Here is a 64073-nt window from a genome sequence, read left to right on the forward strand (position 1 = left end):
TTTTAACATGAAGAAAAAACAGAAACTAAACCAGAAACCTCCTTCCTATGCATATCACCTGACCACTGACAATAGAGCATTTGTTTTTTGAATGAAGCCTTTTACTGGGAGGCAAGCACACATTCCAAATCAATAAGTTTTCTTTAGGTGTTAATACCAAGTCTCACAGAAATTAGCCTGTTGAATGCTCTGTAATTCTTCACATTTCTGAAAGCAAAGGGGAACATTTATCCTTCATCTTCAGTTTCTTTCTATTTCTACATTTTCACAGTAATTCTGCATATGTTGCTTCATCTGTTCCCACAAGCCCTGAGTAAAAAGTGCCTTGCACAGTCTATTCTGCAAACTTTAGAAGAAAGAGAATCACGAAAGCAAAATAGTTTCTTTTAAATGAGAGGGGGCTGGTGACTCCCACGCATTGTACTACTTCATCTGCTATTAATCAGTGTAAACACTATTCCTCTATCTGTATATTCAATTTAATCCAGGGACAGTGAATAAAAAATAATAATAATTAATTAAAAAAAAACCCTAAGTCAGCTTAAGTCAAATATCTCATGCCTTTGTGACTGCATTATTGTAAGCACTTACTCTATAGTTTTCCCAGTTTTCTTTACTTTCCTCAGCTCATGTTCTAGAACTCTTGGCTTCTGTTTGGGTAAGCAAGCTGCCAAGTGAAGAGCAGTTTCACAGCAAACTTTCACCTTTTCTGCCATGCATTCCAACAAGGGTAATAACCTACCAAGGGCAATTCTACAAATACCTCACAATGAAAGAGTGCATTAAAATAAATAAATAAATAAATAAATACCTTCAATCCTTGAGAGACTGTCAAGGGGAGAATTCCACCACGACATTTGCAAACACTGGGCAATGAAAATTGCAAACCTAAATGGATATTTAAAACATACTTCTGCAACATAAGTAAATGGACCAAACATTACAGTGGTTCCGTGACAAATTGACAGGCATCCAGCTCAAGGTTGAAGTCACTGGTAAGCATATTCCAAGCCTTTCCTAGGCTTATGAGACAAATGTAACATGAAATAGAGCTGTAGCAGCTGCATGATCAACAAAAGAGTGATGTTCTTCAGACCCATGCAGTGATGTGGAGGGAAGTTATTCCAGGTACTTCCCAGTGGATGTATTCCCTCCCCATACAGATGCACAGGCTGAAGAAAGGCTGACAGAAAGGAGAAACTGGTCCTGTGTCTCACAGCAGGAGCAGATTGCCATTCAAAGCCTGGGGTTTTCCTTATCTTCCAAATTAAAGGAGTATGAATAGCTTGCATAATGGATTGTCTTACTAAGTGTTATGGCTCATCTGCTGCTGATTTAGTATCTTGCCACAGTGCTGCATGGGCAGGGTGTTTTTACTGGTCTTTCCCTAGTCGTTGCAAGATACCATAAGTAAGGAGACCATAGGTAATGAGTGATCTTACTGAGAATGCTAGTCACAAGATTCCCGATTACCTTTCATTCTATCTGGGCCTAATATTGTAAAAGCACACTTCATAACTTTCTCTAGGCATTTCTTTCCCAAATGTCATCATAAAAATAAATATATATCAATAATTTTCTATCCTTCATGAATTTATTTAATTAACATACTAAAAAACAAATGGAGCAATGGTGGAAATCTGTTTTAATGAAGCCTTAGTCAGAAGAAATAATTAAATAACAACAACAAAAAAGAGATCTTCGGATTGTGTTCTCATAGCCATACAACTTTTGAAATAGAGTTGTCTGAAAATGTTCAGGTCATTAATTTATTCAGCACCAAATGTAATTTCGGACATAAGCTGAACAGACCATCATACTAAAAACATTCCTTAGTTTTAGTGAAATATATCATTTTTTCCCAGTAAACAAATAAAAAATAAATAATGAAGGAATTTAAAAATCAAAATATTCTATCATTTTGTACATGATACAAAATCATCCTAACATCATCAGCAGCCCCCTCTCAACATTGGTACTAGCCCCATGGAGCCCCTGGCCTTGCAGTGTCCCAGCAATAAGCTCTGTTCCTGAATTCCCTGGTTTCCTTATTTGTCCTTTTTCAGATGCACATCATAAAGATACCCAGATTTGAGTTTAAGCTTTAACATTCAAAATTCTTTCTGAATAAGAAGGAAGAGAGATGGGAAGCAAATGCAGAATAGCATACTAATATGTTATTACCATTTGCTGACTTATTGTGTGATAAAATTTACAAATTTATGAGACTTCTGCTGTAGTTTCGCTTCACACCTATGCCTCTCACTTGTATTTCGCATTACAACAGAGGCACAAGCTGAGTTTCACAACTAGAGTTTCACAACTTTTCTTCATGCCTGACATGCTTTAACTCTCAAGTACTTAAGGTAAACTAAGGTGGTCCTTGTGTTCCCTGTTCTTTTCTTTCACATGAGGTTGGCAGATACTGGAAGAACAGCTCCTACATTCACGAAGAGTTAAAATCATAGTATGAGCAGCTTTAGACAGATGACATTAGTGCAGTTTCAGTAGATACACTGCTAAGATAAGTTCCAAACTACTAATATTTTTACAGGATCTCAATACCAGAAACCATTAGATCATCTATCCATCCCACTCCTGACTTGCTGCAAAGCCCTATTACTGACTATGAAGGAAAAATACTGCTCTTTACTCAATATATACTTTTTTTTTTGACGAAGAACAAGCAGCATTAAATGCATGAGCAAACATGACCATTTCACAAAGATTTTACAAATTTTCCATATTAAAAAAGCTACACCTATAGCTGTAATTAAGAGTTAATATAATTTGCCATTTCGCATAAGAAGCTACCCATATGCCGTGTGATTGAGTATTAGAATTGTCAATACTTTAGAAATACCAATTTGAATAATTGGTAATATTGAATTGATTGAATAATTGATTGTATCATTATGATACAATCTTCAATTACATAATTACATCCTTTCCACGAAGACCAGTTTGATCCTAGAAACATCACTGATGCATGATGCATCATGCAATGGTCAATTGTTTAGTTTTCTGCCTCTCACAGCATTCACAGAATCTCTAGATGGCTAGATTGCCATCTAGCTGGGTATATATTATTGAAAATTAGGTTTCGGGTTCACTGTCCCAAAACTATAACCCAGTCTGGTTTTATGGAAGTGTCTGTGATAGAAAGTGAGAAAGAGAACAGAAGGTCTCGCTTCTGCAGCTCCTGAAATTGTGTATCTCAAAAAGGAGCTAATACTGTCATCTATACAATAAATAAAATTGAGGAACTGAGACCTGAAGAGGAGGAAACATCTTTTTGAGGCACCTTCAATTCCTCATCTTCCCAGAAAAGCAACAAAAAAGAAGGCTGATTAGAATCAAGCTATATAAGATACAGGCAAACAGAAGGACAGGTCTGAACTGATGTGCCACTCTTCTACTGAGATATAACAGGTCCATAGTAAGGTCAGTGGACATCATAGCTCATCGGATTTAAAGGCGGTGATTTCCATTAATGACTTGAGTTTCCATTTCATATGTTTTAAAGATGAGTAAAGATATATAATAAGACTGTGAGTATGTGGGTGTTCTAAAAAGTATCTGCTATGAACTGTATAAGCTCATGCAACTGCATGAGCATGCAGTTGAGCAAAAGACCCAGCAATAAAGCAAAATATTGATATACAAAGTGTAGAAAGCAATTGGGTTGGTGCATAAGTCTTAGGCTACGCGCTTCAGAGCATGCTAACTGGAGCAGGAGTGGACCTCCGTGTCTGGGACAGGACATCCTGCTGTGTTAGTTCGGGATTGAGATCACATTAATGATCACTTTTGGACAGAGAATGTTCAGAGTCTGCAGCCACAGGAAAAGGGGGACTGCACACATTTCTGGGACAGTGGAGGGTCTTGAAACAATGATGACTGACATATATCTGGGCCATAAATTAGGGTCGTATCTCCTCAGAGCTTCCTTGGAGGTTTTGCCCTGTATAGTAGCCTTTCTAAAGCAGATGTGATGTGAAGGAGCAAAAGTGATGTGGATGAAGTGGTAGAGAAAATGACAGTCCTTACTTTGAAAAATCATTCATGTCTGTAGCTGTGCTTTTCCGCATTATGTTACAGAAGTACAAAATAAGGAAATGAGTAAGACATAGGCGGGATTTTATATCCTGTTGCATGAGTGATTTAAAAGAACTTGATGAAAGCACATTGTCAAAGCACACAGAAATACGCCAAGGCGAATTCAAGGCTTCTTTCCCTTCTGTGCCCCATAACTGTGACCACACAGAGAAATGGGCTTCCAAGGAGGAGGTATGTTTATTTTTGGATTTGTTTATTGCTGTTTTATGCCAAAGAAGCTATGGAAAAAAAATGAAATTTATTATTTGTGCTAGTTCTTCTTATTAAAATAACTCTGAGGTGGGCAGATACTATCAACAAGTGCATGCTTTTGTTTCTGATGAATCCCAGGCAAAATTTAGATGACTTATTAACATATTTTGTCTACAATCTGAAAATAAGTATATAATTATCTTGAAATACGAAGAGTGGCTATATTTCCAGTATTACTGGCCTCATCCAAACAGTAGTATCTTTCCTCTGTGCACTCATCTAGTTAAGTCAAAACCTGCACTATAATATTGCAGCAAGGATTCTTTTCCATTGGTTAAAAAGTCTTAACAGAATGTGCTCAGAAGCTGCATGGTCAGATGTTATTTATATTCATCAGGTTATCAACCAGATTTTATTCTTATTTAATTAAAATTGCTATCAGTCTGGATGAGAATAGTCATTGAAGCATGTTATTTCTAAATATCCAGTCACATGTGGATGTGTTTCAGGATTTATCATGTTTTAAGTGATAAATGAAGGTGGCCTGTGCTGTGTTTTCTTGAAATGATTATAAACTATGATACAAATAGGAAACAGCTTCATGTGGAGATACCTGTGCAACCTTAGATCAAACCCTTAAGGAAACATAGGGTTTGATCTAAGGTTGCATAGGAATTATTTGAAATGTGAAAGATTTTTCCATACAGAGGGGCAAAAATACTGTTCTTCAATTGCAATTATTTTTCTAAAGAGGAGAAGCATATGATAGTAAAACAGATTGAGAAGGAAGGAAGGAAGGAAGGAAGGAAGGAAGGAAGGAAGGAAGGAAGGAAGGAAGGAAGGAAGGAAGGAAGGAAGGAAGGAAGGAAGGAAGGAAGGAAGGAAGGAAGGAAGGAATTTTCAAAAATAAATTTTCAATGAATACTGGCAGCATTTCTGTTTAATACTTCATAAATTACTTATTTCTCGAATACTTCGAGAGATTGAATTGAGATGTCAATGACCTACATGTGAATTACAGATGATGCGACAAAAGAAGGAATGAATCACGCCAGATTCATCTGGGCAAAGTAGATAGCTTTGCTATAGATGCCTCTGGGCTCGTCACTTTGAGCTATCTTTTCAGTGGCACAGGAAATAAGCTTTCTTAAGACTTCACTCATCTCATTCTAGACTAGGCAAACTAAACTGTGTCTTAAGTACCTGTTTCTTTCCAGTTGCTATAAAAGTAGTGTTGAATTAGTGGCTTAATTGTACACACATCTACACAGCACCTGCGTAAGTATAGGTCACAACTATCTTGGACTCTTCAGAGTTAGGTTAAAGTAGTTTGAATTTCTTTTTATTATCCTCCAGTAGCCTAGATGCTGTTTATATTCCTTTTCAAATTTTCTGGTTCATCATGTGTGAGAGTTGTTTATTTTATTTCAGAGTTACTGAACAAAGAATAAAAAAATTCTTGTGCTCAAAGTCCAGAAGTGAGATCCAGTTTTTCCTCATAAATAACATAAATAATCCTAACTAACATTTTTTTTTCCCTGTAGCTGTGTAGTTTCTAGCAGCCATACAAGAGATGGAGGTAATCTAAGTTAACTTAGGAAAAAAAAAATGAACCCAATTTTCCCTGTACCTGCAAAATTGCTTAGAATACTGGATTTTTATGTGATGAGATACAATTATAATCATAGCATCAATCTCACTCCGTTAAATTCTTCTCTTATGAAAAGACATAAAGAATGTCAATAAATTTTCAAATATAACTGAAGATATTAAAATGTGGAAAAAAAAGTTATGTATAAAGGCAAAAGATGCTTGTGAGTATATTAATATATTTATATATACATTTCTTTATGAGCAAATGTATGTGGCACTTCAGTAGGAAAATGTCACTGGTGTGAAAATGTTCTTTGCACCATGGCTGACAAAAAAGAATCATGCCAGTATGGTCCTACCTCTTTTTAAATGAAAAAATAATGACAGAAAAGTGATGAAGATTGGGTTATTATAGAGGAGTTGCTAAAACAAACCTAAAAATTAGGCATAAGAAATCATTAGAAAAACAGAGGTAGTCCTTCAGCATAAACCAGAAGGAAAAAAAAAAAAAAAAAAAGAAACAGATTTTCATTGAATTAATGGGAGATTATAGGAGAAGCTTCTGATGAAAACTTTGCTCAATTCCAAGTGATATTAAAAATTAAATTCAAACTATACAATAATGTAGCCAAATACAATAGGATTGATAATAGATAACTCCTTAAAAGCACAGAAGCCCTATTCACCTACTTTGCTGGATTTTCTTTCACTGAGGAATGTCTTCAAAAATCTTTATTCACCTTTTTTACTCCCCCCCCAAAAACAGGAAAGAAAATCGTATCTACAAAGGGGATACTGTGGCTTACACAGCACCCATTTAATGTTGATATGAATGTGACACTCTGAAGCCAATAATTGGCTATTTTGCAAGCAGAGGAAAGCTTTGGTTGCAATATTCATGCCAGTATTTTTCAAGATCAGTTTGGTATATCTCTGTATGGTTCCTTCAGACACTGATGTAAGAAACTGAGGCCATCATTAAAGAAGCCAAGGAGATTATTTCATTTGCATTTTCCTTGACTCCAGTGCCATGCTGGAAATTTCTTTCATCCTGTTTTCTATGTCCCCAGCCAACTTGACTTACTCAGTCAAACGTAAATTAGGCTGTGACCTGATTTGAAATCAGAATAATCTTTTTTTTTTTCTTTTGATTTGCAGGATCTGCAAAGGCTTTAGAAAACCCATCCCTGTAAAACCCATGAACAGCTTATGTGATCCTACTTCAGACTTTTTGACGCATTCACCTAACAATTTCCTCATTCTGGTTGTATTTCTCTTTTGTAAATGTGGAAATGTAGAGTTTTGGTGGATTCTGCATCATAAACTGCGTTTGTGGCACAACAGAGAACTATAGATCTCCAGCTCCTTAGCAGTCTCCTCAGAGTCATTGAACCCTTGGCAGTGGCTACCTGCCTACTTAGATGCTTCTAACATCCTAACAGAGGTGATTTCTTGCATTTTTTGAAGTAGCAGCATTAGCCTACACAGATCTTTGTAGACTCTTTGTTGCTAATCCCCATTCATCATCTCAGATGAGCTTGCATGTTTCGTTGTGGTAAGAGGTGATAAGCCCTTGTGATAGAAAATCACACAAAATAAAAACTGCTCAACAGATAGATAGGAATGATCTCTTCGTCAGTGTAGTTCTCTATGAGGTTTCACAAGAAATGGTACCAGCACAGCCAGGGAAGCAGGATGTAGTCAGGAAGGAGACATGAAGGGCTAGGACTGCTGTCCAAAGAATTGCTAAATTGCTACTGAACCAACTCTTGAAATAGTTTTGATCTTGATCTTGGAAGAGAATAAGATTTCCAGAAGTTCAAGAGTACCCTGACATCTTTATTGTCTCTTATATAATTATCTTTGTTATTAATCTCCACTATATCATTGTGCCTGAGCCTTAATCTGGCTGATTAAATCCTAGACCTATCTTCAGTATCTGAAACAATAGCAGATATTTCTCACAGTTGAACACAGAAGAAATTATTACGACCTTAAAGTACATACCTAATTGCTAGACCAGGGCAATATGCAGTTGGATTTACTAATCACATGCCTAATATAGCTAAATGTATGTCTGGTGATCTCGTGGCTTTAAGCAGTTGCACAGTTTTTCAGAATGGCCCTGTGACATTCTCTCGTTACAGCCATGAATGGGACAGCTATTGAAAATTTTGTCTGTGTGATTTATAATATTTCCTTCATGAACTGCACGTGGCATGTAGGCAAGACTGCTCAGGGAGATACCCAATATTTTCTGTACTGGAAGAGCTCAAGGTAAGCAGATCTGCTTGACTGCAGAGAATTCTGAATTCTGATCTGACATATCACATTGTCCGTATTTAACTGAAACACTTTGTTATATAAAGGATAGAAGATTTCATGGAATGCCAGAATTACATCAAAGATAACTGTGGAAGGCATACAGGATGTAGATTCCAAAATGTGACAATTGAAAATAAGATGGCTTATTTCCTGGTGAATGCATCTAGAAGTGGGCAAACCATTCAGTCTTATAAGAAGAACATTGTTTTGTACACAATTGGTAAGGTTTTTAAGTTTGTTTGTTTTCAAGCTCAATTTCCATCCTAGACTAAGGGAATAAATATTCAGACCTAGAAAAAGAGCACACATTTGCAACATAATGATCCTTAGAACAGATTTTTTTTCTTCCCCAGCCTTGATGTCTAAAAAGTAAAAATTACAAGAGGGAGTGGAACAATGAATTTAGAGACAATGTCAAATCATAGATTGTGAATATTTCAGTGAATATGTTCTCTGAAAGAAACATGTCAACTTTGGGGATTAATAACTAAGGATGCCTTAGAGGTACTACCTTATCTCATAATTCCCACACAGACCAAGTACCAAATGACTTAAAGGTGTAAGGAAAATATGCCAAAACTTGCAATTAAGGCATGTTGCTACTAATATACCAAGAAGCATAGAAATAAATTGATTCTGTTTAATATAAACATGGTATCAATAAGCTCTGCACATACTGCATTGCCAAATTCAATAAATATTAAAAAAGATGCCATTTTTTTACCACTGTTGCTTCAGATTCTCCAACTCCTCATTAGAATGTTAAATCAGGAAGGTTTGTACGTATCAAAATATGGGCAAATCTGATAGTTCACACATTTCTAGACCAGTTGCTTGAAGATCCATCTGTATTTACTAAGCCAAAGTGAAGAAAATTGATTTTATCTGTTTGCATACCTGATTATGTTTTTGCAGAAAAGCTCACCCCTCCTTTAAATGTCACAGTGAACTGTACTGGAGTTTCATATGGTTGCGAAATTCAGTGGCGACCACCTCGCACAAGTCATGTTAAAAGGGATAATTGCTTCAAATATGAAATTGATATAGTAAATACGGTAAGAAGACTTTCTTCTATGATTTCTGATGAATGGAATGATGTGGAAATGATTGCATTTCCACACACATACTTGCCATACAACCAATATACTGTTCTCTCTTACTCTCTTCTTAAGCAACTTCTTCTTTTTCGTATACAGTAGCCTTTTTCACATGAGCTGAAGATTGCTGCTACCCACAAATAGGGTCAATCAGTTGAGGGAATGCTTTCAGAGGGAATGTTGGTCTTTAAAGAAGCAGGGCAAAGTATTCCCAATGGAGAAAGTGAATAGTTAGCACAAATAAGTAGATCAAATGTATCACCTGGTGACATTATTATGGACAATTACAAGATACTTCAACAAACTCTAAGACTACTACAAAAAAAAATCAAAAATATGGTTAAGCGATATGTGACCAGATTTTGTGTCTGTACAAGGTAGTATGGATTTTAGTTGTAACTAACCAATAACCTTTACAATGGGAGAAGGCTTGGAGGTAGAAGTGTCCTGCGAAGTTCAGGAGTAATGTAAGACGCACCTCATACTACTTCTTGCTTTATCTCAAAACAAAAGGGCCCAAGGGTGCCTTAGATAGGCAGCGAGTGTCTCCCTGAGTTAGCCAGACCAGTGTGAGAAGGAAGTTTATATATGACTGAGCCAAAAAAAAAAAAAAAAAAACAGTATAAAGCCTGAACAACTAACAGAGGAATTTCAAAGAGAACAAAGAGCTTGAGATGCCTTCAACATACTTATCCCTTCTCGGTGATTGTGGATTATAGAAAGAATCATTATGATTGGAAAAGACTTTCAAGATCATCAAGAACAACCGTAAACCCATCACCATGATGCTTGCTAAACCATGTCCCTAAGCACCTCATCTACACATTTCCTGAACACTGCCAGGAACGGTGACTCCACCAGGGTGCCTCTCTGGGCAGCCTGTTCCAGTGCTTCATCACTCTCTCCAGGTTGAAATTCTTCCTAATGTCTAACCTGAACCTCCCCTGGCACAACTTGAGGCCATTTCCTCTTATCCTATTGGTAGTTATTTTGGAGAAGAGACCAACATTTGCCTCACTACAACCTCCTTTCAGGCAGTTGCAGAGAACAGTTATCTGCTATTTCAGATATTCTGCATAAACCATGGCCTGTAGATCAGAATGGTAAACCCCCAAATGTTAACCTTTGGCAATCCCATGCCACTCAGGAGGATATGTGTCCTGTAGTCAAAGGAACCACTCTACTCACCCATTTACGCTACCTGTAGGCATAAGCGATATTTGTCATAATCAATGGGGATTATGACAACAAGATGTGCAAGGTAAAAAAGAGTAAACAATAGGACAAAGATAGCATAAAATTGGGTAAAAATAGAGTAAAAGAATGAAAATAAAAGGTAAAAATAATAAAAATAGGGTAAAGGTGCTATTACTTTTAGCTCTAAATTGTGACTTCAAGGGAACTATATACTTTTTGGAAAAAGTGCTACTAGCTGCATCTGGCAGTCTTCCTCATACCATTCTGGGGGTGGAGGGGACCAGAGCAGTGGAAATAGCCCTGGAGCAAAGAGCCCCTTGTGTCTATGTGGACTAGTATGCTGTACGGGTGAAAAACAATTGACAATTAAATGGTAAAGGTATGAGAAAAAACACAAAGGTATGAGAAAAAACACACTCAGAAAAGGTTTATGATATAGCTCCATAGGACATGTATCTGCCACAAAAAACCTTTGGGCAATGTGGAATCATCTGGCTGATCATTTGGCTAGAAAACAAAATATATTACAAAAGTTCTGAGGCTGAACAGCTATGTATATGGTTCCATGAATGGCTAGGATACACTAGGGCCTATGATTTATTTCAACAAGCTGAGGAGAGGTTGGCCTATGACAAAAGCTCTGCTAAATCAAAATTCCTGTACAACATCAAATGTCTTCAAAGTAAACTTTTGTATTAAACATTACACTTTGTTGTGTGGACTATCTAAAAGAACCTAGCCCAGAGTATTAGACTCTGACACTAGTCTTATTCATGGTACTGTTTTTGATGAGTTAGGTCAGGATATTCTTTCCTGTAGTTTTCCTCTCTGAACTCTCATAGCCCATCTATTGCATTTTATGAGCTCTTAGGTATTATGCAGAACTAACTCTATCCAGTCAGGAGGTTCATCATGTCTTTTGTAATTTTCCTTTTGTCCGTATTTCCTGTAATTGTCAGTATTGCTCAGTCATGTTTATGGTATTGCAGAATGAGTTCCAAAGCTTTTTTTTTTTTTTTTAACTCATTCCTTGCTGGCTGATTTATTTATACAAATGTTTTGTGAGGCCTTCAATAGCATGCAAACAACAGTGTTTCCACTGATTCTATAAAAAGCATCTGTAAGAGAGAATTCGCTTCAAAAGCTTTTAGATATCTGGCATTTGTTTATCCTACTTTGCCTTTGCCCCTCAGTTTATAATCCTTCTGATACCAGAAGGTATTGCAAAAGTGGTACTTAATAATTACAACTGCCAAAGACTAAGGGAAGAGTGGATAAATCAAGATTTGGACATGATATATCTAGGCACTACCTTGGTAGGATTCCCGTCCTCACCCCAATCTTTCCCCTCTAGTAATAAAATTAGATACTGGGAATTGTTTTGTGAGGAGGTTGACTGAAAGACTGACAGTGGATGTAATTCTATTGAAGGGCAAAACTACACAGTAAAGTGAAATAGATAGTGAATTCAGGGTGTAACTAGGATGCTTGCATCAGTGCAAATGTTCAAAGTTCCCAAATAGTTAACTTAAAATGTAGATAGCTTATCTGCTATTTACAGCCTATCTGCTGACTTAAAGATCTGTAAAGAGCTGCATGACATTAAACTCATTTGCAGAGCACTAAAGGAAGGAAAATTGATCAATCGAAAGTAGGAAAGTAAATGCATTAAACAGACAATGCCAGAGGCATCATTTAAGTGGCTATACGGCAGGGAGTTTCAAATACTGCTTTATTTTTGTGCTTTCTGATTTACTGTTAGCTGAAAGCATGATCTTTTTGTGTGCTGCTTCTTCATAAGCAAGTATCCTCTCAGGTTCACCTAACTGCTTCATTGTCTCAACATTTGTAGTTGATTGAATTCTTAGATTTATCTGAAGTACGTCTGCACTTTGTATACAGATAGGAGTGTCTTGAATTTGTGTAGCATCTATTTTAGCAAGTCTTAGTAATTATATCAACATTGAGGCACTGGAGTGTGTTCAAAGAAGGGCAATGAAGCTGGAGAAGGGGCTGGAGCACAGATCCTATGAGGAGCAGCTGAGGGAGCTGGGGTTATTTAGTCTGGAGAAGAGGAGCCTCGGAGGGTTTAACAGTTCTCTGCAAGTACCTGAAAGGAGGCTGTAGTGAGATGAGGGTCGTTCTCTTCTCCAAAATACCTACCAAAAATAGGAGAATAGGAGAAGAGCAAATGGTCTCTATTTGTGTCAGGAGAGGTTCAGGTTAGATGTTAGGGAAAAAATTCTGCGTGGAAAGAGTGGTTAAGTATTGTAACAGGCTGCTCAAGGAAGTGGTAGAGTCACCGTCCCTGGTGGTGCTCAGGAAACGTGTAGATGAGGCGCTTAGGGACATGGGCCCTAGGGGACCATGGAAAGGACAAGGGACATGGAAGGTCTTTCCCAACCATAATGATTCTATGATTCTATGATTGCATGGAAAAGTTCAGTGCTCCTTGATGAGCAGATGTCTAGCCCAGTAGCCTAAAGCTGTGTCCCTTTATTTTATAAAGTGGATCCATATTTTTGAATAAAAATAATTATTCTGTCAGGTTATTGAAGTAGAATAATCAGGTTTTCTAGGCCTTAACACATGGTTGCTACGATACAACTCAGTAATTGTAGGTATTTTAAAGAGATGGATGAATATGGGCAGTAGTACTATACACATCAGAATAAAAAAGCTACACAAACAGAAGTTTTCATGGAACATATTTGTCTCCATTTACTAGAATTTTTTAAAAATTCTTTGTTTTGCATGAGGAAAAACATACAATTTCCACTTCTAGGCAATCTGAGCCTTTTTGGTTTGTTTAGTTTTTCATTCTCAGCTTTACCAAATTTAAAGAATACATTATTTCAGAATACCAGTGGTGAGGGAAAACCCCTCAGTGAAAGAATAGCTTACTTCATAATCTAAAAAAGAAGGTGTTTCAGCAAAGTGCACCTTTTTTTTTCTGAAAATCAAACATTCAGAAAGTAGTAACCCTTATTATATAGTAACAAAAAGAATAATCATAAAAATTTAAATTTTCTTTTATTGATAGGCTGATCCTGAGAAAAACACCAAAGACTCATCTAAATCCGTAAGTCTTCACTAGCGTGTTAATCTAATGCTTATGCTGGGTTGAAAGATCACATACATGTGAAACTTTTCAAACAAACTGTTTAAGTTTTAATCCACCAGTTCCATGTATACATTTAATCTAAAAATTTCCTAAGCACAAAAATATTTTCGCTTGTTATTTTTAAAGCATATTTTATAAAACATGGTACAAAGAATACCTACACAGGTAGAACTTTATGTTTCTCCTATGTATGCCACAAAATTTGCAGACTACCACCACAGAAAGATCCTACAGATTCCCAAACTACAATCCAGAAAAAAAGTATCGTGTCAAAATCAGAGCAACTGACGGTGGTTGTTTAGTGAGCACAAACTGGGGGGAATGGAGTACACCCATTGAGTTTGGTAAGAATGAGAATTATTTTCTTGGCCTACTTTTCTCTCAATTTTTACTTGTCTGACTCATTTATTGTTTCATACTTACAGATAGAAACATATTTAAGTGATCTTTGTATGTTATTCCCGTGTGCCAGGATGAAAATTAGGAAAGAATTGGCTATTCCCCTGCTAGGGGAGCCTCCAAGTCCTCTTGTATGACTGCAGGTAGTAATTGCAAGGAAATAGCCAGTGGATAAAACAGACCTTCTTTAGATCTATATTGCCAGCTCTTTTTCTTCTCCCATTTTTACATCTGTCTTTATAAATTCCTGTTTTCCACTATGATCTGCACTCTTGCATTTTGAAGTGTTCTAAAGGCCTCTGTTCCTTACAGTCCTTGCCATCCATCTTGTTCCTTTCACACTTTACAAGGCAATGGGGAGCAAATCTAAGGAAGATGCCACTTATTGTTGGTGTTTGATGCTATCATATATCAAAGCAGATGTTTCACACAGCTGTGTGGTCATTTGTGTCCTGTAATACTAATGAGCACTTTGTTGGCTACTTGTCTTTCAGGAAGAGAACAACTTATATCTACTTCAGGAAATACTATATTTCTGCTATCAGTGATAACAGCAAGTCTCATACTTTTTCTCTGCCTAGCGTAAGTCTTATTTCTTCCGGAAAAATTTTATTCTGTGCCTGACTTTAAATAAATAAATAAATAAATAAATAAATAAATAAATAAATAAATAAATAAATAAATGTCTTCCCCACTGGCAAGAATATTAAAAGGAAAAGAGAGAGGAAAACTTGATACCGAACATGGAGCTATGATTTACTGGATGTTCCTCACCTGGACTCTGTAGTTCTAATTCTCAGCATAATATAACTCCTTCCAATAGTGGGAAAAGGCACTATGCTAATGCCCCTCTCCAACCTTAACACAGTGTAATGTAAATGAAATTTACATGCACATAAAATTTTCACGCACATGAAATTGGTTCTTTGTTTTCAGGATGTTTCCCATTTGGAGAAAGAAATAAAGTGTTTTATTATCATATTTAACAGTTCATAAAAGAAGCTACGGACCAAATTCTGAACAATAAATTGATGCCATTGTGCTCACCCATATAATTCTCAGTTATTCTTCCATTACTTCAGACTTGGGGAAGAAAATAACACCTCAAGAATCAGTGTTGATATGTCTGCATACTTAGTCTTTTCTTTACCACTCCTTTTTGTTGCTGCAGCACCTATTTTCTGAAAAAAATGTCTGCTCTGGTACCACAGCCAAAAGACCCATTCCATGATATTTCTTCTATGCATTTCCAGGTATGTTTTCTTTCCACTTGCAGGAAAAGTGTTTATAAATGAGGATCTGTTGCAGGTTGAAAGATACGACCTGAGTGCCAGAGAGACGCTCAGAAGCAAGGAGTAATTTTCTCTTTTTCTTGTAAATGGGGCATCGAAAGAGGAAGTCCACATGCAAATAATTATTTTGTTTACCTTTTTACATTATGAAGCATTTGAGGTGCATTCTTGTGTACTGAGGAAATACATCATTTTCCCTTGTTCTCCCCATAAGTCATCACTAGAACTGTGCTGTGTTCTCAGCACGATAAAGCAAATTAAGTCTGCTGGTCAGCCTTTGCAGAGAGAAGGGACAGAAAAATCTACTGCTAACCAAAATACTTGTGTTATAGCAGATGTTGAAAACGTTATAGTTTCTAGGGTGCAGTAAGCAAGAGAGGCACAGTACAGAACCCGGAGATTCTAGTTTAGGTATCTTCAAGTAGATATTCTTCATGAGAAGAACAAGGAAGAGAAAGACAATCACAGGTAACAGTGGAGACCTGCAGGTCTGGAGGGCAGTTAGACCATGATTCCTGCAATCCATTAAGTCTTTGAGTTGCTTACATCCATGTCTGATAACTAGAACATGCTCACAGGATATGGTGAAGAGAACACTGCAGAAATTAATCCTTTTCTATTTCTTAACAACTTTGACTTCTTGGTGTTTAGAAATATGAATTTTCTGTCTTTGCAGTAGAAAAGTATTTTACTCCTCCTTGGGGAGCTCACCATGAAGGAAAGCCCTAGACATCTACTTCAGTGTTCTCACTGACAGGGTCTCTCAACAACTTCCATAAAATAAATAGCCACTGTCTGAATAATAGGTAGGTCATAATTTGTAACTAGTAGCTAATCTCATGCATTAAACTAATGAAATGTTTTATTCTTCCTTTACTAGGCAGACTATGAGAATCAATTAATAAAGCAAGAAACCGAAGAAATAATAACAGTTGAAGAAATGGCATAATGGCAATGGCAAGTGAAATGAGCAGTTTGAATTTTTCTGCACACTATATATCTGCTTTTTCTGTCCTGTGGGCAGAGATAAGAATGCTACTGATACAGCTACAGTTTCCCAAGAATTTATATTTAAAACTTATCGGCATTTTCTTGAAATTCCCATGAATAATGTGATCTATTTTGACTCTTTTTGTCTCTTATTCTGAGTATTCTTGCAATGTTTCAGAAAAATATTTCAGTAGTGCTTGGAAGTTATTGTCAGACAGATGTGCACTGCATTTTTTACCTCATGTAAAAGAATAAAATAAAAACAACCAAATTTAAGTTTTTCAATCAAAATCTCCAGTGCCTTGGAAAAGGTACACAGCTATATAATCACCTGATTGTGATCAGGAGTACAAATAAATCATCCATGTGAAAACCCAGTGAAGATTGTCCATGATTAAGCTTCTTTAGAATGATCATTTGCGCATACCAAAGGAATATTGTCAAAGGAGTCAGGACATAAATTCCTTATAAGTTTATTTGCTACCTCCCAACTATGTTGCCAAATCCTTCTGCACAGTATCTCTAAGATCTTGCTCCCAGATATTTACAAAACCGAAAATTTTCTCAAAATTTTTCTCATTTCATATTTATAGTAGATGAAAAAATATGTTAAATTATGAATGCTAACAGGCAGAATATAATTGTGAGTTTGGGGGTACAAGGGTTGCTGAATGCCAGTGAATGAACTTCTTTGCTCTCAAGCAGAAGTCTGCCACTTGCTATCTGCAAAAAGTACAGGGTGTTTGTATATTTTAATAATACCTGGAGAAGAGACTCGTCCTGAATCCTCCAATTAGTAAGGAGATATGAGGCCCACCAGTCAGTAGGCCAATCACACGTGCTTCTGCATATGGCCTATTTGGATTTAGAAAATTGGAGGCAATGTCTATGCCATGCCTACTACCTTATTTTATCCTGAACAGTTTTTTTTCAAAACTTTATCCGAGACTGTTAAACTGCTTCTTTTGAAATTGGTCCTATCTCTGTATCTGCATTTCTGTCAGAGACTCCATAGGACATACTCTTGCATAGTAGAATGTTTTGAGTGATTTGCACATTTAGGTAAATTGAGTTCCTGCAAACCAAAAGAAGTACTGCTGATACTAAGAAAAGACTGTACTTGGTTAAAAAAAAAAAAAAAAAAAAAACTCAGTTGTTCCCCTTTAACCAGGAAGGTGGGGTTGGTTGTCTCCAGCAAAGCAGAACTTCCTACGGGAGTTTCATTTCTGTCCAAACCAGAGAGTTGGCTGGAGGTAGGCCTGCCTTGAGTCATGTCTTAGCTGAGCTCCAGATGACAATGCACCATCCTCTGACACCAAGGGAGCTCTTGCAGCAGAAAGTATCCATGAGGTCAGAAGGAAGCAAGCAGTGGCAGTGGGAGATTTGCTTATGGGTGCAGGAAACCTGGGTCTACGAAGCGTGTGGGAACATGCCTCCCATGGTAGGTTTTGTACCAGGGAGAAAAGTAGAAGATGCCATGAGCTGTTCAGAGAGATTTCTTGGGATAGTAGAGAAGGAACAAGTCACTATGGTTTGTGTCATAGCACCAAAGACACAATGAATGATATTGCATGCCACCTGCAGGAAACTTGAGCCCTGCTTGTCCCTAATTCGGATTATCCGAATCACTACCTATCACTACCTATCTCCTGACTAAGGACTGAGGAATGTGCAGAGCTCTGAATCTCAGATTCTTTCCTGCTGGAGCAAGCTGAAGTCTGCTCTCATTACATATAAAGTCTATGTTACAGTACAGTACAGTATCTTAAAGTTGACCATGCCACAGTTTCTGCAGCCAAGGCTGACATTGACTGTTATATCTCTGACCATTTATTCATTCATGAATCTCCTATAGTCAGTTTATATAAAATTTGTATCAAAACATTGTTCCTGGTGCCCTCTATAGTTCATCTGCATTGTTTTGACACCATTATGTTACTTTCCAACAGATTTCAGAAGGGTTAATGTTGCCTGAGGTTGTTAAAGTCCCCTTATGATGAGTAAGGTCCCCTTGAGGCAATACAAGCCCACTAGGTGACCTAAAGAGGTCCCTTTCAAAAAATTTTCTGTGATTCTATGATTCAAAATAAGCTTTCATTAGTAGTTTATTTTTGATTTTTTTTTTAAAAAAGAATTAGAGTAGGAGCCTACTGAAGTGACTAGTTAAAGTCAAAATTTAATCTGTTGGTATTGAAAGAGATAAGTCCTACTGGGTCCTCCCTATATTGCTTCCTCCACTGATGCCTGTGATCATTAGTACACCCGTTGCACCCCTGTTGCTCTCACTTGGAAAACTTCTGAGTCTGCATAGCCACCAGCATTCAAAAATGGAATTTACTTCTAAAGCACTGATGAGAACACCAGAAAACCTATCTGTGAGGTAGTGGATGTAGGAGTAGGTGTGGGGATATGACATCCCTTTCCCATCCCTGGGCAAGGGACAAATTAAAGATTTGGTGTGAAAGGGAAGTTAGGGTGTGTGATTTTTTACAAGTGGTTCAGATATTCATACAGATGGAAGAAATCCTTAATTCTGGTCTCCAGTGGTTGTTTCCCTGTTCTGTGGAAGAAAGCCATTCACTAATGATGGCTCTGTGAGCACTCTGTTGATGTTGGAGCAGTGAATTATTCTTCAAGCTTTGCCTCCCCCCAAAATTAAGAAAGGTCCTATTTCTTATTTCTGTTCCTGCTGTGGTAGTACTCCTTCTAGAGCAAAAAAAATCTGAAAAAAAACTCTTAGTGTCTGTGTCAGGCTTTCCTTCTGGGAAAAAAAAAAGAAAAAAAAAAACTGTTTCTCTAAGTTGTGGGTAATAATGAGCCCATTCAACACTAGTTTCCTGGCCTAAAAAGCCGCTCCTTCGAAAACAGTCTTTAGTAACACAATGGAGAACATCAGCTTTCCTTGAGAATTTTTTTTTAATTCTTTATATTTTGCAAAATCTTGAGGGGACTATTTGAACTAAAATTAGAAAGACAAAGAAATACCAGGGGTGGTAGAGCTCTTTTGCCTGCAGTAACATCCTGTGCCATCCACCATCCTTGTGGGCTGTTTGATTGTCCTGCTGCAGGGCATTCCAGTTCAGAAAACACGAAATACTCAAGTCCCCCAACCTTAACCCCCAGCCTTCCTCCTTGTGTTATGTTACAAGAACCTCATTTCAGAGGATGTAGAAGAGCATGCTGCTCCTCTTCAGTGGCTCTACAGCCTCACGAGCTCTTCAGCATGGGGGCATGTGACTCTATGAAGGATGCACTGGTAGCCATACAGTTGAGAAATAAGCTGGAGAAAGAATCCAGCACGGAACAGACGTACTTGTACCTATGGGCATTGTCAGGCCATCCAGCCACTGCATCTATGGACAACACTATGTGCTCCTACTGATTCAACCACCAAGAAACCTCTGTAGGAATAGGAGCTATAGCCTGCTGACAGCAACAGCTGTCCTCAAACACTGCCCCTGTCTCACTTAGTCACTCTCCCAGTGGCTGCAGGTTCCACAAACCCAGTTTTGGTGCTATTGATCCTGCCAGCTGTTTGGGTTTCATGTCCAAGTCCCGACTCTCCCTTTTCCAATTACAGATGCCAGTGGGTGAGGAGAGGCCCTGGTTTGTAGGCATCTGCTGAAAGAATGGCTGTGAGATTGCACAAGGCTCTAGGAATTAAGCTTCTGCAAGCTTAGAAAAACTCTGTTGTAGTGTTCATAAACCTTGACTAACATCATATCGATGTGAATCATGTATGATCTCTATGCAGAGACAACACTCCCTCCTGTACATCTAATGAATATACCTGATGCTGATATGTTATCAGTAAACAGCTGATATATGAACTACTGCTGATACAGTAATGTCACTGCGCATGACAATAGGGAAGAAGTACAGTAGGAATGAGTGAGGGATTTTGATAGAGATTGTGATACTAGAGCAATCTGGCTCTAGTGGAGGGTGGTGGACAGCAGAGGCTTTCTTTTCCAAATATAATAAGCAAGAAAAAGAGTGACAGAAAAGTACACTGACTCTCTTTCTTTTAAATTTTAAACTACATAAGATTGGATCTAACTGTTTTTAAGAAGAAATTATTTAAAAATGCATGATTTGCAGCATAGGGTATTTGAAAATACCCTATTTTCCAGCTATGTTTAAGTTTCAACATGTAATGAAATGAAATTTCTTTTCATGACCCATAAATGAGCTGTGTCTTATGTTGTCCCGTGTGAAGTAAAGCATTTCAGGGTATAAGAGAGCCTTTAATGTTTTTAATGCTTATAATATTCCTCCCGCCTTGAAAACTAATAGATGGGGCTTAAAAATGGAACAAATGTTCAATAGCAGCCTCTGGAATTTTCTTTTTTCCTTTCTTTTTCTCACCAGGTTGCTTAACTTTCAGCTGCTTTTTCACAAGGTTAGTGTGATTTTTTGGTGGTATTTGTGGGTCGGGTGGAGAGGTGAGCTTGTCACTGGAATAACTGAGCTGAGAGAAAACTCAAGACTTTTGGCTTTGATGTAACTTATTTGAAAGCCCTCTCTCCAAGATTTGAAAGCCTCTCCTTCCCACAGGCTTGGGGATTATTTCAAACTGGTGATGTCTGGGACATGGGTACTCGCTGTGGGGACATGGTCACCAACCCTGCCTGGCCCCACTGGCAGCCCCGACTCAGCAGACCCCATCTGGGAAGTCCCTAACTTTGCCATGTTGGGACACGTTTCAAAAAACACTATGTCTTATGAAAGCTTTTATAGAGCCAGACAGAAAGGACTGTAAAAGAAAAAGTTTTCTGAGTACTGAGGGGACCCCAAAACACCAATGGACTCTATACAAGAGGAAGGAAAAAGAACTTAGTTAACTTGTTCATGTTGCATAAAATCACGAGTTTTGCAATGCAATTAGTTTGGTAAGAATAAGTAGGGAAGTGATAAGCATCACATCTTGCAACACTTCCCATGGTATGGCAGTTCCCTATAATGCAAGCAGTGAGGGACACACCCCTATTTAGAGCTGCACAACCATTTCAAATACAAGGCTTTCCAGCTTCTTAAGCCTCAGGACTATTATACAAAAATAAATGAGATACAGAAGTTTTGAAAAACAAGGTAGGTTTATCTTTTTCTTCTCTGATTGTTTTGATCCCGGAGATGTGCAGTAAGATACGGGGATGAATACTGGAACCACAAGTTTAGAAGAAAAATGTCCTAGGCAAAAATCTCAAAGTTGGCAAAGGAATACACAGAGCTAAACTGAATGAAGGTCTTTGCAGACAAAGTACCTACTCCCTGCTTACAAAATATCCTAGTTACAATCTTGGTTTTCCTTCTGGTTTTGGTACTGAATTTGTATATATTTGTACATATTCAAAAAATCCTTGAAAGTACATGAATCAGATATTATGAGCTGGTGACTTTATCGTAACCGTCTCTTCACTAAGTGGATGGAAGTGACTGATATTTCTGTGATTGATTTTGTGACTGATTTTGACATTTTCTGTTTGCAACTGTTGCCCACTATTCCTCTTAACCTTTCTTTATAGCACATAGATAATCTTCAGATCTTAAGTTAGAAGTCATCAAATAAACATATATAGCATTTCATACAGTAGTCCCAGGATCAACAGACTTACTGTCTTGTGGCAGAAAAGTACAACTGTTTTAACTTTTGCATGGTTTATCTGAACATTTTTCTTACTTCATGAGAGATCTGTTTAATCTTCTCTCTCTCAACATCCGAGAGATGGGCAGAGGTCTGGAGACTCAAAGCGTGATAGTTCAGAAGAAAGATTTAGCTGGTGTAGAAGTATAAGGGAAATGTTGGGGACATGCGCAATCTGTAGGAAGGCCTGTGCTTTAAACCTGTCTTGAAATGGAAGATGAGGCAGTTGTTTGGAAAAACAAGCAAGCAAACAAGCAAAAAGATACCCAAAAGGAGCAATCCAGAGAGAAGCCTGAGAACGTCATGGAAGATGTTCAGAATTACTGTATTGGAAAGATGAGTAATTTCAAAATATAATTTGAAAAGAAACAAAACATTGCAGTAAATATGTGTGTGTGTTTGTCTGTGTGTCTTCTGGATAGCTAACTAGAGCAACATAGTAAAGAAAGAATAGCTTTTAAAACACGTGAATCTTTCCAAAGAAGAAAACAGAAATGCTTGCATACATGGCAGGTCTAATGTTAACAGAAAATGGAAAGGAATAAAAGGAAATGAAGAACAATTCACAAATATTCTCAAGCTGCTAGCAAGTTTTTTTTAATATCAGCAGCAGGAACCAGCAAAGGAATCAGTGGGACACTTTGGTGGAAGAGGTGTAAAAGGGTCCTTCAGGAACCATGAGGCTGCAACACAAAATCTCAATGCATTTTTTGCATCAGTCCTGCTGAAATCAAATGGGAATCTTAGGAGCTAGAAGCCAGACCACTTTGAGCTAAATATACAGGCTGTTTATCAAGATAGATATAAACTAGATATTAATAAGCTACCAGGACTAGATGCCAATCACATGAGAGCTCTGAAAGAACTCAAGTGGGTAATTGCAGAATTTCTGGCCAAGGCACAAAACCACTCATTTTAGTGCTGGAGTGCTAGCCAAGTGTCAGAGTAACTCCCAGTTATGAAATGGCTCTAAAAGTGATCTTGGGAACCACAGCCTCAGCCACCACAATGATTCTGAATTCTCTTCTGGTAAGGTGGCAGAAACTATAAGGAAAAACAAGGTCCCTGAAGACATGAATTAATGCAACCTGCTGGGAAAGTGTCAGCATGGCTTCAGTATAGGGAATCTTGCCTCACTAGATACATAGAAGGTGAAGGATGCTGTGGAGATGGACAGTATGAGCAGGTCACACTAGGTGACCTGTCAGGGACAGGTGTTTCACTTTGTGATCATCCACTTTGGGTGAGTTTTGCTGCTTTCTGTCTCCAAGGAAGAAAATATGGTTGCTCATCTTTGGCTCACCTTCATGATCCAGTGGATGCTGCTGTTTGCCCCAGGGTGTGATGGCTGGCAGTGTAGAAACTGTGAGTACAATTATCTTACATGACACCCTCAGAGATGGGGTTTACTGTGCTTCTCTTTGGAGGTAGCTGTGGGCTACATTCCTTATGGCTGAGACCTGCTGGGTAGCCTCTGCACCCGAGAATCTGGGAACATCAGAATTGCATTTGTACTAATACTTTTCTGTAATATATTCAGCGGAGATGCCAGACTCACCTATTAGAAATCTGACACTGAACCGGAGGAAAATGGAACTGAGCTGGGTGAGCAGCACGAAATTCACTCAGTATTGGTGTTCTGATGGGAATATAAAGATAAAGGTAAAATTGCTATATAAAGTTTTAATAGAGATAAATCATTACTCTTTTTCTTTCATATTCTTAAATAACTCAAAATGTATCCTCGGTAGCAGCAAGACAGTCTGTGTTTTAAACTTGTGTTTAGTGAGATCACTCTTTGTACTGAGAATCTTTTTCCATTCTCTATCACCATTTTCAGGAAATACTTGTTTTCAGAGCATCATTCTCATGAAATCAGGGCCTTGATGGGCCTGAAGTGTAAGATTACCCCTTTTCCATATTCCAGAGGAACTTAGGTGACAGACAGCTCATAAAGTGTAGAAGATGATTTATGAATACAATGGATAGACTTACATTAGATGGCTGTGTTCTGACTGACTTACCTAAAGATAACATTTCAGTAGCCTTTAAGATGCAGTGATGTACCTGCACAGGACTGCTTGGTATAACACAGAAGAAAGTGAAGACATCCTTTCTGGAGTGGCTACTAGGGCCACACAGGGCTTCCATGGGCATTTCTTATACAGTAGGCATTTTTGTATGGATCAACCAAGTCAATCCTGAGTAAAATGTGGACCCGAGTGGATGGTCTCCTCCAACACTCTTGGAGGTTTACTAGAACAGCCTGAAGGCCAGCACAGCTTGAGAACATGGGAGACCTATATAAATAGCTAAAAAGGAGAAATGCCTTCAAACTATCTGACTGGATATTTAATAGCAGACACAAGACTTCAACCTTGGATCTTATGTGAGTGGATGACCTAAAAACTGTAATGACAATGAAAAGGCAATTTCTGCTTATCCTTTTGTTTGTTTTTAGAAGTGCCTGCACAGGGAAGATGGCAAAGAAGACCTTCCTCTGTTATGTAGCTACTTTGTATCTTAAGCAGAATAGTTTCTCACTAACTGCCTTCTACAGGATAGACTGAAACTTCAAAGCAAGTCGGGAAGTTGTCCTCCTGTAATTATACTTCCCCCTATATATGCATTGCTTATGCCTTAGCTAAATTCCCTTCTTCTAGAGTTCAAAGCTGCAATTGTATCAGCCCATTTGCCCAATATTTCTCAGGGAACTGTTTGGATAGGCAATCACAAATACAGAATTGTTTTAAGAATAGGAACTGTAATAGTATGTATAGGTCTTGACAGGCTATTTTGTACAAATGGAGAGGGAGCATTTCAGGTTACAGTATTATGGATACAAAGCGCTCAAGGTTTATAAGGGGCTAAACAGGGTAGATTTAAGCACTTACACTACAGACCGCATGGGAAGCCCCAGGAACTGCAAGGAGCAATTGCCAATGGGAGGCTGGTGGAAGTACAGGTCAGGTGTACAGCCTGGACACACAGGTAGTATCTTAAGGGCTCTTTAAATCTATCACACTATTTCCTTATCTCAGCTGTGCTAACCTTGAGCAGCTAATGTCCAGGAAGCAGCTAGACATTGCTGACAAAAAGAAATATGTGTGCCTGGCCCTGATAGGAATTTGATCAGCAGGTAATTCCACACACTGGGCCTGTCACCATATGTTCTGCAAGTCACTGACTTCTTCCCAGTCTTCTGCAGGTGTTCTCCCTACAATCACAATGTCAGTAAGCAATCCATATACTATGCTTAGTATTTCAGTAGACAATTTCTAGAAAAACATACATATCAATGTCTCTGTCTTCTGTCACTACTGTCTTGACAAGGTCTCTATATGGCCTGCTCAGACTAGATGCTAGCTGTCAGAAAGCTAATGATAGTGGACATGAATTCAGCTCAATTCAGCTTCTTATTTAGACAGTCATTTGTCTGACATTTCACTTTGTACTGAGTATAAACACTGCAGTCAGCTGTCGATCCCTATGAAAACACATACTGCAGGATGTTTGAGCTGATCTGAGGGACTATGGGTGGACCCAGTACTCAATAAAAACAAAAAAGTAAACCATGTGCATATCATTTTTCAGGCAGGAAAAACAACCTGTAAGTTTGAAAGAAGTATATCTCTTCCTCTACATAACGGTGCAAATTTTTCAGTTACAGCAGCGAACATCAACACTACATATACAAGCACATGCACATTTATTCCGCAAGGTAATATGCTCAACCTTGGGAAAGAATTTACCTGTTTCCAATGTCTTAAGTGTAAAATATATGTGTGTATATATGTATTTTATATGTATGTATATATATCTTGAATTCATTTGCTCCCTATGTGAGAAAAAAGCTTCTTGTTCACAGACTGGGGACAAGGTTTCTAGTCAAAGAAAAGGAGTTTTCTGTGATAACTTAGTAGTTCTTTAGTTCTTATTTGTCATCTTTCTTGTTGCCATCTTTTCAATTGTCATCTTCCTTTTAAATATTTGTGCTAACATTCTACTGAGTATGTTTAAATGTCCTTAAAATGTTAGTAAAAATTCAAGGAAAACAGTTTTGTGGGTGCAGGTTTTGAATATATTTGAGAAATCTGAGATACATTTAGCTTTACCATAGTGTGGCTCATGATCTTATAATAAACTCATTGCAGTATCTCATCCATAATAATGAAAGGTCTGACAAAATTTACCTCTTTTTTATCATAGGGGTAATGCATATGAGTGTGCTAAAAGAGCAAGGAGCATGATCTGCTCAATTAAACAAACTAGAGTTAGTATATACAAAACTGCATTCATAGTAGTATTGTCAAACCTCAATAAATTGTTGTTTCCTTTTGAAAAGAGGCATGACCTAAGAATAAGTCATACTTCCTTTTAAAATGAATCATTAAAAAGACTTTTCAGTTTTTTTCTTGGAGAAGAAGAGAAGTGGAAGCTTAAGGTGAAAATTGAAATTCTTGTGTTCAGGATATGGTTCCTGGAATTAATTCCATGTGGAAGGAGATATCTCTGCAGACCATGAAGACTTCCTAAGCATACGTCTATATCTATTTGTGTAAACATTTCTCTTTGAAGTCTAGAGAGACTTAAGAGAACTGTACTTGGGTTTTTCATCTTCTCTGCAGTCTTCAATTAGGCTCCTCACCCTCCCTACATATTTGATAGAGAATTGACATATATATTTTCTAGAAGTAGAAATATTTTGTAGGGTCCTGAGGGATGACAGGGAGATATTCTGTTTAGTGAATTTGAGGCACCAGGGTCTCATTTTGAATTGGAACAATTTGAAGCAAAGGGGTAGCCTGTTTAGCTTACAGCCTGTGCTAGAGCAGTATAGGCTCTTTTGAGGCATATTCCATCAGATGCAACCATAACCTTATCCTTGTAGTTTTTAGCCATGTGAAATTCTTCATAGAGCTTGTCACTGCAAATAACTTCCAGTCATGTTACTTAATGTGCTCAGCACATCATTCTTAAACCCAAGTAATAATCATCTGAAGCCGCAGGTGCCTAAAATATCTAAAGTGTATGCTGAGATCTTCCAGCTTGGAGCAAGGGGACATGGGACATTGCTATGTTTCAGGCATGCCCGGGACAGCCATTAGAAATTTCTCCTGTGTGATTTACAATGTTTCCTTTATGAACTGCACTTGGAGTGCGGGCAGGGATGCTCCAGGCGATACCCAGTATTTTCTCTACTGGGAGAACTCAAGGTGAGTAGGTCTGCTTGACTATTTGGAGTTCTGATCCAACACATGACACTGACTGCATTCAACTTAAACACCTTGTGCCCATAGAGAAGAAGAGGAAAAGCAATGTGAGCTTTATGTTAAAGACGAAAATGGGAGACACATAGGATGTCAATTCCAAAATGTGGCCATGAAAGATAATACAATCACCTACTTCGTAGTGAATGGTTCTAGCAAAGACACCCTGATTCGGTTCTATGATGAGTACATTAGACTGTACAACATTGGTAAGTAATTTCTTTCTACTTTATTTCCATTTTTGCTTGAGGAAAATAGGGAATTCATCCTTACAAAGGAGCTGCACTCATTGCAGAAAACTCTCCCTACAAAACAGGCTTACCTTTTCCTTGGAAAGTTTTGATCCTGGCCACATTGCTTGTGAGAATATAATTCCAAAAGTGAATCAGAGCAGTAGGAGGCAGAGACATTAAGAAAAAACAGGTCAGAGAAGTCTGACCTCAAGAAAGAAAAGTCCTTTGGATTTCTCAGCATCAGCTTGTTCTTAGTAAGCAACATCCTCATAAAAAGAAGAAAGTAACTCTACCTAAGTATTATCCAAAGTAAATGAAGGAGTTTTGCATCAAGATATTCTCCTAAGTCGTCTTCCCTGGCTCAGTCCATGTCTTTTTCTGATACTGGAGACAGGAGCTGAAAAGCTCATCTTTCAAATGTGTTTAGCAGAGTTTCTAAGAAGAAGAGATACAAATAAGAATTTTTCTCTGCAGTTATCCTACCTGCAATTGCACTGCATTTTATCAAGGCAAAAACAGATGAAATGATTTTAAATGTGTTTTTGATTGTATCATTTCAGAAAAGTTCATGCCCCCATTAAATATCACTGCTAACTGTAATGGAAATCAAGAAGATTGCCTTATTCATTGGCAGCAACCAAAAATAAGTCGTTCAGGAAAAGATGAGTGTTTTCAATATGAAGTTATTATAAAATATAAGGTAAAAGATTTTTTTAATCTATATTTAACACTAACATACACATATATGTATGTGTATGTATGTAACAGAGATCTTTCTCTTTTACAGTGTAGCTTTTCTCATATGCGGTACTGTATTTCTTTGTGGTCCTTCCATTCTACTACTCCACTATGACTGCTCCACCTTTTTGTCTCTGTTCCCCTGAATGAGGTATTGCTGAGAGCACATTAGATGGGTACAACTGTGTAGGACTACGGGAAGAAGCATGGATGGATTCATCATGACTTGAACATAGCCACAGTTTTAGTTTTGAGAGAACTCAAAAAAAAAAAAAAAAAAAAAAAAAAAAAGAAAGAAAAGATAAAGATGATTCTTTCATGCAGACTTACTGGATCTGTCCATGACTGCAGTTTTTTCCAGTGGTACTATCCCTATGAAAGGGCAGAGGTAGACTATAAATTCTGGACATCATAAAAAAATGGAAAGTACATTCAGTTAAAGAATCTGTATTGAAGAAGGGGACTTGAAGTTTCTATATATTCTGTATCTATGCAGTACATAGTTATATTGAATATATAAAGAGAGAATTACATATATTTAATACATATGAGTTAATTTTATATATAAGTTATGGTTACAGTATTCCAGATATCATATGGAAGCAAAACAATCATTTATCTAAGAGCTGAAACAGTATAATGTTAAATAAAAGGAAAATAAATGAGAGAGAAAACAGAAAGGCAGAGGATCTAAGCACAGGCCGCATTTCAAAAATAAGGGAATTATACAACCTCCTGAAGTTCTAATTCAGATCTTGATTTTACAGGTCTTTTTAAAGCAATATAGAGTGATAAGTCGATGTGTTTCATTGCAAAAAAGTAGACTTTAGCTACCATAATTATGAAAGAATTGCATCAAATGACCACAGGATGGCAGATGGTGTCTATAAAGCAAAAAAATAGCCTGTACTGCAGTCAGTTTGGGCCACACATTCAAGGCATTCCCTGAACTTCTGCTATCTGAAACTGCTTATTCTGTTTGGGTCTTGCCGTCTCATAGATGAATTTTCTCATAGGCCCAACTAACTGCTATAAATCTTTCTTACTTACGTAAAAAATTACATTTCAGGAAAGTTTATGTCACCTTTGCATATTGTAACGGCAGTAAAGCTTCTTGAAATCTTCAAACACTTCTTGAAATCATTGTCTCCTGCAAATCAGAATGCACTCTGTGAAAAAAATATGCCCTTTCATTTCCTCTTATGGTCATTAAAGTGTCTTAGGACACAGGCCTTTTTTTTTTTTTTTTTTTTTTAACCACTCACCAAGCTGATTTTCATCTTCTAAATGGTCACAGTATATAACCATTTGGGTAAATTATATTCCTAATCCTAAGTATCATGACAATCTTGAATGTTTTGGTTTCATTGATAACATTATGTAGCAAAACTAAGGAGGGAAAAATAAATTAGAATGACCTGCTCTTTAAAATGCATGTTAGCTTCTTAGCTTTTTCAGTCTGTTCCTAATTGTAGTGTGTGGAATTCATCTTGACTAAATCCAGCTGTCTGTAATGAAGGGGCCTATATTTAACATAGCTTATTACACTTGTTTTTAAGTTAATAGGAGTACACTCATACAGCTTGACTAGCTGGATTAATTTAGATGTTCACTTTAGTATCAGAAAGAAGAAGCTTTAAAATGTCTCAAGACAATTTAGAGTGTTTAGACAACTTATTTAGTGAAGATGGAGGTGAATGGCAGTCAGCCGCTAGACCATCCTGTTGCATGGGATTATTCTTTCCCAGGTGCAAAGACTCGCACTTGCATCTGGTGAATTTCATGAGGTTTCTGACAGTGCATATCCGTGGGAATAGCAGCCTGCAAATTGGTGTTGGCCTCAAGATTGCTGAGTTTGTGCTGTGTCACACTTTCCATGTCATTAATGAAGACATTGTTTAGTATTGGTCCTAGTAAAGATCCCTGAGGGACTGTATTAGTTACTGGACACCTGGTGGACCTTACACCATTGACAACAACTACCTAAGCAGGACAATCCAGCCAATTTTCCACACACCTTATTGTTTGCAGCCCATTTCTCCCCAAACTGGTGAATAGAAGACCGTAGAAGACTGAATCAATGGCCCCTTTAAAATCTTACTCGCAGTGCCAATCAACTCATCCTAGGTTGTTCAGGCATGATTTGCCCTTGGCAAACACGTGCTGGCTGGCTGCTTTCAATGATCTTCCTGTACTTTACATGTTTATAGAGGGCTTCTATAAGAGGGCAGATTTGCTCCACAAGCTTCCCAGTGGCAGGAAGCTCCCCTGAGGTGAGAGTAACTGTAGTTCCCTGGACTTTCCTTTTTGATATTCTTTAAAGCAAATGTGATACTTGCTTTTTTTCCAGTTCCAGAACCTCCACCAGTTGCCATGATTTTTCAAAGAATAGAACAGCCTCACAGAGACCTCTGCTGGTTCCTTCAGCACTCTGATGCTTATACTCTGACAAGCTAATGGAGAAGATACAGTTTGCTAGTAACCAGCTGCAATACATTGCAGTTGTTACAGCTTTTTGAGTGAAACGAGTGCATTTTACTGTGTCTGTGAAAAAATGTTGTTGAAGGGCAACTTAAAATCTGTTTGAACTCATTCCAACCTCATAATGTTTCATCTGATGAAAAAAGGAAACAATATTTACGTAACATTTATAACTAAAAGTAATGAAATTATTTTTTGAGCATAAATACCACACACAAACTAAAAGTTTTATCTCACAGATTTCTCCCTGTCTTTTTTTTTTCTTTTCTTTTTTTTTTTCCTTCCCTGGTGTGTGTGCAGGAATAAAACTATAGTTTTGATTCAGACCAGATCAGTTTTGCTTGTGCTTAAGTTCGATCACCGAGCTGAAAGAAAATTTATTTCTCTACTCTGGTGAAACAAATTTTTTTCCCATGCCAGAATTACTCACAATATAAACTTGGCAATGCAGAAGTAAAATATATTAGATCTTAAATTCAAGATAAATCACCATCTCTGAAGAAACTGTCAAGTAGATAAGAGCAAGGAGTTGAAAGAAGATAGTAGATAAAACATGATCTACAATCTAATCACAAAACAAGCAACCATAAAAATATTATTTTTCTCTAATTTACAGGATAATCTTGAGGAAACCAGGATAACTGTAAGTCTTCCTGTTAAGTTAATCAGTAATACATTGCCTTCATAGACATCTGTGAAAAGCAAATAGTATGCAAATTCCTTTAATATCAGTATAGCAACATTCAATATCCTATGTTTTATGAGATGTTTATTTATAAATTTCTTAAATATATCAAACTCATAAATCATTACGATGTTTATACATGATGTCTATCCTACCTTATTACTATTATTCTGTAAAACCTTCAGTTTTATAATGTTCTGACCCCCTACCCCTCAAATATTTGAATATATTTTGAAATAACATGCCAATGACAGCAGAGACAAGAAGCAAAGCAAACATGTCCTAGGAATTTAGCTGTTTATGAAAAACGAAGATAACAAAAGCCTTTCAGGAAGGAGATACATATATGCTGCTCTCCAGGTATCCTGCACCTCCTAATTAGTACAGCTTGCACATCCTGAAAGTATCCAAGAGTGAGCATGTTTCAGTAATTTTAATAACACAAATTTTACAGGTTTGGATGGGAATTTTAGTCTTGAAAAACCATAATGCACATGAGGAATGGGAGATGCACGCAAATAGTTTATTCTACACATCACTCCATTCTAGCACTGTTGGAATGAGACAATCCAACACCCTCTTCGGCCTCTGTGAAAGTGCCATAGGAAAGGGAAATTATCAAGAAGCCACACTTCTTCAGATTCTTAAGAAATTACAAGTTATAGTGAAAAGACAAAAACTGTTCTAAACAGAAAAAAAAAGTTTACAGAAGGAAAGGTTATTTTTGAAAGGAGATATCTGGATTCATGCATGTTGTATGCATATTAGGTATGCATTTATATTTTGCTTTGTAGCACCAGCCTGCTGTCATAAGTAATGCTCACATAACTTTGTGAAAGTTTTCATGGTAAATGAACCTTACACACTGTTAGCCTATAGAGTGCAATGAAGAAAATCTTCTCAGTTTAATTGCTTTGCTTTTAGGAACAGAAAAGCTACTCATTTCAAAATTTTAATCCAAAAAAGAGGTACCGTGTGAAAGTCAGAGCAGCTGGCAATGACGTCTGTCTGGTAAACACAGCCTGGGGGGAATGGAGTGCACCTCTTGAGTTTGGTGAGAATGAAAATCAATTCTTTGGCCTAGTTTTCCGCACTTATTTCCTGTTTACCTCACACATTGCTTTGCACCTGCTAACACAAAAATATAAATTACATGCAAATATTTTGTTTCAATGTACGCTGCTGTGAAGTAAAGGAAAGAGAGTATTTTTACATCTCTTAACACTCAAACATTCTGGTGGTTCTAAACTAATATAAAAATTTATACAAGTGTAAGTGAAAACATATCAGGCACTTTTTTCAGACGAGGAGCAAACAGGTTCAATGTTAATATCTCCCTACATATATTACTGCTTAAGCACTAAGTTGCTAAGCTTAAAAGAGCTCTTAAAAGAGCTGATTTTTATTACAATAGAAACTTTTCAGACTGGTATCCACCAGTCAGTGTCCAAAGTGGGCATTTGACATAGCTATGTCACTATTTCTTTTTATTACACTAAAATGTTGTAATTGTTGTTCTTTCAGGAAATGAAGAAGTTATATCTCCTTCAATATTGGCCTTAATTATTGCTGTAGTTGCAACACTCTTAGTGGCAATCCTCACAATTTTGTTCTGCAAAAGGTAGGCCTAATTTATGTATGTATTTTATTTTGCCTGTGTGGGTGTATAAAACATACATTAAGTTTTTTAGAAAACTAATATGGTAGAGGTGTCTCTGTAGTACAGATAAAATCTTTTATATTCACACTGCAGTAAATAAATAAAGTGTGCACTAAAGTATCATGCTCAAAGTTCCCCCTTGGCAATTATATGCAATTATTCATACTAGTAGTACAACTGCTGTGGATATTTGTAGCGTGTGCTGTCTGTAGAGCATATCTCCTGATTCCCTGAAGTGATGAATTTGTTGCACACAGCTTGATTGTCCTTTCCAGTATAGATTGTAGAAGATTTACTAGAATGCCTACTGTTTTCCTGAATGGTGTTCACTCTGTGCTGACACAATATATATTTTTCATTTCTCCTTCCTTTCTTCTGCTCTTGAAGAGAAGGATAAGAACTCGTTCAAGGATGCAATGGTTTTGATGCATGCTGGTTACTTATTTTTTTCTTTTCTATTCCATCCCCTTTTGGTCTCCAGGACTGGCTATTGGAAAGCAGCATTCCCACAAATCCCAGAGCCCAAAAACACATTTAGGGTACTTCCTGATACAACTCCAGAGGTATCTTTTTTTTTTTTTTCTATTTATGCAATAAGTATGAAATTCAAGGTTCTGCTGGCATCTAAAACGTAGCGCTTAAATTATAAAGAGCATAATACATAGAATAACCACTACTCTTCATCAGCAAAGCACGGATGAAGTTCACCAGGGTAGCTTGAACCCACCTTTGCTCTCTGCACACACAGCAACCCACAGGCACAAGTCCCTTCCATAGAGGTTTCCTATAAGTCCGTCAAATGCCCATGCCCCATTCCCAGATCCCCTGACCTGCTCACCAGCCTTGGTCATTCCAGGCGTGGGTCTCCTTCTGCTCACCAGCTAGTCCCACTTGAAGGTCACTAGGGCATGCATACAGGGTAGGGAGGAAGGCGACAGAGGAAGAAGTTAGGAATAGGATTTTGTAAAATGGTGGAAGAGACTGCAATGATCAGACACATGGTTTCACCAGACAAGCACACTGACCAGCAGCTCACCTATATCTAGCCATCCTTTTCCAGCAATACACTTGAGGAGATTTATGATAACCTGCGTGGTGCGCTGGAGAAAAACACAAAATATCTCTGCTCAAATTTAGGTCTGTCAAAATCCATGTGCCTGCATTAAAGAGGAGCTAAAAATTCAGTTATATCCTCCTAAGGAAAGCTTGTTAGCTAAGAAATAAAGAAGTGAAATATTCCTATAAAATATACAATAAATATTGAAATACTCTCAGAATTACAAATAAGCTAGTAGAGACTATGTTTATTTATAAAACTAATGGACTTTTTAAATTTATTTTCTGCAGACTGAGTGCAAAATGCAGTCAATAACAGCAGAACCTGAAGAGATAATATTAGTTGCTGAACTAGTGAAATAACCAAATGAGGAACCCACAAGTGTTTTTCTCAGCTCAGATGACACTTATCCTTCTGTAAATTCTGGCATAATCCTCAGGCTTTCTCCTTTTTTCTTCATTTTCAAAACAAAGACAGTAGTAAAGTCAAAAGAGATCGTTACCTCTTAAACAATGTTTTGAAATCCGATTGTATTTGTTTTTAATTTGGACTTACTTCAGCTGTTTGGTTATTTGTCCTTTTTGGATATCTTTTTTTTTTTAATATGATTGAAATATGTTATTTTATTTGAAATTAGAAAGAGACATAACCTGTGATTCTTCCTCAAAGAAGAGAGAAACTAGCAGCCACATAGTTCCAGAGTGGTGCTTACATCTTGTTATTGTGGAGGAATGTGACCCATTCTGAGGATATGCTCGGGTTATATGGAGGTGTAGGAATGTCTTTCCCATCTTCTAATTCAATGATATCATATGCCAGGGATATAGTAAATTATGTAGGTCACTACCGATAGAAGAAAAAAAGTGTCTGGTGAGAGCTTTTGACTTTTTTAGTTTGAGCATTTCCAGTTACATTTATACCACCCAGTATGAGCTGAGATACAACAGGACATGACAGCCACTATTCATCCTGGCATTCTTCCTGGTTTTGGGAAACTGTTCAGTGCAACGGCAACATGGACAGCAGACTGGACAGACTCCCAGCCCCTCTCTTGCTATTAAGATAGATCACAGGGATAGGGTCCATTTACATGTTTAAGGGAAAAACAAAGTACTGTCTCCCACTACATGAATCTACTCCTTAACACAGAGGATACTAAGCCAACAGCTCTTAACTGTGAACTTCACAACCCATAATACTGTATGTAATACATAAAAATTACTCTTGATTTAGTAAGAGCGCCAATCCATATGATAAAAAGGAAAAGAAAGAGTGGTCTCCAACTGACATAACCTTCTTTTCCAACTGGTAGAGATCTAGCTCTTGCAGAAATCTCCCAAGCTATTGAGCTTCTAAGTCTGTAAATACTAGCTCCAGAGCTATCTCTACCTCTAGCTTGATTTTTATGAATGGTCCCACCCCTGTGCAGCAAAAGAACTTAAGAGTGAGTAGCAGTAACATTAGTTTCTAGCACAAGACTTTTACAGTATCAGTTAATTCTGTAGCTTCTCAATCAGCAATTCTGTTTTTAGCATTCATCACAGGCACATTTCATTTATGAATACTTCAAACTGTTTCATTCTTGGGTTCTTTATAAGTCTTTGCTGAATTTTATCTTGAAGTGATGTGATACTGATTTTTTTTATAGTCTCTTCAACCAGCACTTTATTTTGAGAGCTATGTTTCTGTTCATCCAATTGAGAACATCCCTAAGGGCATCTGTAGTACAAAATACTCCCCAAGGTCTTCTGGTTTCACCTTAGCTCCTTCAGCAAGTCTTTTAATACACCTTGACTACCTATTGGCTTCATGGTTTCTGGCAAGCTTCCCTTTTTGGGAAACATTTTTTTTTTTCTTATTTTAGTGACTATTCTGTAATAAACAAACTTTTTTGGGTGACTTACTGTGTTCTTATATTTACTCTGCAAAAGCACACATTCTTTCCTGTTTTTCATGTATGGATATGGCTCAATTTTTTTGCATTCTTCTTTTCTATAGCCTCCTCCACCCTCTTACTTTGGTAAGCCAGGATTTAAGAGATTTACTATGAATCTGGACCAAATAGTAAATTTCTATGTTTAATTTAGATATGTGAAGAAATATAGGAGTGCATAGCTATGTCTTTATCATGCACTGTGGCTCTGAATGTGATGCTCAAGTTCCACTGGTTTTGTTGAAGCAAAGAGTATTATTTCATATTTGCACAGAATATCAGCACTATCACTGCTTGACCAAATTATAATTTTCCTGCAAAGAAATAGACAGACAAAGTAAATCCTTGTAACAGGCAAGTAGTCACTATAAACATTATGATCAACACAGAGGACAAAAGACAAGTATGCTTACTTCTCTTTTAATACCCTGGACAGATCAGGAGCACACTATGAAACTCTGTTTTACTGGTGTAATTTGTTTTACAAGCCCCTTTCTTTGGGAAGGAAGCATATTCCAGCAAGAAAATCAGAATCTGGATAGATAATAGCCAAGCACACACAAGACTTCCTTTGGTTAAAGTCTAACTCTACACAAGACTCGTCCTGTATCTGGAGTTATACGAAAGAGTGCTGTCGTGTAATTCCCCACTTTGGACATTTGGCCAGTAAGCTATTCACTTGCTACGACCTGAGGATGAAATGCTGGAAGCTCACTATGACCTCAAAGGTTGTTTTAAGACTCAGTAAGAAAAGCAGTTTTCCTCCTTAAAAGAATTAGCTTTCCAGTTCTATTATTTGCATCAAAAAGAACTTTATTCTGTGCGTAGCCCCGCTGATTTTAATAATTGACACATCCTGCTGCTCCTTTCAGTGTCAGAGATTCAGATTTTGGTGGTTCATAACTGAGTAAGGAATAACTGAATTATGTCAGGTCTATGCTTTCTGTAGAATTATTTCTCATTTTCAGACTCAAAAGCTTAGATTTCTATGCTAGACATTCGAATATAGACATATAATTGTTAGACTATTTTTATGACATTAAACTAAAATATTAGACTAAAAATTCTGACTACTTTCTATTACTGAGGCTATCATTTAAGAGCCCAGGAACATATTATTAACCTCTTAAATTATGTGAACACATGCAAACTGCTGATTAGACATTAGCCCTGTCCTGAGCTAGCCCCTGGACTATGACCAGAAGTTCTTCAGGACATCACTAGTAAACCCTGGCCACTTCTGTGCTGGGAACTGTTGTTCCTGGGCATGTTCCAGTGCTGAGAACCTTTTAGATACCAGCACGGGCAGGGGCCATCCCCAGAAATGTCCAGCTTCTAGCCTAACTGGGCGCATACAACTCTTGGCACGCAAGGGCTATTTGTCTTTTACAAAGTTAATCATTGTCTTTTGATGAAATACCCATTTGGGGACTTTTTTTTTTTTTTCTGGCAGATGGTACAACAAGGTCTATTTCTTAATAAAGTTAAAGCTTAGTTCATGCTGGACACGCAAACCATTTGCATTTCCGTAAGTATACAGTAGTGGCCAGAATTGAAATGCTTACAACCACATGCTAAAGGGTAATGGACTGAACTAAACTACACTGGATTATGCAACCTTTCCTCTTGGACTTGAAATTGCCAAAGTGCGGAATAATTTTCCTCTAGTCCACCATAACCTAGCCATGAATTGTGAACCAGGAATGCTGAGTGCTGAGTCCTGAGCTGTTCATGCACCCTGTGCAGGAAAGGAAACAGAAAAGCTTAATTAATGCAGTGCCAAGACATTCAGGAGGTATCATTAAAGCCTTGTTAAATAGGTCTTAAACTCCCCATTTGCTTCCTATTTTGTCTTAGAAAGGGATACTTCAACTTATTCAAGAAAGTAGTTCAGGAAAACTGATAGATGTTCTAGGACAGTATCCTCCAGCACCAAGAATGGGCCATCCAGGTATTCAGGGAAACAAGTAGATATATCAGGAGGCTAAGCAGAGTACTCATGGGGGAGCACTCCAATGCAAAAGGTAATACACAAGAAATGGAAGCTGGAACCGCTACAGAGGGGGTGTTTAAAAGTATTTCCCAAACATGTAGGAATGCCAAAGCTCACTGAAAGTTGATGCTGGCCTGGGATGTCAAGAAAAACAAGAAGAGTTTCTAGCACTACGTAAGTAATAATAGACCGAACAAGGAAAATGTGGGCTCACTGCTGAATTGGGGCAGGTGGATTAATAGCAATGGTCACATATAAGACTGAGGTGCTCAAAGCCTTCTTTGTCTCCGTCCTTATCAAGAAGGTCTTCCAGGCCTCTGTGACTAGTCAAAGGGTCTAAGGAGGAGAGGAGCTGCCGATAGTGTGCACAGGTCATGTCAGGGATTACATGAGAATTCTCAAACCCATCCAACTCTATGAGAGCCAAAAGGTTGCAGTTAGAGTGCTGATAACTAGTCAATCTACGCTCTATCAGGTTTGAAAGGTCATGAAGATCTGGAGAGGTCTCTGATAACTGAAGAGAATAAAAAGTTGCACCCATCTCCAAAAAAAAGTCTAAAAGGTCAGCCTGCGGAACTATAGGTCTGTCAGATTGTGAAAGTCATGGAACAAATCCACTTGGAGCAAATTTCTGGCCACATGAAAAAGAGGATTACAAGCAGACAGCCTATATTTACCAAGAGTAAACCATGAAGGACCAACGTGATTGCCTTCTGTTATAAAATGACTACATCTATAGATGACAGAACAGTAAATGTAATTTACCTCAACTTTGGGTAAATTCTTGACACTGTCTCCCACAAATATTTCTTTATCTAAGTTGAATCATTATAATCTGGGTGCATAGAAAACATATGGCCAAAACTTGTTGGATAGTTGAACTTAGAGAGCTCAGAGGACTATACCTGGGTACCTGTGACAAGTGGTGTACTGAAAGATCCACCCAGGGACCTGTCCTGCTTAACATATTTATCAATGACTTGAAGGAGGTGACAGAGCATACTTTCATCACTTTTGCAGATGATACCTGTTGCAGCTTGAAAGCTGTAGTAGTGGCGGGGAAGGAGATATCGAATAGCTATATACCCATCTCTGGCAGTATCGGATTCACCAACAGTCTGTCGACCATGGGTCCAATTGCCTTCCTAGGTCCCAAATAGTGTGATCAACTATAAGCTCGACTCTGGCGCTATCAGATTCATGAACAGTCTATCGACCATAGGTCCGATCGCCCCCCAGAACAAGTAGTCAAATTCACAAACATTATGATTTATTCAAATGCAACATTTACAAAGCAGATTGTGAATGTCAGAACAGGATATTCCCTACTACAGCGTGGGGTTTTTAGCTTGTTCTGATATACAAATGTGCAATCATCACTCACCCCAGAAGATGGGAGAGGGCTGTCTGTCTTGGGTCTCCTCAGGCAGCGTCCCAGCCGCAGGGGAGGAAAGGAGGTTCAGCCCGTCAACTTACTCAGGAGTTACGATGCGTTCTTCCTTCCTCCTTCTTGGAGGTCTGTGGTTAGTGGTGTCCCCCAGGGGTAAGTCCTCGGTCTAGTCCTGTTCAATTTATTCATCAATGACCTGGATGAAGGGACAGAGTGCTGCCTCAGTAAGTTTGCTGATGATACCAAACTGGGAGAAGTATCCGATAGCCCAGAGGGCTGCGCTGGCATCCAAAGGGACCTGGACAGACTGGATAAATGGGCAGGGAGAAATCTTATGAAATTCAACAAAAACAAGGGCAAGGTCTTGCACCTGGGGAGGAATAACCGCAGACACCAGTACAGGCTGGGGACCAACCTTCTGGAGAGCAGCTTTGCAGAGAAAGACCTGGGCGTCATGATGGACAAGTTGACCATGAGGTAGCAGTGTGCCCTCGTGGCCAAGAAGGCCAATGGGGTCCTGGGATGCATTAAGAAGAGCATCTCCAGCAGGCCGAGGGAGGTGATCTTGCCCCTCTACTCAGCCCTGGTGAGGCCACATCTGGAGTATTGTGTCCAGTTCTGGGCTCCACAGTACAAGAGGGATGTGGAGCTGCTGGAGAGAGTCCAGTGCAGGGCCACAAGGATGATCAGGGACCTGGAACATCTGCCCTATGAGGAAAGACTGAAAGAGCTGGGCCTGTTCAGCCTGGAGAAGAGAAGGCTGAGAGGAAACCTGATCAGTGTCTATAAGTACCTCAAGGGAGGGAGTGAGGAGGATGGTGCTGGCCTCTTTTCAGTGGTGACCACCGACAGAACTAGAGGTAATGGCCACAAACTGAAACATCAAAAGTTCCACAGAAACTTAAGGAAAAATTTCTTAACAGTGAGGGTGACAGAGCACCGGAACAGGCTGCCCAGAGGATCTCCTTCTCCGGAGATCTTCAAACCCCGCTTGGACGCAGTCCTGTGCCACGTGCTCTAAGTGACCCTGCGTGTGCAGGTGATTTGGACTAGATGATCTCTAGAGGTCCCTTCCAACCTTAGGCATTCTGTGATTCTTAATCTCCGCAAGCAGCGTCCTAACCCAAAGGGAGGAAAGGGGGTTCAGCCCGCCAACTGATCCAAAAGTTACAATGGATTCCTCCCTCCTCTATTTCCCTCCTGAGTTCACTTTTTATACCTTTCTTTACATCCAGGTGGAGCTTGAGTGACTAGAGTCATACTTATTATTGTTATTGATTGGTGAAAAAGCCTCCCTTTCATTTAAAGGTACAGTCAACCGAAAATCTAGAGCGCATGCTCAGTGAGGGGTGGTCGTACCTCGGAGGCGGGTAACTTTTGGGATGGAGGTGTGTTTTGACCTTATAATGAGCAAAGTTCAAGCAAAGTTCATCCAAAAGGAGTGATTTGCCACCCTGGCTGGCTCAGCACCGGACATGTTATCGTATATCTCCCATTAGGCAGCCACTGTGCGGCTTATCAGCGGCCCAGCACAGAGGGTGCAACAGAGTTTGGCTGCGGTGTCTTCACTCTCCTCCATCCTCTGTTACCCCCCTTTGCAGCTGTGAGTAGGGCAGATTGTGCTGCCCAGGGAACCGTGGGGGAGCAGAGTCCGTGCGTACCAACCATCCTGGAAGTGACAACTGTGCATCACCCCAAGCAGGCCTCTGTAATGCCAAAACTTCTGTTAGGCCCTAGTTTTTTCTCTAAGTTCCTCTTTTCAAGAAATTCCTCCACAACACTAAACTGGGGTGAGTAGTTGATACACTCAAGTGCTGGACTATCATGAAGACTGACACAGTCAGGCTGTAGGAATGGCATAAAAACAAGCCCGATTGATTGAAGCCATTAGTCTTTTGAATTTACTCCATCTAGAAGAAGAAAAAACAAACATTGTCATTTTGAAATGGCTTTTTCAAAGCTGGTATTGTGAAAAATGGCAATGAACATTTCCTAATATATTACGCTGGCCCTTGTTTGTCTACTACAAAAAAGCTTCAAGTGACAAGGGACAACTTTGAATTGTCCATTTAGTCCTCTCTTGTGAAAGAAAGGCTGGCACAATTTTGGGGCTTCTGTTAGGCTGTTGATTTTCCAGAGCTCTTTTTAATACAGTAACTACACCCCTTGAGTAATGCAACCTTGGAAAGTAAATTATGCCTTGGAAGGTGTAATGAACATGATTTTGGAAAGGAAAAAAATGACATAGTGCCATTTATTATAGTTTTTATTAACCAAAATAATAACAACAACAACAACAACAAATGATAGTGTAAGAGAGCAGCCCAGAGATGATGCTCTCTTTTAAACTGAGCAGTGCACCCTAGATATTTAGGGTCTTCCTGGGTTATTTTTATTGAGAGAGACAACTGATTGCCTCTGAAAATACAGGAGTTTGAGCTGAGGATATGCATTGCCACCTGTATCATGACAGTATCAAGTAAGAGATTTTAAGAGTTTTTTATTTAAAATGTTAACATGAAAGAATATTTTCCAGATTACTTCTTTGGTAAAGAAATGTTGTTTCTGCTTTCAGATAGCTTGATTAGGGAATGTACCAGCTTCACCGAGGTCTGCAACTATCCAGGTATCAAAGTCACTGTATTCAGGATTCACTGACCTTTGTCATCTCCCTCATTCAGACACATTAGAGATGCACACTGGGATGAGGTAAAACACCTTATCAGAGCCTGTCATTATAACAGACAGGATGGTTCATCCTTGCACAGTGAGTCTAATGGAAATATATAACTAAGCCCTAGCTGGGCTTTCCTTCTTTATTCTACCCCACTCTATTCTATTGCCAGAGTCAAATTAGGTTCCACTGGTATGAACCTTTCTCATACTCGGAATATTCAGGGATTAGTTTGGAGGACTCATGTTAAACACAGGTCTTCTCTTGTCATCTTGACAAGCTTTGTGACCCAGGAGTGACCATCTCCTGATGGTGGTGTGCCTCAAAGGGATTGCCACATCCTTATTTGCTGCTAGAAGAGTCAAGAATATTAAAAGTTAGCTAAAAGAAAAGTTTGGGAAGCGATGATAAAGGTCAATGATGTAAGTCATGTTGATGAGACCTCCCATTGTCTTCACTTTCTCCCAGTTTCTCCTATCAGGTAGGCATACTGATACATATTTTCCATTAGAAATTCCTGTGTCAAGAGATGACGGTGCTATTGAAAATTTAAGTGAGAATGTAGTGCTAGTAGAGGTGGCTGGTGGTACCAAAGTAGAATACATTTGATGAATAGACACTTCCAGACTCCCCTGACACAAACTCTGGTTATGATCAATTCAGGCTATGTAAGAGAAGGAAATACATTCCTCTAGTGAGCAGAACATTCAGAACATGCCAGCCTTGTTCACAAGGTGACAAAAAAAAAATCTGATGAGGTCTGAGCCTAAGATAAAATACATAGTTCCAGACACTGATCGAAAATCCCACAGCTCAGACAATGATTTACATGCCCTCTACCCTCAATACCACTTAGCATCATATAGTGCTTTTACCCCTAATATCAGTATTTCACAAAGTAAAATATTATTAACATGCTTGGAGTTTGGGGAAAATAGTGGATAAAACTCAGCAGTGTGGACTGAAAAGCAAATACATTTGTAGTTTGAAATGCTCGTGAAGTAACTCCTTACTGGTGGACTTGTCTATAAGCAAAATGAGAAATTCTAAGAAATCTGAGGAATTTGTTGCTTTCCTGCCTGCTCTGAGGGGTGAAAGGTACAAAGTAACTCAAATCATTCTTGTTACTAGAGCTTGAGAACGGCAAGAAATAAAAATTAACTATTATGCAAAGAACAGCTGCTTTCGTCTCTGCCTGCTAGCTATCTTATCATGCAAAACAAAGTGGGAAGTGGGTAACATTCAGCACACCCAGACTCACATTTAAATTTGCCAGAAGTTAAAGCAAACATTTCTGTCTAGAATCTCACGTTTATACATGTAAGTCCTTTATAAACCTGGCCTTACTGAATTCAACAAGGAGTGCTGGTAATTTTATTTTCATTTGAAAATACAAACATTTTTGCACCTAACCCATGATATTGTCACCTAACATGAACAAACAAAATGAGCCCAGAATTGTACAAGTTCCAAATTTTGGGTCGATATTCTCAACCTTTTGTTTTGGCTTCAAACATGTAAAAGAGCATTACTTTTCCTGGTGGTTTGCAGATTCAAGCTTAATATTGATATTCCCAAAGGGAGAACACGGGCTGGTGCTGAGGTCATTAGTACAAAATATAGTCAGTCAGACTCTGACAGAATTAAGTGTTCATGATATCAGCATTTTAAATACAGACTAGCAACAGAAAAACAGCAGTCATTTCCAGAAAATATTATTTCTGAAAATGTGCTTGTCTGTAGGAAAGCTCGTTCATATACTACAAACACTGTATATTTGTATATTTTTATATGATGAATTTGCATATTACGATTGGTTCTCAGTACATTCGACATAACAGGAAGGAAGAGTTACTTAAATGGTCAGTTCATGTGAAATTGTTAGCATCTGCAAATTAGGAAATTTAAGGAAGTTCAAAAGCAGTAGGGGAAATGATAAAGTGACTCACTTTCTGACTTGCAACTTTTGCTATTGAATACTAGTACACCATAACAATTGTTACATGGCAGAACAGAATATCTAGCTGATGTCTGCATGACCACAACTGCAGGTTCAAGTATTCTTGCTGCTGCGATCCAAAATCAAACAAGACAAAGGAGAGGGCTTTTTTTGCTTGTTGAAGAGGAGGTATGTCTGTTTTTGTTATTGTCTTTTGCTTGTTTCTTGTGACATAGATGGTTAGCTGCATAATACAAATATTTGCGATGGCTTGTTAGACTGGAACACTTTCCAAAATTGGTTTGATCTCTTGTTTAAGAAAAGTAAACTTTTGATGATACATTAGCTTATTTGATAAACAATGTAAATCTCCATAAAAATTTTCAGAACTTTCTGCAAGAATCAAGGAAGGCTATGAAATATCTCTCATTTTTGTTGCGCTATTCAACACTTTTTATCTGACTTTTTTTTTTTTTCAAAAACTAAAAGAAATGCTATTTTCTGTTTCCTTTCTAAAAAGTAATTTAACTAGAAATATGTGGATTACTATCACTTGTAAAAGAGTAAACTACAGAATTGCTGAAGTTGGAAGTCAGCTTAGGAGACCTCCTAGTCCAATGCCTCCTGCTCAAAGAAGAGTCAACTACAGCAAGTTGCCCAGGATTGTGTCTGTGGATTTTGAATATCTCCAAGGGAACAATAGCCGTTCTGGATACCTGTTCCAGTGTTTGACCACCCTTGCAGTAAAAAGTTTTTCTTATGCCTAAGTAAGATTTTCTATGTTTCACTTTACCTCATTTTCACTGGATACCACTGAAAAGAGTCTGGCTCAGTCTTATTTACTCTCCTAGGAGATATTTACAGGCATTGATAAGATCCTTCTCAGCCTTCTTTTTTTTCCAGGCTAAACAGTCCCAGTACTCTCAGCTGCTCCTCTTATGAGAGATGCTCCTGTCCTTTAGTCACCTGCACAGCCCTTTACTGAAATTGTTCCCTTGTGTTCATGTCTCTCTTGTACTGAGGAGCCTAGAACTCTAGATATGACTTCAGCGGAGGAGGGGGAAGATCACCTACCTTGACCTGCTGGCCACATTCTGCCTAATGCAGCCCAGGACAGCTCTGGCCATCTTTGCTGCAAGGGTGCATTACTCACCCATAGTCAATTTTTTTGTCCACCATGTCCTCTGAAGAATAAGTTTCTGTGGAAACTGCTTTAAGTATACCACAAACTTTAAACATGATTGTATTTTCCTTCTGCTACCTTTCCAATTCAGATCATTCCAGAGCGGATTGGAATAAGACCATGTCTGTCTACAAGAGAGCAAACAGGCAAATGTTTGCTAGTATATGGCAAAAGAACATCCATCTTATTAGGGATATGCTCATTGCTGCTGAAAAAAACATATTTCTGGTAACTTTAGACAAAAAGTTTTACGGTAATTTAAACATCATCTTTGATAAGACTTTGCTAGTGAAAAATGAAGACATAGCCAACAAAAAAAAAGGGGGGGGGGGGGAGGCATGACCATAACTCTGAATAAAAGAAAGACAGAAAAGGAGATTCATAGCTCCAAGGCCTGATGGCATCAACTGTCTCACAGCCACATAGCTTAGGTGAATGAATTAGATTTTTTTAGGTTAAATTTTGCTTTATAGAAAATCTGTTGTCGATAGACTAGGTAGAATAATTTGAAATTGAGCAAAGGAGTGAACTAAGAACTAAGAGTTGTGGAAAAACAGATGTTTGGGTTCCCACTATGGCCCTCTCCCATTTAGCATTGTGGACTCATGCTGAAAAACCAAGACATATGTGAGTGTCTGGACAGGAGAGAAAAAAAAAGAAAGGAGTAGGACAAAGAGATGAGAAGGGATGGGAATTTTCATCCTCGTAGTTCTTATACTAGTTGTTTTTTTACAACTAGTGGAAACACCACTTATGCAAGTGTATTAGTTTTTATATTGGCCTCTTCCTCTAAATAAGTCTGACATGGCTTATGCCTTTCTTCTGATGGCTTCAGTACAGAGGTCTGTTCAGAGAGCAGAGAAAGTTTGACTGAGTCTGTCTGTGAGACACCAGTCTAGGGGAGGGTGGAGGCCACAGTGTCATGGAGCTCCTACAGATGCAGTGGCAGAGCCATTTGCTTGGCCAAGCAAGAGAGGACCAGGGGACCTGGCTGTATGTTGGCATCTGCAGCTCAGGAATGGAGATATGGCCTGACACTGATTCCTTCATGCATTATTAATTTTACAAGTCAGTCAACCAGGAGACACAAGTCCATCAGGAAGCAAACGCCCTAGTTCTGGAGTAGGAGGAACAGCTCTTCCTGATGAGGAAAGTGAGTTTTACAGACCCTGTTCTTCCCACTGCAAACCCAATGTCATGTCCAGAGCCTGAAAGTGAAGCTGGCAGCAAGCACTTCTCTAAGGAGGATGAGGTATCTTTGGCAAAGCCACAGATGAGTGTCTCCATAATAAAATATGAAGAGGGGTTTGAGGGTGTCATCATGCATTCAAAACTTGCAGGTGATTTTGACAGGAGCCATGAGGGCAGACCGCTGAAGACAAGAAGGATGAAGCAAAGCAACGTAGGATGAGGAAAGGAAGGAAAAAAAGATTCAAAAAAGTGACTGAAGAGAAGGTAGAAGAAGGAGAAAAAAAAATATCACATGAAAGGGGCAGAGAAAATGGATGGAGCACTCCAGGTTCCTGTGTTGGGGAGATTACTCATAGCACGTGAAAGTGCGCCCCATATCTCACAGAGTATTTCAGTGCCAGCCCGCTGTACTGTTTCTACTAAAGCTTCTTCAGTATCACTTCCCAGCAGCTGCGGCCACATCCTTGCTAAACATGATGATTTACAAAGAAAAGATTGATGCTTCAGAGATAAACACAGAAGTATTAGGCTGCAGTGAAGAGTCTGTCTCTGCTGCAAGCCCTGCATCTCTTTCCATCCCAGAGAGATTCTTAGAGACTGGGATGGACAAGACATATTAAGTCACTTTGCACAAAACATGATGTGTCATGTGGAAATAAGCAAGACTTCAGCTTGCTTTGAGAATATAGCTGTTTGTTTTGTTTTTTTTTGTTCACGTCACAAATGCAGACAATTTGGAATATGTTCTATTGAAAAGACTGTACAAAATAGAGGTGTTTCTTTTTTCTTTTAACTTTCTTTTTGGTCTGTGCTTGTAAGAATTTACCTCATAGCCTTAGAACTGATGTCAGAAATACCAACAGTCAAGAAAATTATTATCAGGCAGTTAGACTGCTAATATATAGTAAAACAAAAATTTAATCCATCAGTGTTACTTCTTCACATAGAACGGAACAGAAGAAAAAGTACTATGAGAAGAAAAATCATTTCCAAAGAATTTTAACTTCCTTTGAGAGAAGAAAACAGGATAGTACTTAAGCTTCAGATATCAGTGCTGTTAGGAGGTGATACCAGTGTTTTTGATAGCTCTGGGCAGATTTCCACACCACATGACTGAATGTGAAATTATTTTTTGCAGGCACCATCATTTCTTCCTTAATTTAAACTCCGTAAAATGCTCTGGAACATCTGACATGGCAGCAAGTAAGTTCAGCATTGGAAGCAGACTGTTCTGAGGTGAGGAATATATCTAAAAAGAGAAAGAGAAGAATCCAGTCTAAAAAGAGAGAGAGCCACTTGGCATAAGAGGTAGAAAAATCTATTAAAGAGTACCTTAAGCAGTGGGTCTGAATGAGATAAGGACAACTCTAGAAAGCACAGCCATGAAATACCTTGGAGAAGGGGTACTCAGTGCCAACTCTCTCCCATAAACTCACTGTCTACAGAGAAATCTCTCTGATGCTTCACCAGAATAGTCACACAGGCTGTAAGACACACACAAAAAGAAGCAAATAGGGAAGAGAAGCATGGTCAGGAGTAAAATCTGTGTACTGCTTACAAAATGCCTTTAGGAAAAAGGACATCCAGATCAAAGAAACTCAGGAAGGGGAATGGAAAATAAGATACAAAACGTAGTAAGAATTTTATACAACAAAGATGATAGAAAGGTTTTGAAAACAAATACTGCGAAATTATATAGTTATATTAAACGTAAATGAAGCTCTTCAGAAAGTAAACTACACATACACTTTGTCATCTCTTTTTTTTCCCCCTTTTTTCCCTGATGGCTTCCTCTTGTCTTTTTCCAAAGGAGAAAACATGATTGAGACTCCTAGACTTATTTGCATGATTTGGTGGATTGCTCTATTATTTCATCCCTTGCATGCTGACACCTATTGTACGAAGTGTGAGTAAAATATGTTTGCAACAATAGTTTGTAAAACAGGACTTAATTTTTCACTTGTGATGGGTATTTGCAATTAATCTGCCAATTACCATCTTAGATCTGCTAGAGACTATCCTTTGCACTGAACAAGAACAACCATATATCCTTAATAAAAATATTCTATAAAATTTTCAGTAGAGACACAAGGATCACCTATCACAAACTTGACATTGAACTGGAGAAAAATGGAACTGTCTTGGGAGAGCAGCATGAATTTCTCCGAGTACACTTGTGTCGTGGCCACAAATATGTCTTCTGCACAGAATAAGGTAAACCTGTTATTTATTGAGGATAAATGATGGCACCTATTTTTTTAGCTTTTGTTGATTTCACTTTCAGCAGGAAAAAGACAGCTACAAGTAAATTATGATTAGTAGTTGTCTACATTTTTATTTGTCTGGAAACTGCAGAAAGGTGCAAGTGCTAACATGGGCTGACTGTGAGAGGAGCGTCCTGTGTGTACCAGAAAACTGGGGAGACCAAAGTGGAAGGAGCCTGAGCTGCAACTCAGCTGAAGTGGGCTCTAGGACTCTAGCTGCTGAAATAAAGGAGAGTAAGACTGAGACACCTAGAGATTTTCCCCAGTGACTGAGTTGGGGTATGGATCAGACAATCAAATTGTAACATTAAGCAAGAAGGGCAGAGAATGAGAATCTAAGAGAGAAAGAGAGACCTTTCAAGAGAAAAGTAAATTCCCCAGATAGTTATGCATGTTCAGTATCTTATATTCTTCACAAACTGGTTCTCAGTAAACCAGATCATGCTTCTAGAGTAGGTCATTTTATAAGCTCAGGGAGCTGAAGAAAGAGTGCTTATTCATTTTAGCAAAGCAGATTCCTTAGTTAGAAAAATGTATTAAAATAATGCATCATTCTTTTATTGAAGACTATAAGCATTTTTTAGAAGACATAAGCATAATGCCATAGGCTATCATCTTTCTTAGCCACAGGGGACATCAGATGAGGACACATCAGTGAGGAATCCCTTCTATTTACCTTTTTCTCAGATCCTCTGATTAAATTCCATTTTGTTTCCTTCTTTTATTAACCATCCTCTGTTGTGCCATTAGGGTATTATTAACTTCCCTTAATATTAACACAGCAGTATAGCACCTAGCTCCAGAGTTGGAAAGCTTTTTGTGTAGTTGTGCTTTCCCTCAACTGCATTACCCTCGACTGGTGTTAGTCCATAAGCCTAATAAACTCATATATAAACTTGATTCTGTCCTTATGAGCTGAGTTGCTAACCTGTGCTTCCAGAGTCGATATCATCTATCAGGGCAGAAGAAAAACAGAGAAATAAATCATCCTCTTTATTTTCCAGGTGAAGAGTTCACCATGCCGCTTTTCAACAAAGGTAACCTTGCCTCTCCACAATGGGGCAAAATTTACTATTGCGGTACCAAACATGAACATCTCTAAAACCTGCAATTTTTTCCCTGGAGGTAATGCTTTATGGTCTGGGTAAGATTTTCTCCATTTGAAACTGCTTAAGCATAAAAAAAAAAAAAAGCTTAGAAAATCATTCCTTATACACAGTTTAGCTACTTCCCTTTATTTTAAATGTTTCTGTAACAAATGTTTCCACAGCTTATTTCTGCAGGAGGTATATTATTAGAGAAAATGACACAAGGTAACTGCTTTAGGTGTGGGTTCAAATAACTGTTCGGAGTGCTGGAAATTAAGATGGTAGCACCTATAGCTCTACTACATGCTTTTCTGCTGGGCTGTTAGTGAGTTTGTCAGGACCCAGATCACAGGACTAGCTAAAGGAAGAGGCAATAAATCAATTAAACTGGTTGAATATGAGGAGGAGAGAGGAAAGGAGATGCTGGTGATAAGCAACTAGGATTCAACTGAAGGTAGTAATCTCCTCATCTGTCCCTGGCACCCACAGCTGGTGCACACCCATGGAGTCAAGATAATTGTTTACCTGCTCCCTTTATGTGTTATTCCAAATGTGATTTAGGCAGATCCTAGATTCTTAATTCCAAAGTAGAGATTTCAATAGTCCGTTTTCCATTTCCCTCTTGTTTTTTTTTTTTTTCCACTGAACTTGCCCACTCATCAGTGGTTCTGCTGCTGTGCTTAACCAGAGGGTTTCACACTCCTAGGGGGTGACAAGATAGCAGCTCACTCACGCCCAAGCAGAGTGTTCCCCTACTCATCTCTTTTTTGGAACTTGGCAAAGGAACTGTTCTCATGGTTCTCCTCAAAATGCAGCACACTGCCTTTTAAAACCCTCTGCCCTTGACGTTCTTCCATAACCGGCCTAATGTGCAGGTTCCCTATGAGAAGCCCAACCTTGCTTCCCCAAGAGCAGCCTCGGTACAGGATGCTATGGAAGACGGGAGGCAGTAACAGGGAAAGTGTCTAGATCTTTTTGCTGATGTTGTGACATGCTGCAGAAGAATTCAGAAAGAGTACTGAAGGAAAAGAGAATGAGGCTAAACATGACTGCACAACCCAGTGGAGAGGAAGCTTCTGAAGAACAGGAGTTTCTGCTTTGAACGTGCTTCAGAAAAGGAAGTGATGAAGCCACTTCCTTCCCACAGTGGAAACCTCTAGTTGCTGGGTTATTTGATCAGAGAGGAAAAACAAGTCCCACCTTGCTTTTAGAAGTCTGCTTTTAAACAGAGTGTATAAACAGGTCAGGAGAAGTTTCTAAATGTTATTCCCAAATGTATGTCTCGGTAGCACTAAGAATGCTTTTAAAGGCAAACACGCCTTGCAGGGCTGCAATCACTCTCAGGATTCACAGTTCAGAAGTAGCCAAAACAGTGTGAGAGTCCTGTTTGCTCAGTTTCCTCTGGCCACCACACATTGCTCTGCACTCAAGTTTCTGTTCCTCTCTGCAGACGTTGGTTAGGCTCCTGACTCTTCCCACAGAGGCCACAGAAATCTGAGATAGATCTCACAGGATTGCAGAGCCTACTATAGGGTCCAGGAGGCTAAAAGGCAGATTCTGCCTTTCTCAGTGGTGTGACACAAGCATTTCATTTTGATCTGGAACAGCCGGGAAACTACAAGGGACAGATCAAAGCACAGGAGCAGCCAGTGTTGAGGTCAATCTGTATTAGATTATATTAGAAATTTGATTGTGTTAGAAATACAGGTTCCTTTGCATCTAGCTGATTTAATTTTAACTGTGCCTGAAACAAAATCCGTGCTGAACACAACACAAATGTCTTCCACTTATGCTACTTATGCTAAAAATCATCATTCTTAAACCCAAGTAATAGTCAACTGAAGTTGTAGGTCTCTAAAATGCCTAAGTGGATGCCGAGATCTTCTGACTTGGAGCAGTCATACAATTTTCCCTCACAAGGGATTTGGGACATTGCTATGTTTCAGGCATGCCCGGGACAGCCATTAGAAATTTCTCCTGTGTGATTTACAATGTTTCCCTTATGAACTGCACTTGGAGTGCGGGCAGGGATGCTCCAGGCGATACCCAGTATTTTCTCTATTGGAAGAACTCAAGGTGAGTAGGTTTGCTTAGCTCTAGGGAGTTAATATTGGTCTAACACATGCCACTGCAAGTATTCAGCTTAAACACTTTGCTGCACACAGAGAAGAAGAAGAAACACAATGTGAGCTTTATGTTAAAGATGAAAACGGGAGGCACAAGGGATGTCAATTCCAAAATGTGACTATAAAAGATACAACTACTTACTTCATGGTGAATGGCTCTAGCAAAGTCTCCCTGATTCGGTTCTATGATGAGTACATTAGACTGTACAAAATTGGTAAGTTTTGGCTTTTTTGTTTGTTTATTTATTTGATTTTGTATACAAGAAAGGAAGTAGTGAATTTACTTCTGAAGACAAAAAGGGAAATAAATAATAATAAAAAAAAACTAAAACAAAGTCTGTAGCTATTAGAAGATTCTAACCTGCAGGGCAGGTTTTGGTTTTTGATAGCTGAAAAAGTATAGTTCTGAAAATAGACTAAAACAAATGCAGAGACAGCCTGAAAGAACAGCTCATAGAAGGGGTATGAACATATCTAGATATTCTAAGTAATGAAATCTAAATATTACATTTTCAAGGCCAGATTTCTAATTGCTTTATTATGCTGAGGGTCTTGTCCACTGCTCCCATAATTCCATGTTTCTCTGAAAGCCACAAGATTAAAGTGTCCTAAAACCAGAGGGAGGATGCAGTTTGCAAATTAAGGTGGTTTAAGTTAAATATGTAGATACTACCCATATATGAGCTAAATGTTTAAGCTTTCAGACAGATCTAGGGCAGAATTCTGATGCCTAAAAATGTACATCTAGGGTCACTGGAGACACAGTAAAATATTCAAGACCTACACAAGGCTCACAGATGTCACCTAGACTGGTGAGAGCCCACTGCCCATCTGGCCACCATAGGACACAGCTATGTTCAAGCAACTGAGTCCTGCCAGTAGTCAGCACTGATCGTGACGTTCCATGAGGTATTTAGCTGAGCTGACTTACTTAGACAAACATGGGCAGCACCAGCTAGGTCTTCACTGGCTATAATGAATGGACAGACACCTGGCTCACATATAGACAACTGCATTCTGGACACTCTTATTCTGATGACTTTATCTTGTAGGTAAATATTATGATATATATAACCTCCACCCTTTCTTCTAGGATGACCTGCATAGTCAATATTTAGAGAAAAAAAAAATGAGATAATGCTGATTGTATTGCTGAATTACACAAAAGCCTTCACACCTCTTTTACATGAACTCCAGTTGCATCTGATATCTAATTGCCTAATCTTACTACTGAATTTTACTCCTCTATACTAAATGATGCGAGTTAACAACAATCAGTAGTACATAGCTGTACACAAGTTGCCTCAAATACTGGTGTATTTTGCTATGAACACATGAATCATGGCTGATTATTGACCATGTCTAAAATGATCATTTTATTTCATTACAGAAAGACTCACTGCTCCATTAAATATCACTGCCAATTGTACTGGTAAGCCACGAGGTTGCATTATTGAGTGGCAAGAACCTCTTACAAGTCATGTGGAAAATAAAGATTGCTTTCAATATGAAATTAACATAAAAAACAAGGTAAAAACAATTTATTGTTTTTTTTATTTGGCACTATGCCTACATACATGCACACAAATAAATCTGTGTGCCCTTCGTTTATTAACTTCAGTCTCCTAAGCTGTGGTGTTCCCCCGCTTTGGTCCTGCCATTCCTGCACCCTGCTGCTCAGTACCCTAGCTCAGAACAACAAGAAATGCAGAAAACTGGAGGAAAGGAGCATACAGTTATGAAGGGTCAAATTTACACTTTTTATTCCAACTAGTTCACAGAGAGTGCAGAGAAACTCAGAGATCAAGAGAGCAGATTTAAGCTAGTTTCCAAAGAATCGCGCCCAATGGCCACACGATGGCAGCGCGGGAGCAGGGACGACGCGCGCCGCTCTCGCCCTCGCGGCAGCCTCAGCACCATCCAGTCCTCTAGCTGGTTCCTGGAGGCAATTCGGCCTCTGAACTTCATTCAACACATGGGACAGTCCCTTCTGCTCCACCACCTTCCCATCATCCCATTAGGAACCTGATGTGTTGCCTTCAGAAGGCGGCCTTCCCATGGGGCCTGCTGGGCCTGCACCAGTCCCCATTTTTCTACACAATGTTCACCAAAACCGTCTGTTTGGAAGCGGTGTTGAAACAGAAGCCCCTTTTCTGAAAAACTGAGTGGGGGAGTGTTGCACAAGGCCAGTGCAGCCATCAGCAGTAGGTATTTTTACTTTTCAGCTAGTTACCCGATGCACTCTGTGTAGTTGGATGCAGAACTATTCATCTCGTTCTAGGGTAGATGGACAAACAGTGTCCTTAAAGTGCTTCCTTCTTCCCACTGATTATAAGAGAAATTGATGATGATCAATTCAGATGTAAACACTTACCATGTAAATACCAAAAGCAAACTGGGACTTATCCTACTCTATATGCAGAGCACTACCAATTTAATTACCAAATTACTAGGTAATCATAAGAAAAGTACAGGACAATACACAGTATGTCTCTTTACCATATATATGACCAGCTTCCATCAAGCATAGCAGGACTGAGGTGTCAAATCTTCCTCCACAGATCTCAGTGCCTAAAGGACTTCTTTTTTTTAATAGACAAAAGATCAAAAAGTTGAAAACGTCCTTTGTTCTGGGAGCTTTAGGAATGAGGCTAGGAAAATCCTTAGAGACCCCAAATTTGACATGGAGACAAGAATGAGTACTCTGCCTCCCTATCTCTGTTTTACTATCATGTGATTAGAGCATGTGGATAATTTCTATTTTCTGAAAGATAAGTAGTCTCTGCTTACTGTGTTTCCCAGCCACCGTCATAACACTTAGGGTAGTGGAATTTTTTTAGCCTTTGTAATACAAAAGCCTTACGGGAAAGATCAGTTAAGGGCTAAACATAAACATATGATTATAGTAGGCCAATACCTCATTAAATCTCATGATTATACTCAAAACAAAGTCTGTAGCTTATACAGCCTGCAGACAATTTGGATTGCCTTGATTGTGCATCTTAAATGCATTCATGGTATCTACCTTTGTAGTTCTTTCAATGAGAAATTGTGGTATTCATAGTTTTGCTTTTGACCGGTACAATATGACTATAAGATCTTGCGTGTTGTACTTAGAAATTTAGAAAGTTTTATGTAAAGATACAGGCTATAACATATGACTAATACAATATGATAAAAGCATATTTTCTTTAAAGAAATATGATACCTTTTCTTCCCTATGCAGCACTCAGAATGGGAGGGATTCATCTCACCAAAATGTGTAGATGAGGTGCAGGTTTAGAATAAGACTCCCACATGCTCATGTGAAATTCATCTTACGTATTAAAACAACCAGATGTAGGTGTCTGCATACAAGATATTCTCCCGCTGTAGTCAGCATGTATCTAGGGCGCCCTTCAGCAGTGGATCTATAGGTACCCTGCACCCCTTGAGATGCTCTGGGTGTCTGATGTAACTGCCCAGGGACTGCAGATATAACAAATACCTTTCTGGAGCAGTCGCATGAAGCAAGGTAGGATACCCTGTAGCAGCTGAAATGTAGCAACTAAACATGCCTAAGCTTAGGCAACTCAGTGCACTCACACTGCCTGCAGTACAGGAAGGATTTCCACCCATGTCCAAACCTGAAAGAACTCATCAAACAGAGTTATGAGGAACTCATCAAACAGAGAGTTATGGGAGCGTTAAGGTCTAATTTATAAGGCCTCAAACAAAGTGGATGCATTTTTTGAAATGAAACTTTCCTTTCAGTAATAGGTTTTTGAATAACGCTAGCTATCTTTTTGTGATTGCACGTGAGAAATATTTTAAGGACCTCAGCCTTTCAGTGTCTTCTGGGATCCTTATTAAGAGCACTGCTTGTGATTTTGTTTTCCCATTTGGTTTCCTTGCTTTCTTGCTTCTGTCTTAGATTTTCCACATTTTTGGGGTTCTTTGATCCAGGCTTATGTTTTGTTCTAATCAAAGCAATCATCTTGAATGTGTAGGATGTATAACTCTTCACAGGATTTTGGGAAAACTCTGAGCATAGATCATGCAGACCTGTAATACATACATTCAGAGGCAAATGTAACTTCATACAACAATTGAAAAATATTATTTTATTTTATAATTTATTTTTCCTTTTTTTTTTTCAAAATTAAACAGGCAAAGCCAAAACTCTGAGTAAAATGCTACATTCTGAGATACTATTGGCACAGAATCACCGACTGATTTTTTTTTCAGTTGAAAACTACTTATATCATTATAAGCAAGAAACAGAGTACAAAAGAGAAAGAAATATTTGGTTATCTGCTAAGAAAATCATAAAAATTAAGATTTGTATTTGGTTTTCAGGATGAGCCCAAAGAAGAGAAGATGAAGCCTTCTGTAAAAGTAAGTTTTCTTGTACTACCCAAAAAAAAAAAAAAAAGTGCTTTTGCCCTGGACAGCATACAAATAGCATACAATATATTCATATAGAATATAGTTCTGTGGAATTTTTCATGTTTTCAAATTTAGAGAGAAGAATATTTCACCACAAGATACCTAGTAAAATATACAATTACTCTGCTATATAACTTGAACCAGGAAATTAAAACTTGCATATGAGGTGAAAAACTCAAGTTTAATTGCTTTGATTTTAGGTAAGGAACTACAGATACGAATTTCAAAATTTCAATGCTAAAAATATATATATTTTGAAAATCAGAGCACGTGGGAAAAGCTGTCTTGTAAACTCAAACTGGGGAGAATGGAGTGAGCCCATGGAGTTTGGTAAGCATGCAATATTCTTTTCATCTAGATTATTTTCCAGTGCTACCATGATCACCTCTCTGTCCCTCTCATCTTCATAGATAGCAACAAAATCTTAATTCCTAACCACTAACAAGGAAAGAACAGGGTAGAAGTTATTACTATAAAGGAAATGCCTAAATACTGTATTTGATTTAACTTAAATTGTTATTTTGATTTGATTTAAATACTGTAGCTGTATTTGTAAAAGCAGTAGGTACTCGGTACCTGCAGGTAGTAGGTACCTGCAGCAGTACCTACTCAGCAGTAGGGCAAGGAGCTCTTAGGTAAAATTAATGAGAAAAAGAGCACATACGTAATGTGGAAGAAGGGTCAGGCCACATGGGAAGAATATAGGAACATTGTCAGAGAATGCAGGGATGCAACGAGGAAGGCCAAGGCCTGTTTGGAATCAAAGTTAGCGAGACATGTCAGGGACAACAGGAAAGGCTTCTATAAATACATCAGCAGCAAGAGGAAGACTAGGGAAAATGTTAGTCCACTGCTGAATGGGGAGGGTGCCTTAGTGATGGAGGTTATAGAGAAGGCAGAGTTATTAAATGCCTTCTTTGCTTCTGTCTTTACTGGTAAGGCTAGTCTCCATGAACTACAGAGCCCAGAGACAAGAGAGAGAACCAGGAGAGAGGAGGACTTTCTACTGGTTGAGGAGGATTGGGTCAAGGATTATTTAGGCAAACTGAACACTCATAAATCTATGGCTCCAGATGGGAGGCACCCAAGAGTGCTGAGGGAACTGGTGGGGGTTATTGCTCAGTCACTTTCCATCATCTTCGAGAGGTCACGGCGGGTGGGGGTGGTGTCTGAGGACTGGAGGACACCAACGTCACTCCAGTCTTCAAAAAGGGCAAGAGGGAGGAGCCAGGAAACTACAGGCTGATCAGCCTCACCTCCGTTCCTGGAAAGGTGATGGAGGAGCTCATCCTAGAGACCATCTCTAGGTATGTCAAGGAAAAGGAGGTGATCAGGAGTAGTCAGCATGGATCACCAAGGGAAAGTTGTGTTTGACGAACCTGACTGATAGCCTTCTATAATGGTGTGGCCGGCTGGATGGATGATGGGAGAGCCATGGATGTTGTCTACCTTGAATTCAGCAGGGCTTTTGATACAGTCTCCCATAACATCCTCATAGGAAAGCTCTGGAAGTGTGGACTGGACGAGTGGACAGTGAGGTGGATCGAGAACTGGGTGGATGGCAAAGCCCAGAGGATGGTGATAAATGGGGCTGAGTCTAGTTGAAGGCCTGTGGCCAGTGGTGCCACACGAGGCTCAGTACTGGGCCCGGTGCTCTTCAGCTTGTTCATCAATGACTTGGACGAGGGCACAGAGTGCACCCTCAGCAAGTTTGCAGATGACACCAAGCTGGGAGGAGTGGCCAACACTCCCGAGGGCTGTGCTGCCATTCAGAGACCTGGACAGGATGGAGAGTTGGGCAGAGAGGAACATCATGAGGTTGAAAAAGGACAAGTGCAGGGTCCTGCACATGGGGAGGAATAACCCCAGGCACCAGCATAGATTAGGGGTTGACCTGCTGGAAAGCAGCTTTGTGGAGAGGGATTTGGGAGCCCTGGTTGACAAGAAGTTAACGATGAGGCAGCAGTGTGCCCTTATGGCCAAGAAGGCCAATGGGATCCTGGCCTGCATCAGGAGGACTGTTGCCAGCAGCTTGAAGGAGGTGATTTATCTTCCCCCTCTCCTCAGCTCTGGTGAGGTTGCATCTGGAGTACTGTGTGCAGTTCTGGGCTCCCCAGTACAAGAGGGACAAGAGCTTCTAGAGAGGGTCCAGCATAGAGCGACAAAGATGATTAAGGGACTGAAGCATTTGTCGTATGAGGAAAGACTAAGTGAGCTGGGCCTGTTTAGTCTGGAGAAAATTGAGAGGGGACCTGATCAATATGTACAAGCACCTGAGGAATGAATGTAGGGAGGATGGGGCCAAACTCTTCTCGGTGGTGGCCAGTGATAGGACAAAGGGTAACGGGTGCAAATTGAAACATAGGAAGTTTAATCTCCATATGAAGAAGAACTTCATTCCTGTGAGGGTGACAGAGCCCTGGAACAGGCTGCCCAGAGAGGTTGTGGAGTCTCCTTCTCTGGAGATCTTCCAAACCCACCTGGATGCCACCCTGTGCCACGTGCTCCAGGTGTCCCGGCTGAAGCAGGGGGCTTGGACTAGATGAGCTCTAGAGGTCCCTTCCAACCTTAACCATTCTGTGGTTCTGCGATACTCAGGTGTCAGGATTATTAGTGAGTACAGCCTGACATGGACCTGGCAGTTCTGTTGTCACCTGTCAATCTTTAAATCTTTTTGTCATGGAAATCATCCTCTTCCTCCTGGCTATTCCATTTCTCTCTCTCTCTCTTTTTTATTGTCAAGGTTCTGCAAGATGCCAAATCAAAGTTCTTAAGATTATTCAAGAAGTTATATGAAATCAGTATTAATTACTACTAACCATGGAAGTCAATTTTTAATATGCTATGATTTTCTCTCTTGGATGTTTCAGGTCGAAAGAAAGATGATTTTATTTTTGTGATTTTAATACTGATAACACTTGGAATAATGGCTGTGACATTGCTCCAATTCTTTCTTTGCAAAAGGTAAATCAGCCTTAGAACGGCAGCTATTTCTATGACACACAACCATTCTCCATACCTTCAAAAACTAGAAGTACCCAGTTATTATCATCATCATGAATTATAATTACCAGTATTGTTTTGGCTGACTTTGAGCATGTAAAATTGCTACAGAGAAACAGGGGGAAAGGATATTAAAGTTAATAAGTGATTCAAGACATATCTTATAAAAACAAAGCAATTGGTTTTATTTTACTTTTAAGCATTTAAATATCACATGGCTTTTTAGTCATTAGCTTCACATAGTGTGAAACAATACAGAATTGGGGGAGATATGTTTATTATAATAAAACTTCTCACTTGGGGTAGAAGTGATGTATTTTGTGTGATTTACTGTAACTACGTCATTTATTGTGACTGTAATCACAGAAGTGTAACTACCCAAGTTATAAGCAGAAGAATAGTTATGTACCAGTCTTTGAGATATTTTCTTTCTCCTCAAAGTAAGGCAAACAGTACACATTTTTATTCTTGAAAGAAACATCCTTAAAGAACAGACATTTCTGCATTTTGCATTTCCAATATTCTAATTTATTCAAAATTCTGTTTTGTACCAAAAGATACTGCAACTTCAAAAGAATATGTTCTCCCATTCCACAACCAAGAGATAAATTCAATGTATTAACTGATGAAGATATGCAGGTACCTCTTTTTAATTTCAATGTAGCCATATTTGTTAACTAGAACCCACTGTGCTAGAAGAATTAGCATAAAAACACATGATCATTTTGTTCTTAAAAGTTTGTCATGTATGTTCGTTGAAATGTTGGTTTGAAACCAGAAATGTTTTCATGACAGTGCTGAGACTAGTGATTATCCTGCACACATTTGCATGTATTAAGGACAGAGTAATCATTTTAACTAAGATTGGTACACACAAATTAGCAATATCACTAGCTTGTCATTTCTATTTTGGAAAAAAAAAAAAAAAAAAACTACAGTGAAGAAACATTTACCACTAACATTTGTTAATATTGATAATACAATTAAGATTTTGTTTGTTTGTTTACCCTGAAACGTGGAAGACAGGCCTGGAAATAAACTTGGCGGTTTTTAGATGCTTTGTTCAGCTTCACTATCTGCAATGCTCTTAAAGACTGATACCTGTTCTTTAATAGGTGGTCTAATGCTTAGTTATCTTTAAAGCTTTTTTTCCCCCTAAGTATATAACCATTATTACTTCTCCTTATTCCTTTTTTGTTTACAGTGTCTTACATACTCTATCAAAAAAACTCTAATTCGTTCAATTTTGCTTCATCTATTATGATACCTAGACTTCAGATGATTCATTTTCTAATTCTCCTTTTAATTGGTCCATTTGAAGACTTGTGCTGAAAAATGGTTTGCATTGTCTCTGCAGAGCAGGAGAATGATTTGTATTAGATGGTTAAAGCAAAAAAAAATTAATCTTTTCTAACATTAAACACATCATGCTAATTTTTATTGCCTGCTAGTGGCCACAAAACTCTTCAAGGAGACTTTAAAAAGTGACACTAAGAGCTTTTCCTTCAATCAATTACACAGAATCCTCAAAGCTACTATTACTGATTAAAACTCTCCTGTTGGCTCTATAACAAAAAATTGTCCTCATACATGCACTATCTTTGGTTTTACTAAAAAGGAGGCAGCAATATGATTTGGATGAGTTCTCATGCACCCTTTTGAAGTAATATTTGGTATCTCACCTCCTGACAGTCAGCCAGAGCTACAGCAACGTGTCAGCCTACCAAGTTATTAACCAGCAACTGCTAGTAAAGTCGTAAGCAGCCCCAAAATTGCAGACCCTCCAGATTGCATTTGTTTACCAAAGTAGGAGGCTTTCTTTATATGCATATAATTTCATGAAGCGACATGAGCGCTTCCTTGCAGTCAGCAACTGCCCAATAGCATGGCCAGCGCGCAGTGACCTCTCCTCAGTTTGGTACACACAGACTGGCAACTCAAACACAATTTGTGTAGCTAACAGCACAAGGATTTCTGTCCTCTCCATTGCCTCTTTTAAGCTCGCTTCCTGCTAGAGGCTTCCACCTACTGCAAATATATTTACAACCCATTTCTAAACTCTTAATTCTTCTGCCAACTGCAACTTTTTGAAGCTTGCACTTCCCCAATTTTGTTGCTACTATGATAATCTTCTGGAATTTTCCACTATTTTTCCTTTCATCTACAATAATGTTCTTCCTTAAATAATCAAAAAGCTTATTTGTATCTCAAAGCTTTCTCTACACTCAGTTTGTATTTATATCCTTAACATGCTTGCTAAAAGCTTTTTTTAAATATTATTTGCTATGAATATTAGTCAATTTACTCAGTTCATCGATGCCTCTATTCCTTTAATCCCTTACTTTATTTTTGCAATCTGCTTTTGTTTTGTGGTCTTTTCCCTTCCAACTGTTTTCACCTTGGGAAATAGGAGTAAAGTCTGACACTTTTGCTTCATCTCCTATATTAAGTATATTCCAAGAACTGCAGAACTCCTTGAGCGTGCACGCAGACATGGCATTTTCTTCAAATGTCCCAGTGATTTGTGTCACTAGTTTATGCAAATCCACTGTTTTTTCAAGCATTTCTTATATATCTAAATAGGACTAGGGTACTAGGACACCTAGCATTTCTTCTAAATGGCCTCTCAAGGTCACAGACTCTAAATCTGCAGCATATTACATGATAAAAACCAATTCATTTTTCTCTCTCCTTAGAAAGAATATATAAATGCACCCAAAAAAGCTTACAATGAAGACATAATTGTGGTTGAAGAAATGATTTAACCTTCTGAAAAGAAAAAGCAAAGCACATTTATTCCTCAGCTAAGCAAAAATCACACATCTTCCTGACACTTTAGGAACACTGTGTTCCTCACAGTCCAGTCTGGAAATGAATTTATAAAACTCTTCCATTAAAAAAATGTTTAAAAGGAACCAACAATTTTGACTCTTTTCCCTTTGTTTAAAAACACCTCTGGCAGCTAAGCATATCCGGAAACATTACCATCAAGCCTTGCTCAAACCTGAGATTTTCTTCAAATATGCTACACAAGGCACCTCATTCAGAAAACAGCTAAGACTTAGGATTTCCTGTTTTTATTGTGGTATGTTTTAGCTCTGATCAAAAAAAAAAAAAAAAAAAAAAAAAATCAAGAATGAGCCCTTAGTTATTTCCACAGCTTATCATTCTTCTATATCCATTATGGTATTTTACTGAATATTCAAAACCTGCTTTCAAAACTGCCCTTCAACTTTGCTTGATCAGCAATACCAAAATGTTACATCAATACATTCCAAAGTTTTTGTCCCTTGATGTAAAATTGAAATAGAAAATAATAAAAAATGCCCAAAACAAGTAGATATTAAGTTGCAAAGAACCATTTCAAGATCCCACTATTTCAGTGCAAATGTGAACTTCTGCAATATTGACTTAATTAATATAAATCATATTTGAAAGTCTTCAATAAATCCAATATGACACATTTGCCAGTATTGTAAAATAAAATTTTAAATCAGCTTTAGCAACTGATTTTTTTATGTTTAAAGATCCTTCACATCAATGTACTTTATTCCTTTAAAACTGTACAGTTTGTATTCTTTAAATGCCATAATTTTACAAAAAAGAAAATCCATTTTTTTTCCTTGTAACTTGTTCAAAATAAATACATTTCACCAAATAATCACTTCAGTAAGGCAGGAAACAAAAGCTTTTTTTTAAAAGTCTCATTTATTGTTTGCCTCATGTTCCCACACTGCATGACCACATTGAAAATTGCTGCTGCATGACTAAGGGAAGTCATATCCTTGAAAAATGAAGAACACCAAGTAGTATATGCTGAAATGTACAGCAGAGGTTTAAAAAAAAAAAGGAAAAAAAAGGCAGGTCCACTTAAACCACCCACATTTACATTGATTTCTTAATTCTTCTGCTTAAAAGCTAATTCTGGAGAGCATTAAGAGGGGCATGAAAAATCTCACACCCTCCCTGCTTTGAGGTGCTGTTCATGTCATTGCCAAGTTCAGTTCCTTCTCACAAAGCTGGAGCCACAACATGCCCAGAAAGGTTACACAAGGTACTCTGACCTTATTTCCACCTTTCAAGCCACAGGAAATAGCTTTAAATTCCCCCCTTTCATACACAGAAAACAAAACCAAGTGACATTTGTACAGATACAACCCTTGCCCCCAAAATCAGCGTAATTACAACTGAAACAACAGTTTGATGGGCAAGGTCAGTAGCAAGTGACCTACCCACACCACATCATTGAACAAGATTAAAACACTTTGCAGCAGGTACATAAAGTTTCCTATTAGCCTGTATACAATGTAGCTACATACTTACATTCATAAGGATGCCGAAAGCAGTGCTTGTGCAATAGTGAAAGAAACATATGTCAGAGAGAAGGTAATCATCAGCCAAAGCAAAGAGTAGTTAATTTAAATACCTCATCTTGAATAGCAACCTCAGAAGGCACACAAAACCCTTGGACAGCTCTGTCAGCCACAGCAACTGTTATGCATTTTTTTCCCCCCCCATCTATACCCAGATGGGGAGGCTTTTTTAACATGACTGGAAGATGAACACCTTGTTTTCCTATACTGGTCCCCTGACCTAGCTGCTTAAGGAAACATGTCTTTGTATATTATAAAGTACAAAAAAAGGAAGATTATATACATAGAGAAGAGCAGATAGGTATTACTATATCCCAGGATAGCAGTATAAGAAACCGTTCAGACCACCTTTAGTCTTCACACTAGATTTTAGCAAATAATGAGTGAAAACT

At 38.5% G+C, this 64073-nt stretch overlaps 3 protein-coding genes across 3 annotated transcripts; all 3 read left to right on the top strand.

Moving 5' to 3' along the window:
• The first annotated feature begins 4253 nt into the window (after positions 1-4253).
• LOC148595245 (granulocyte-macrophage colony-stimulating factor receptor subunit alpha-like) lies at positions 4254-16376 on the top strand. Its single transcript, XM_088521852.1, has 9 exons — positions 4254-4290; positions 8052-8181; positions 8274-8449; positions 9145-9284; positions 13567-13605; positions 13856-13991; positions 14541-14628; positions 15218-15299; positions 16219-16376. The coding sequence occupies exons 1-9, from the start codon at positions 4272-4274 to the stop codon at positions 16285-16287; spliced, it is 879 nt and encodes a 292-aa protein (XP_088377978.1). The 5' UTR covers positions 4254-4271; the 3' UTR covers positions 16288-16376.
• A 3175-nt stretch (positions 16377-19551) lies between these two features.
• Positions 19552-34498, top strand: LOC104570670 (granulocyte-macrophage colony-stimulating factor receptor subunit alpha). Its single transcript, XM_088521858.1, is given in 13 exon segments — positions 19552-19637; positions 22199-22236; positions 22239-22312; positions 23244-23337; positions 23513-23634; positions 25567-25693; positions 27059-27188; positions 27273-27451; positions 28036-28175; positions 32304-32433; positions 32904-33000; positions 33521-33602; positions 34387-34498. Coding segments are annotated over 13 exon segments (1371 nt in total). The 3' UTR covers positions 34459-34498.
• A 13679-nt stretch (positions 34499-48177) lies between these two features.
• LOC104570669 (granulocyte-macrophage colony-stimulating factor receptor subunit alpha) lies at positions 48178-59299 on the top strand. The gene is made up of 9 exons (XM_088521830.1): positions 48178-48305; positions 48480-48613; positions 49668-49788; positions 51698-51827; positions 51917-52092; positions 53268-53407; positions 56216-56254; positions 56506-56635; positions 59176-59299. The coding sequence occupies exons 1-9, from the start codon at positions 48218-48220 to the stop codon at positions 59271-59273; spliced, it is 1056 nt and encodes a 351-aa protein (XP_088377956.1). The 5' UTR covers positions 48178-48217; the 3' UTR covers positions 59274-59299.
• The last annotated feature ends 4774 nt before the right edge of the window (positions 59300-64073 follow it).

This window comes from Tinamus guttatus, unplaced genomic scaffold, assembly GCF_059628265.1.
Source record: "Tinamus guttatus ecotype Peru unplaced genomic scaffold, ASM5962826v1 Tinamus_guttatus_pri_ptg000134l, whole genome shotgun sequence".
In the NCBI taxonomy this organism is placed as follows: Eukaryota; Metazoa; Chordata; class Aves; order Tinamiformes; family Tinamidae; genus Tinamus; species Tinamus guttatus.

Coding starts and splice junctions, on each gene's coding strand:
- LOC148595245 (XM_088521852.1), top strand. Junction 9,285..13,566: donor AAATTGATATAGTAAATACG/GTAAGAAGACTT, acceptor TTTTATTGATAG/GCTGATCCTGAGAAAAACAC. Junction 13,992..14,540: donor GAGTACACCCATTGAGTTTG/GTAAGAATGAGA, acceptor CTTGTCTTTCAG/GAAGAGAACAACTTATATCT.
- LOC104570669 (XM_088521830.1), top strand. CDS start 48,218: ATGATTGAGACTCCTAGACTTATTTGCATGATTTGGTGGATTGCTCTA. Junction 48,614..49,667: donor TGTCTTCTGCACAGAATAAG/GTAAACCTGTTA, acceptor TTTATTTTCCAG/GTGAAGAGTTCACCATGCCG. Junction 52,093..53,267: donor CATTAGACTGTACAAAATTG/GTAAGTTTTGGC, acceptor ATTTCATTACAG/AAAGACTCACTGCTCCATTA.